A 60,172-nucleotide genomic window follows, 5' to 3' on the forward strand; every position below is an offset into this window, starting at 1 on the left:
CCAATGTCTCGCCACAAAAGTTAACGCTGCATTTTGGTGGAACAGATAAGATTGTCGCAGTCTTTACTGAATATGTTTTATCGTACTCCATAGTTGAGACTAAGTGTTGTTATTTTAAGTACTATGAATAAATATTTCACTAATATATTAAACCATCAGTTAGACTGTAAAGTTAAATTGTGCATTTTAGGATAAGATTTCATTTATACTCTCTTTATTTGTGGATTAAAAATAACGTAGCATATTTTTTTCTTTTTACTTACCGACTGGACATTATTTACAAGGTTCATATTATTGTCTTTAATATAAGTGATATTGAACATAATAACAGTAAAACTACTTTTTCAACAAATCTCTTCTTACATATTTAGTTATCAGGCTAGTCATTACCTTTAGATAATGCTAGAATCTGAAACCAATAAAACTTTAAAAAATCACATCAAGTCGAAAAATGCTGTGTATATTGTCAAAGTCGCACACTCTGGTTGAAAAGGAGCTACTTAATTGTTTGATGATAATTTTTCTGCCAGCAAGTTTACGTTATTTAAGAGATTAGGCATATAGTACTCTGTTCATGATTAATTTGTTTTTGTTTTATCTGGGTATGTACTATTCTTGTTATGTATTATGTTTTTCACACCTAAGGGAGGGCTCAGAATATCGATAAACACTTTGTTTTTTACTTATCGTAGAGGAAAATACCCGCAATCATCTCTTAAACAACGTAAGAAATTATCTATTGTCATTTTAATGACACATTTTTTAAACAATATTTATAATGTGATACTCATTCTGACGAACAATAACAAAATTACAGGATCGCATGTTTTAAGTGAATTGTATTACGTAGTTCACATTGAATACGTTGGTACGGATAGACATTGTGGTTAGTTCCAGCATAACAAGTTCAACCAATTTAAGCCAGTGACAGTTTCAGTAATAACGCCAGAAAATGCAGTGTCAAGAGAATCTACATCTCAAACCTCACTGGTGTAGAACTAATTACATGTCTGTAGTGATCTGAAGGGAGCCGGAGCAGTTTAATATGTTCAGTGAATATGGTCTGCTTTGTTTTGAATATTTTAAGCTCAAAAGATATTGAAAGAATTTATTTAAGGGTAATACCAGTGAAATTAGAGCGATTGCATCCATGAGAAATATAAGGCTTTGTCTTAGGCTGTCATTGGATATTATCAGGCTATAAAAGTGAATATTGCGTTTAAAATATTTTTTAATTTTCTCTTTGGTTTTCACCAAACAAAATTTAATATTTCCTGGTAGAATTTTACAAAAAACTGCTAGAATTTTTTTTCACCAAGGTTGGAACACATATTTGAAATAACAAATAAATATTCTGTTAGACTGATCGAGATTGTAGATTTAGTTTTTAAACTAAATAGATGAAGATTTGTGAACAATACGTTCATTAACCATCTATATTTTAATGAAAAAGATAGAACATTTTTAATATTTAGATACAATAATAACCATTCTTTATTCTACACAGTAGTGTACTATGGAATTCCTTATGAAAGATTTGTTCTGTGTTCAAAACTTTGTGTTGAAAATGACTAAAACCACTAACTACATTTAGTGCTCATAGATAGCCTGATATTTTTTTCTTGCTCTAATGAAAAGCAAATATATTAAGCTATGAACTTTATCAGAGGACGCTTCTGATGTTATCAAGGTTTCAGTAAAGATGTTTGGCAGAAACACCAGCAGGAGAGCCAATACCTGGCCATCTGAGTTACATTATTTATAAACCTTGATAACTTCGACTCAACAACTCCGTGTTATCCAAACTTGTTATAAAAGATGAAAATTGAGAAAATTTAGAATGTTTTTCAATTGAAATTTTCAATTGTTAAACACATGTTGTTTGCCTAAAATATGCGTGCATCTTTGTGAGTGAAAATAAGTGAATGATTCACTCAGTATTGTAATAGTACTGTATTTCTTAAAGGGTACAATGAAATAACATACCCTGATCTATTGTTTTTTTCGTTATACACCATCGGAATACTAACAATTTTCAATGACGTTGTTAACAAAACGTCAAATAAATGTTTAAAATTAATTGATAATACATAGCATACATCTGTTTTATTTATAAAACAAGAATGCAGGATTTAAACGAATTAATAAAGGTAAAAGCTCTTTCTATTTTTAAATGTACTTAGTGCTGTATATATATTCTACATACCCCATTAGTAAACCGTCTCCAAATTAGTTTAAAGACGGTAAGCGTTTAAAGATCTTCATCCCCAAAGTTAAAGACATTCATTAGCTTTATACTGTAACTTGGATCAAGTTTGCCAACTTCCCAAAAGCAGCTCCTCTTGTTACTTAGTTATCAAAATGAGAGATACAATTCACCCCTTCCTAGTGTCTAGTTTACAAACAATAACCCATTCATTTTAACAAAGTAACAAATAAAAATTTAGATAAGTCATTTATCCTTATTCTTAATATAAAATTACAAAATAATAGCCCCTCATAAAACTCTTCATGCAACAGACATATTTTATTATAGGCTTTTTTTATTTAATGTACCCCACACTAAAATAATAATTTGCCCGCCACCTAATAACTTATGTAAAAAGAGGCTATTCCAATGTTTTATCTTATACAAACGATATATTTCTTCATCTTTATATAGAGGTGATTATGATTATATGTAAGGTTTCAATTCATATTCAATATGGATGTAATCATTGTATTCCTCATTATTTTAATACTTTAATACTTTTCAATGAAATTGCGACCATTCAATGTAGGTATTTGAAGCCAAGTATGAATGGAGATGAGTGTATAATGAGTGGCGCGATCTTGTAGTCTTGTTAGTGACTAAGGTCGACATATTCCTTAGACACAGCTGTTAATTAATAGCCCATACAGCTAAAGGCAACTAAGATACCTACAGTTTATAGTGGAATCCGAACCACATTTTTGCCTTTGGTAAATACGAATTGGTCTAGTTATCAGGATAGTACTGCGGATAGTCGTAGTACTCACCCATGCGGACGTTAATCCACACCAGGGAGTATCGCATCCACAATGTATTACTATAAATATCCACAATTCGTGACCTCCTAGTAGCTGGACTACAGGACGACGCCACCCGTCCCAGGTTTATTCATTGAAGTATTATTTTACGTGACGAGGCAATTTAGGAGCTTCACTCTATTTAATATGGGTACTCCGATATTTAATACTTACTCCGATTGAAATGCAGTTTTCATCGCCGCCAGAAGGGAATTTGATAATATTGTAATGGATATATTAATTTGCAACTAATGAAAAATAAAATAATTATAAACTTCGCCCTTTTAGAAGTATTAAAATTATGTTTCTATAAATAAAGAGTGATTATTGAGCACCTAACATCCATTGACAACAGAGGTGCCCATTTATACTTTACAATAATCAACCATTATTTACACTTTATATCTGTCCTTTTGCAGTTTACCGTAACCCATTATTTTATTTCCAAACTAAAAAACTTTCAATATATTTTTAAAAAGGATGTGTATTTTATTTACCCATTTTATTTTATTTTCTATTTTTTATGTTTTCAAAAATTGTATAACTATAAAATAAAGGGTTTGTGTTTTTTAGCTCAGTGGTTTGACTTGATACAACTTCAATATCCAATAGTCAACGGTAAGAACCCTTGACAAATCTATTTAATTTTGAGTTGTAAAATCCATAAAACTAGGATTTTAAATATTTTTATAAAGTTCATTTAGGTTATGTTGGGTTTATGTTATTTTATAATATTGTTTACGTTACCATCACTATCAAGAAAACTTCTTTTACAACGTTTAATTTTTCTTTAGGTACTTTCTACTACTAATGAATGCTTTAAATATTTGCACCAAACTCTAAAACTAGGAGAGTTTTTACGAATTTTTTTAATGACAACACAAGTTGTAAAAAATTTATTGGGACTCAGTATAATGTAATGGAAAACAGACAGTTAGGTACGGTAGATTTGACATACTTTGCCGAATGTATGTTCTGAAAACCGCAATTAATTATATGTTTTGACGGACTTGAATTCAGCACTTCGTTACTTCTAAAGTTTTATGAATGAAATATAATAATTGAGCTTACATTGACGATACTTAAAAGAGTATTTTTTTAAAGTGGATATATCTGTCATTGATTGTACTATTTCTAATGCAAGATCTAAAAGACTGTATTTATGGTTCGAAACTTAGCTGTCTATATATATTTATAGTATATATCGTAGCTGCCCTTTAATTAAAACTCCCTTTTGAAGATATTTTTTATGCATACGCCAAATATACAAATATTATGGACACACTACTACAAAAACCTCTTTAAATTTCCTACGGCGGCATTTTGTTAAGCTCTATATGCTTTCTTATGGCAATAACAGCTGAAATACTTGCAGTTTACTATTATTTTATTATATAATTTATACTATGCTAAAAACATGTATTGAAGAAAAATATATTTATTAAATAATAGAAAATTTGATTTGAAACAGAAGCATTGTGGATTTTTGCTTCTATTGTCAATGATTTTACTGAAGCATAATTGATACTTTCGTTATTAAATATAAAAATGTATGATGAAACACTTTAGGGCTACGTAGGAAAAAATATTCAAAAATAATGTAGAACTGTGCACAACAAAATACAATTTTAATAGGACAATTAAGCAATGTACAATCTCCATCATTAAAAAACTAATGATAATGCTACATAAAATATTTATTAAAAATAAACAATATAAATAAATTAGAAAATTAATAGGAATTAGAAATGTCTAATCTAATACACAAATACATCATGAGTATTCTTTAAATCTTTCATCAAAATATTAACAAAAATTAGCAGGGTTTAATATATTTTCTTATATGTATTGCTGATTTAAAGGAGTGGAACTTGAAGAAGTTTCTTAAACGACTGCATAAAAGTAATTTAAATCGAATGCTGTTTCGATGCAACCACACTTCATTGAAGGAAAAGTTGAAGTTAAATATCTAATCTACAAATACAAATCAAAACACTTAATTTAATGCCTCTTAAGTGCTTGGTTGTTTTTATAAGTTAAATGGTAGATTACCGTTAAACCAAAAGCGTATTATTTTCCTAAACAACATACTCATAGCTTTGTAAAGGTTTCATTAATGTACATCTTACGAATGAAACTTAGTTTTTGGAAGCAGTTAAATGGATTTATTTTAAATAAGACATTCAGCACTTAGCAAAGACTGTATGTTATATTTTTTAAATATACAACTGTGGCAAGTAACAGGCAATATCAACCAAAGAAGGATGGAAAGATAAAAAGTAAATTAAAAAGAAATATGAATAAAATGCTATTAAGGGAGATTTATGTCAAACGTTAGTTGTATCAATTTCACTATACTGTACTAAAACCCATCTGTTGTTATTAAACTGTTGGATAAGTTTTATCTGGTTGAGTCTTAAACTAATTGTTAATAAATATAATCACTTTTGTCAATACCATTATATCGTCTTAGATCCATGTTTCTTCTTGTAGTACCATAACATAGTTTATTGACCATATTCCGGAGCACTAGAGGTGTATAGCGGATCTTCTGACGCAAATGAAGCTGCATATTCCTGTTCCGGAGCACTAGAGGGGTATAGCGGATTTTCTGACGCAAGTGAAGCTGCATATTCCTGTTCCGGAGCACTAGAGGGGTATAGCGGATTTTCTGACGCAAGTGAAGCTGCATATTCCTGTTCCGGAGCACTAGAGGGGTATAGTGGATCTTCTGATGCAGGTGAAGCTGCATATTCCTGTTCCGGAGCACTAGAGGGGTAGAGTGGATCTTCTGATGCAGGCGAAGCTGCATATTCCTGTTCCGGAGCACTAGAGGGGTAGAGTGGATCTTCTGATGCAGGTGAAGCTGCATATTCCTGTTCCGGAGCACTAGAGGGGTATAGTGGATCTTCTGATGCAGGTGAAGCTGCATATTCCTGTTCCGGAGCACTAGAGGGGTATATCGGGTCTTCTGACGCAGGTGATGCTGCATATTCCTGTTCCGGAGCACTAGAGGGGTATAGTGGATCTTCTGATGCAGGCGAAGGTGCATATTCCTGTTCCGGAGCACTAGAGGGGTATAGCGGATCTTCTGACGTAGGTGAAGCTGCATATTCCTGTTCTGTAGTTATTCTGAAGTTTTCCACTACGCTTGGGCGGGCCTGACTTACAGTCGCCTGTAAATAATATAAAAGTCGTAGTTTAGATTTTTTAATTGATACAAACTATTTTGATGCTTGATAAATTTGTATAACATTTTATGTTGCGTTTGTAAAAAAACCCTATTATTGATGTTATTGATGTCTTTTACTAACGTAAATTAAATTAACAATCTTACTCAAAACTGTAAATAGAACGTATGTTTACGTATAGAAATACTAAAATGCTTTAAAAGCCTATTAAGATTCTCTTGTAACAGTAAATAAGAGTTTCGTCAGTATTTATGCGGCTATCATTGAGATTAAACCGTATGATCTCATACGGTATGATCTCATAATATCTCAACCGTATGAGGCCCAAAAAAGTACAATACTTTGCCACCCACTAAAAGAGTACAGTTGTAATAGGTTTAAGAAATGTGTAAAGGAAATGTTTACTTAAACTGTATGGATAATTTTATTTTTGATTTTATGAATAGACTATTGTATTGTTTTATTTACTTAATTTGACCAAAGTTGTCATGAAAAACAGAGTTTGTACTTTGATGAACGCTTGGAAATAAAGACCTTATTTATTTATTTATTTATTTATGACACTTGACGATTGTTAGGGAATGTATAAATAATATAATTCAAACCTATCCTCCTAAAAGTTACCTTGAAGATAGAAATAGGAATTAGGGAATGTAGAAATAATATATTTCAAACCTATCCTCCTAAAAGTTACCTTGAAGATAGAAATAGGAATTAGGGAATGTAGAAATAATATATTTCAAACCTATCCTCCTAAAAATTACCACCTATTTGAAATTCAAATTGTATATGATGTCTTCATTTGTAAACAAGAACGTTAGAGAAAATCCTCATTAGCACCTATTTCAAATTTATCTTTTCAACTATAAATAGTTAAAAAATGTTTATAAATAACTATTTAGAATCCCAAAAACATGTTAACATATCTTACCATCGCTACAATGGTGAAGAGTAGACCTGTAGTCCTCCAAGCTGTAGTGGCACCCATCATCAGACAGTATTGTGACAATAACCCGTCTCGATCACCTTTATATAAGACTACTGAGAGATTATAAAACTCCGCACTACTTATCTAAGATGGAAAACCTGGCTGACTATATCAAGTGTAGAGAAAGGCCTGACTTTATCTGTTAGGTACCTTATCTGGGAAAACCCAAACGTTTTAAACTTGTTAGCTTCAAGTACCCTGCTATCATGTTTTGAAAAGTGTTACTCTGATTTTTGACATATTGTGATAAAATATGCATTTAATTCTTTAATCTATTTTAAGCTTTAGTATAATTGAGTGTTCACTCTGTGGTCAAAAACGTGACTTTTTATCATCTCCAACGTCGAATAAATAATAATGTTAGGAAAGTCTTCAATTGATTATCTTGGTACAAATAATATGTTAAGTAAGTGTAACCGCATCGCGTTCGAAATCTAGTAGATAGTAGAACCGATTTTCTTGATATATTTTGTCAGTGGTTTGGGCTCAAGTGGGTATGAGACTAGTTTGGTTCCCAGCATATCTACAGGAAATTGAAGTGAAGGGGTTCTATTCCTCAAAATGTTTGTTATTTATTGCATCAAAATGACACAGACGTTGACTGTTTCAAACAATATTTGAACAGTTAATAATTGCATTGTACATTGCACAACGTTTACCACGAAAACCCACTAAGATCGCTAATTACAATACTCCTAATAGGATTAGCTTGACAACTCTTTTTCAAGCTACAAAGTAAATGGTGTTAATTACATTCTAAAAACTATAGAAATAATTTCTAAATCATCCAAATATTGATTTTAGAAACGCAATTATAAGACTCCAAGTACAACTAAAAGTTATAGCATGATTCACAGGGACATACTAAAGATAGTTTCTTGAATCTAATGTGAAAAACAGGTAAGAAACAGTTCTTCAGGAATTATGAATAGAGGATACTTTAATATGTGTATAGTGTAAAATTTGTAGGTTTAGTAATTGTTTCACAGAACATGACACAGCTCAGTAGGTCACACATAAGATAACATTGTGTGTCAGATTAACATGATCTCCTAACATGGGTTTGTACTCTGATGAACCTATGTTGTAGGCTAATATCGTTGTCAGAGTTGTTGCATCTGGAGTAAGGATACGGTTCTTTCCAACCACAGTATTGTTAACATAAATAGATGTCATTTAGTTTCTAAGGGTAAAAGGACGAAAAAAATATTTTCTCCGAAAAACATTTTTACATATTATGATGCAATTTTGTGACCTTTGATCATAGCAGATATTGGTAGATTTCTACAATTAATTATTAGCGCTAACTTGTTAGGACGAGACATTTTTGCATGGCTATACTTCTGTCTAATATCACTAAAATATGCTGAAAGAATGAAAGACAGTTGTGGAATCCTCATATTACGTAATTTCCTGCATTCCAACATAATGCTCCCCTATTTGGCATCACAGTATTTTCAAACTCTTCTGTGGGTAACAAAATTACAACATTACAACGAACTTCTTGTAAGGTCTTGACAAATCCCTTAGGGGTATGCAGATCACTTTGGAATACTACGGCTTATATAAGTAATTTTAAAATTTGATATATGTAAAAAAAGAGTATAATACATAAGCTTAACAGAAATTAATTACAATGTGTTTAACATTTTAAATATTGAGAAGATGGCATATTTGGTAAAGGTTTATCTTGGCATAATGATTTTGTAACTTAGAAAAAATTACTTGTTGCCCCAATGTGTACAGACAGAGAACGAAATCCTAAAAAGAAGAGACAAGAGATGGTTCGTTCACACACATTGGTCTTTGGTTATAGCTTGACAATTCTTATCAAGGAAATAACTCAACAAAATCCAGAATCAATGAAAAACACTCATAGGTAAATGTTGTATATCTTATCGGAGAAAGGTTGCAAGTAATTCTCTTATGAAGTGGGTGCTCTCATTAGTAAAATTGCCATACCTTTAATTAAATACAACACTATTTGCATATCACCTGAAATATACAACGTTCTGTTTGTTGTATTTGGTTTATTACAAGCATTTTAGTCATTTAAAAAGAGCATACATGAATATTCTTATTTTTTTACATTTCTTTTATATAGCGTATATCATTATATTAGATTTTTGTAAACAGATGGTGTGTATTAGATTTTTTGTACAATTTGAGTTTGATGATATCGACTGAATGTGTTATTTCTAGGTATTTGGTTGTAAAGCTAGAAAACAAGTCACAGTGTGTAAATAGATTTTTTATTTGGTTCGGAGGGTAACATAACTATTGATAAAAGACAAACGTCAAACACAAAAACACATTTACTGTAGTTATTTTTGGAAATATTCATTTGCCGACCCATTAGGGTAGGAAATATGTATGTAAACATGAGGAAATTATCTGTCCACATCTAGTTGTTAATCTAGGCAAGGTTTTTGAAACTTCAGCGTCCCTTGTAGATAAACAACAAATCCCTAGTGGTGGTTATCTCTAGCGAAAACTAATGAATGTTTTTTTTCATAAGTGTCTCCTGGAGTTTCCAAACACCAAAGGCATTTTAGTTGCAGTAATGCATAGTTAGTTTTAAATGCAGTTGTAATTAAGGTAACCAGTACTCTTAATAAAGAGCAGCCAATATTCTACTTTCAACTGTTCAAAAGGTTTTCTTATTCATGCAAAGTACAGTATTTCTTTCAGAATTTTGTGAATTATTGGCCATAATATTTTACTGCAGCTAGCCAATGCCAGAATCTCTTTTCCGCATTGCGTTCATTGTATATCTTTACTTGCTTTATTTGTTGGCAACAACCAAATAAAATTGAAAACAATAAAATGTAGTAGTCAGTTTTTCTCTTAAAAGACGATTTTAATGTAGTTATTTTGATCATTCATAAAAATGTTGTTGTTGATATAGATACAGTCGTTGTTTTAGCTTACTAACATGGGCTTTGTGAAATGTACTTTTTTCTTTAAACTAGTCATTCAGATAAAAAAAATACTCAATTGCATAAGTTTAGATAGACTTATGTTTGATTGTTATGTTGGATGAATTATGTGTGTTTTGTTACCCCTGAAAACATTAGAAAGTCTCAAAGCAGTTTCTATTAAGTAGTTATATCATTATAACATGACAAAAAACCAGACAAATTAATCTCTTAATTAATTTGTCTTTATATCATGACAAAAAAATGCAGTGTTATATTTTGTTTTTCTTTAATGAGTACTTGTGTAACTAAATTGTTATTGAACCAGTTCAATATTATTATCTTAATATTATGCTGTTTCAGTTACATTTTTTTATAATATAATGATATACATGGTTAATATGCATTTTTTATTAATTATTTGGAAAAGATTCGTTGGCCTATTGTGTTTTAACTAAAGTTAAAATTAAGAAGAAGGATCTTAATTTGATATAAAAAAGCGAAATTGTGGCTACGTGCGGTACTTGAGCCGTTAAGAAATAATTACAAAGATACTTGCATACACGTATGAACTAATTTATCAAATAAAAAAAGCCCTTTTCAGTATGGGAAGAAAGTTTTGAAACTGTCTTAATTTGTATATTACACATAACAAAATTAAGTATTGCACCCGTGGAAATTCTTGGTAAATCATCAATGACATATTCATAATGTCAGCTTTGTAATATATTTTCTTAACAATTAACTCATACAGCTTTCTACGCATATCCTAGTAGACCTAGTACTATGACCTAGAACAACTTTCTACACATACTACAGTAGACCCGTTTCTCCGTAAGGGGTTATCAAATTAAAATTTCTTCAAAAGTACTAGTGCTATAAGAATTAATTTACCCTCGAGGATGGACTAGTCTTAATTATATAAATAAAATACTTCCTCCTCCATAGTTTACAACCTCAGTTTTATTCTATTAAATTTTGAGGCAAATATTTAAATCCAAGGCAAATATAATCACACTGTTTTTACATAAATCAAACGTAGTACATACATTAAAAAGCTTAAAAAACTAGACATTGTATGAAAACTTCTTCAACTTAACAAAAATACATAAGGGACCCTATCTCAATTGTGTTTCAGAGGTGGGCAGTTGTTCTTGTAATGGTTCTTGTTCTTAAACAGTGTAAACCCATTATTGGACAGCTAATTTATAGACCCTTTTTATTGCCCTTTCCACAATATTATGAAATACTCACTCCAACTGTGGTAATAACCGTTTTATATACCACTGCAGGAGCCAATTTTCTCAAATTTATATAATGTTGTTATGTTCTTGCTTATTCTTGAGCTTTAATTTTTAAGTCTTTATGCTTCTTCAACGTCACTTCCATGAAAGTTTATTACAAATCATCATAAAAGATGAGTTTATGCTAAACTAGAATGAATGAATGAATGAATATATAGCTTATTCCAAAAAAAACATTGGCTACAAACAGTGATTATAAAATCAAATATACTAAACAGAGACTTATGACACTAAAAATACATACAAGTTTTAATGAGCCAAAATATTCAACAATAAACAAATGGAACTAGCAGACATAGGCAGTGCTACCTGTGCGTCTGCTAAGTTGCTGTCAAATAGAAAAAAAGGAAATAATTGAATTTGTGGAGCGGCAATTAAAAAATAAAAGGGTTGTTATTATTAGTGATGTATGTAAATGTATTTTCATGAACACGGCGCTGGTGAGTTTGCGCATTATAGATTTCGTGGTGGCCAGGAGAGAGAGAGACAGACTGTGTGTGTGTGTGAGTTTCGTGTGTAATGGTGGTAGTGAGGAGAGTGGAGAGTGATGAGTGGATTGTTGTGTATGAGTGCATAGAGCATTAAATCGGCGGTAAGAGCTAAAAAACAAGCTTAAAAAAGTATAATAACATCTTTTATTTTTTATTTTTTATTTTGGTATTTGATATCTGATAATCAAAACAACGAAAGAAGAGATAAGGTTAGAACAAGGGTAGGGGTCAGCGCTGCCGACACGGTCGTGACAGTCACGACTTACCCCTCAAACAACATGTATTTGATTGGTAATATATGGACTATATTATATTACCTACAAAGGAAATCAGCGGACATACCCTAAAGGCAGAGTTTGGTATTTTTTGCTAATTTCAACGACATAACAATTCAAAATGCATATCATCTACACGACTCATAAATTGTAGTGTGTTTCTTTTAGAAACAACCTATTAACATTAAAATCATCATTTCATTTTTACCTATTCTTTTTTCACGTTTATAGTTCATTATTTGGTTTATCTTATAAAAGTTATATGAAATTTATCATTTTACAAATTCAATCATAGTAGACATATAAAAATTACCAATATTTTCCTAATCCTTCTAAAAACAAAGACAGGTACTCATTTGCGCAATATAAAACTGAATGTAAGTTCAATAAAACTGGAACTTGAGTTTGATCTATGTTTTTTTTTTTTTTGCTTCAGGGAACATTATTTTTATGTCAATGAATATAAATGCATTTTTACTGCAGTTTTTATGTACATCCTCCTACCAGATACAAGTAAACGATCCAACAACTCTGACTACGATATTAGCCTACAACATAGGTTCATCAGAGTACAAACCCATGTTAGAAGATCGTGTTAATCTGACACACAACATTGTCTAATGTGTGACCTGCTGAGCTAGGTCATGTTCACCAAAAACATGTCTACCATTCCCTGGAAATATGATTATTACTCGGTATAACAGTATACACTTGACTTGGAATGGATTTGTTGCCTAATTTATTTTAAAACCATAGACCAAATATGCATAAAAAATATTAAGTACATTGCTACTTACACTAACAGCATGAAAGGTTTAACATGTGTAATATTTTATCTTCAGCAAAGCTTAAGTCATGACAAGATACATAAAACAATTATAAACTGAAACAATTTATAAATAAACGGATTTTTGCTCGATCTGCAGTTGTTATTCATAATTGTGTATGTTGAAATTACATTTAATAAATATCTTATAGTAGTTAATTAAATATAGTCACTTAGCTTAAATATAAATATTTATTTGGAGTCGTTAACAAAAAGAATAATCAAGATAGGATTTGATTTTGTTTCTATATTTTCTTACATATACATTATTTCCAAAATTAAAAGAAAACGCAAATTTTTATTCGCACAATGATTGGAAATAAAATTCCAAACCTCAAAGTAGGTAATGAGATCAATAAAATAAATATTTATTAACAAATTTGTCAAGGTTTTATTTCAGTTGACCCTAATTAGTATGCCATTACATTTATTCTGTTTAATCAATAACTCCACTTTAACGTGCTTTTGTTGTCTTAATGATTCCCCGTATTAATTTTTAAGTAATTATACCTGATGGTAAGCTACAGTTTTCAAATAGGCTCAATCATTTAATTTGATTAGCATCGTATTTAAATTAATACGATGATGATAAATAAAAGTCAAATTGCATTCCATATATCCAACATAATAAAAATGTACTAAAACAATCTTCAGCTGAACTATAGAGATGATAAATGTATGTGGGTCTGCCTTTAATCCTAGAATGAATGCGGGTGGAATAATCCAATTTTAGAACTGTTCACTGAAACAATGTTAGGAGAAAAATGTTCTGAGTTAGGTTATTTCAACTTTACTTTAGAGTAAGTTGATATAAGAAATGCATATTCCCTAGACATAAAATAAGTTTCATTTATTTTGTGCTAAAGATCTATTCAAAAACATATAATATTTACTCTGACTATTTCTAGAACATTCAATAGTTTGTTTAAAACTGCTAAGCCGTTCCTTCCGTTCAAATACATCTAGAATCTTTTATCAACACTTTTCCCAGTTTCAGCAAACGATTGTGAAGCAAAACTTCTGTAGCCTCCATTTTCATCTCATTTCTCAGTTATTTTTTTCTACTTTTGTGCTGACTGCCGATGGTTAACTTTAACATGAACTTTTCAAGAATTTGTGACCACTTACTTTTAGTTTACGATAAATTTTCCCTCTAGCGTAAGTTTTGCTCTATCTAACAATACGTTTCGTTCTACCACTGAGAGTTACTGCTTTAATTTACTAAGTTTTAGTTCATTAATTAAAATACCTACAGGTCTATGTTGTTGTTTACTTGGATTTTAGACCATTTTCTGTCTTAATTTCGGGTTTCTTACCTCCTTTTGTCTCCATTTTGTCTGTAATGTCAAAACAAATGATTTAATCTCCATCATTTCTTCTTCTCGTAAAAAATTCAACTCAATTCTGTAAAGTTACGATCAAATTCATTTTCATACCAATGCATGGAAATGATCACATTGTCACACCTGTAAACAGTACGCAAAATAGCTCATTTACGCACTAGAGTAAGAATGGATCTTTCCCACTCGCTAATCAGCTCACTGTAGCGTTTCTACACACACCACAGCCATGACCAGGTAGGTTAACAACCGTTGAGAAAATAAAAAATCAAGACCCTAAATACAATTTTATATACAACTAAACATTAATCTGTGTGTTATTATGTGTTAATTATGCTCGTTGGAAGAATCGTGTGAGTATAACGAGCACAACCAGTCATTGGGCAAATTTGAATTGATTGGCAAATTTGAACAGGTTTCGATATTTCATACGAACAAAGACCCCTCTTAGGTAATATCTATAAGATAAATAAAACTGCAGTCATACTCCTAGATAAAACAGAATTAGGGAAATTTAAGGTGAATAATATTTACAGAAATAGTTATTCGTGTATTCTTAATACAGAGGGGTCTTTGTTCGTACGACATAACGAAACCTGTTTAAATTTTCGAATGAAATGACGAGGCTTATCATTCTCTTTTCGTACTTTTCTTCAGCTCTTTATTTTTAGAATTTGTGATCCAAGGTTAAACGTCGAAAAACAACAAAAACTAGACATTTGGAACATTATTCAAACTTTTAAAAAACATAGCGATTTAGCTTGATATTAAGCAGTTATATAATAAGCTGGTCGATTATTGCATGGTCTTATAATTATAAATCAGAGTGCTTTGGATGGGTTACTTCCGATTGATAATGTCAAGTGCTGTCATGTTGTCAGTCACATCAGGTGGATAAGTGATAAGATGGTATAGACAGTTTGTCTCAAACCAGCTAATGTATGGCTTGTCATTCTCCGAGGCATTACTGACTTAAGTTTTGATTTTCAGTTGCGATTTTCATTTTGAAATATCAAAAAAATTTTAAAATACGTAAAATAAGTCAACGTAGTATTCCTAACACTGTTTTACTGATAAAAATATGTACCCCACCGCAACAAACCTGCAGACTAAACAAATTTCCATTTACTTAGCTAGATTTCCACTAAAATATTCGCTTTCCCATAATCCGATTATGCTGGCTCACGGACTTTTAAATGTAACGTAGGTTTAAATGTTTGTACCGAATTTCAACAAGACTTGATCATTTTGCTTGCGTTATCGTGCTAACGGACTAATAAACTAAAAAGCTAATAGTCATTGTATTAAAGTAATTTTTACTAGCTACCAACTTATACTAATTTACACATTTTTAGATTGTACAATATTTATAGTTTATTGTAAAAATAAGTTCGTGAATTGATTGTTTTGATCACCTGTTAAAAATATCAAGTAAATAAGTTTTGTTCAAATTTGATGAATTCTTTACATGTAAAAAGAACATAGGTTTCCACGAAAGATTAATATTTCATCGTAAAAGAAAATTTGATTTACTAGTTTGTTTGATGAATGAAACACACTTAAGTAAGATACATTGTATAGTGAAAGAAGAATAAAGTTTGAAACTGAATTTAAACCAAATTTTGTTCAAATATTCATCCAAGCAGTTTTAATTAAAGAGAAGGGAACCCCGGAAACACTTTCAGATTAGTTTATTCGAACCCAGCTGCTCTTTCATTAACATTCTTTATTTAATTACAGGGTCCTTTGTTTCATAAATCTTTGTGCCTGAAAAATAGGATGAAAAACACGCAGTATGTTTACAATGGCTAGATATAATTTCATAGTAATAAATTAATAAGAGTAATAAGTTCAGAAAACTTACTAAACCTATGTCTTATGGTGCTTCTAAAATAATAACTTAACTTAAATATTAAAACCAGAAACTAATTGATTATTAAGAAAAGTCTTACACTGAGGCATAATGTAAAATTATAAAGATAACAATTTTCATTAGCAAGTTGTTAACTTTATGTACAGGTGCTTAGACTGTATTATACTAATAGTTATAATAGTCAATTTCATTAATACAATTGCCTTACTTATAATTTAAATTGTTGCAGGTCTGAATGGCAGATTACAACGCAAATATGAGCTTTAGAATAGATGTATTAAATACAATTTAGTTATAGAAAACAGTATAAACATTTGAAAAACATATTGCAATACGTTATGTGTTTTAGGGCAGAATAACTATCGTATTCTGATGTGAACGTAGACTGATAAATAACATAAAATCTCGTTACCACCACAGTTGCATTATTTATAACTGTATGTACATGGTTTTTGCTGAACACTTGTCATAGAGGTACTTTTGACTCGTCCAATAGACACGAAACCACTGTTAGTATTTAAAGGTTTGTAGGTAGAATAATAATACGTTTGGGATTCGTTTTCTCCACTTGTGTTTAAACATTAGCTGATATCAGAGAGAATGTTTGCCTGAAAATCTACATCAAGTCCTAAGGGAGATTGATAAACAGAGGAGTTCACTCTGTGCTAATTAAACCTGTATTCATTCCTCATACAGGATACGATTGGGCGATATACGATTTTATAAGGGGACCTTTTGATTTTGTTTGTTGTATTCTCGAAGTTTTTGATACTTTGTACCATGTGCCAAACTTTTTGGGTGGCCTCAGTGATTTTAAAGGTTTGATTCTATTTGTATAATGGTATTTAAATAAAAACCTTTTAGGTAACCTAAAAATATTGAGAAGTAAAATATTCAAAAAATTGAATTCATCACTTAGATTAAAGGTGTCTTTGAATGTATCACCTTCCCTCATCATCAGGTTGATATAATTAATAGGAAAAGCATGTTCTTTGATCCAATTGATGAACAGAGTGATTAATTATTCCGCTTCGTGTACGAAAATTTTATTTGGAAATTCTAGTAGCATGATTGAAGGTTTTTTGTACGAACAATGTTTTTCTAAGCTTAACCTTGTATTTTAAAACAGTTTATTGCCAACAACATGGTTTTGTTAAATTATAGATGTAAATTGTTAATACCCTAGGGAATATTAACCGTCAAAAGCTTTTAAGGAGCCTGATAAAATGTTGCAGAAACGTCCCCTAGCAAGCAATTAGTTAAAAAGGGATGTGGTACTGAATTACAACATTGTGAACCCAAACGGTAAAGATATTATGTAATGACCAATATTTAGGTTCGGTTATACTAACGCTAACCTACTACTTATCATTGTTAATATAAGTATATAATTTATAAGTATTTAAGTATAAAATAATATAATTTCACCAATAATTTCTCTTCAGTCCAAAGGAGCTTTACAATTATATAACTCTGACTGTGATTTTACCATATTTATTGTAAAGTCAAAATAAATAACACAGATGCAACATCACAGACACACAGGTAAGGGTATTGGACCTTTAGTTCGATCTTACTAGCTCCTTGAGTAGAACTATAGTATGTTCATAGGTATTGACCATCCTTTCCTCAGGATAATATTTGGAATCATGTTACGTTTCAATATATCCTCAGGACTGGTACGGCTTCAGCCAAAACAAAAAGTGCATTCTAGGACTACAATTCTGTTCTTGAGAGCCTAATTTGAATCTTACAACTAAGTCCTGCTGAGCTCTTCATAGACAGTTCGTTAACCCATCTTGTAACAAAAAACTTAAATCGTCGGTAAAACTTTTTTTCTGGATTGGAAAACTACTCCTACATACAACTGTGTGCATTCGATTTTTAATACGAATAAATTAGAATGGAGTACGATATTTATTCCAGCATAGGATTGTCGTGATTTCAATATAGGCCTTATTTGCAGTCCTTATTCAAGTTATTGTGAAACCCATTTTCTGCCACAATTCAGTAGTCCTTATGAACTACTATCAATACTAAATGAAACATTATGGGAGGAAATGATGGGATATACGAATGTTGAATTTTTCGCAGGGATTGTTTTTACAATTATTATATCCAGCATTCAATTCAGCTTTCGGCTATCAATTGATTCGGAAATGTGGTGTGAAACGGCGTGGGTAATGGGCAATACAACGCCATGACGCTTTGCTACAGCTGTACGCATAGAAATACCCTGCTTTGCATTTAGTGTAATGCGCCATTAGGATTTTGTGTTTTTCTACGCTATTGGCATTCATACAGTGCTTTTTTAGAAATTACTCTTGTATAGGTACTTTATAACGTTTGGGAGTTATTCTTATAGCATGCTGTAACCTAAAGGTAGACATCCGGTTTCAGAGATGACAAAATATAATTTAGGAGTTATTGAGTATTATTTATCAGATACGCAGAAATTCTACCCCCGAGGCCCTGGCTGTAGGAAACTGCAATATAATATCACAAGTATTCTATATTTTTTTATAATTTTATTACAGTACTCATGTACTGCAATAATATCCTTCCTGAAATTCTTTAGTTGAATTTTCAGTTGTGTGAGAAGTAAACGTGAAATCTGAAAACTTCGAAATTATTCCGGTTTTTGCTAAATAGAGGGAAGTAAAATAATATAAAAATCCCCCCTGGATTTCATTTGAGTTTCTGTACTTATTATTTCATTATTTTTTATTTAAGCGTAAAAAGAGTAACCAGGTTAAATTTAAAGACATTGAAGCAACGAAAATTGTTAAATTGAACGATTTATTTTGTTTTAAAAGACACCAAGTAACTTCTTACAATGTTTACTTTCAACGATCCCAAAATCCATTTTTAAAATCTCTGCGTATAAACATCAGAATCACTAACAAAACGAGAATATAATAGTAATCTTTCTAGATACGTAGATACTTTATACAGCAAGGTATCTATTTTTATAATGATATTTGTTAACATTAATGGGTCTTTAACATTAATTTTCCCAACGGAAGTAAAAAAAACTGAGATAAATCACGTTTATGTCATAGATTCAGTTTTATTTTTATTTTTGAAAAGCATTACAACAAATCGTCATTCCCAAACATAACTCATGACACAACTACTGACATACACAGATAAACAACTTTAAATTCATTGAAACCTTCAACAATGTCATCCAAGCATAATCTGATGTCAAACAGCTGGGACATTAACCTAGGTATCAACTGGTCCATTGAACTAGGCATGTAAGAGAGGCGACATAGCTACAGAAACCCTTCCATCATATCTTTTGTTTATTATGAAAGAAATTAAGGAAGTTTCAGTTAATTGAATGAATGTTTTACCAAACAATCGTGAAATCTTACTAAATTCAAAAAAAAAAGTCAAATTCTAACGTCTAATATGAATGTATTTTTTCTTAAAGTTTAGTAAAGAAACATAATTACAAATGTAGTATAATTACTTTATATGACCGTCTAATAGATATGTATACGCAAATCTTTGAAGCTAGATCATGAGTTTTAATAAGTCATGATCTCCTTTGCCATCACATCCGAAACAATCTATAAAAGACAATAAATAACAACTCATCTTCAACTTAACGGAAATGCTGTAATCTTTAATTTGTTTGCATTTGTTTCAAGCATTTCAAGCCGTATATATTTGTGTTAGTTGTGAATACTACGTATGTGAAATATAAATTAAATCAAAATACCCCCACCGCAGGAAATCTGCAAACTAAGCGAATTTTCGTTTGCCTGAATTGATATGCAATTAAATCTATTTCATTAACATAGATAAGGTAAATAACATAGATAAGGTTCCATATTAAACTGGAAAAGGATTCTAAAATAGCATGGCATGAGATCTGGGATAATTATTGACAAATAAAGTTTACATGAAATATCAGACCACTGTGTATGCTAGTTATTCTCATATCTCTAATATTCCCTGGGAATTTCGTTAGCAGCAAACTTACAAAGACTTACGATGCTACTTTAATTAGCTTTGTTAACTTTCTTCAACCTCTTAATATCAGTCGAAGCGATATTTTACCTTATTCTCACTAACTTACTAAGAATATATACGTACGTTATTAACTGCGAATCTGAAAAATTATCCAAGTTTAAATACAATGAAAATGTTAATCATTTCTTAATAATATTCATTAACGAAATAGTTTTAATAGTACAGTATTATTTATTTATTTATTTATTTATTTACATTCCAACGGCAAAGACCATTACAAAAATGAATACGATACTTAAATCTTAAATTAATAAACAAATATGCATTTATATAATTCAATAAATAGATATTAACAGGAAAACAGATAAATATATAAATAAACATTTTAAGAGATCAACAAGACAAGAAACACAACTCAATTTACATGCATATTGATTAATAAATATTCAAACCTATCTATATAACAAATATAATTGACAAATATTATTGACAATATATGAATGCCTGTTTTTTCCGTAACAATTTAATCTGTATTGCATTATTGTAAATAAGGTATCAAATGAGTAGTCGTACTCTAATACTACTTTTACTCTAATATAATCTACTCTATGGTATCATGTACCTGAATGAATATTGTAATTGGCTCTTGGTACTGAATATGGCGTCGAAGATTATATGAAATACTGTAGTTGTTTTCACTGACTTAGAAAAACATGTTGATTATTTTTTATTTAGCCTGCGTGAGTTTTCAATTTTGTTTAGGATTTTAGAGCATTTTAAAATAAGCATTTAAACACTTTGTTAATTTGTTCAAAAATAAAAGGCAAGTAAAAAAGTTATTGTCCTTCTCTATTATAATGTAAAAAGAAAAAACATGTATTCATGTGCAATTGTTATTAAACTCACTAAAAGACACCCAATAGTAACCTCAATGTTGATTTCAAATGTTCGAGATTCGAACTCACGCATGTAAAAATACTTCAATGCTACACTCACACACATAAAACTGGTCTATACATGCTATGTAGACAATCTGAAAGCTATGTACCTTTTAACATCTGCACATCAAGTCCACGTGGACTTTCTTAACCAATCAGAGAAGATTAACCAACGATCACACCCTCTGATTGGCTGTCTCTATAGGCGGACAGGGGGACGTCTATTCCACCAAAAACCCAGGAAAGGCAGTCTCCAGGAAGTCTTCGGTCGGGTCACCGCGTTCGGGAGTCGAAGTTTTCGGTCGCGAGTGATTCGCGATGTGAAGTGTGTCTAATTATTTTACCATGGCCTGTTGCCTTTAAAGGCAGATTAAAAATTGTTTTGTGAAGTGTCCAGTGCATCAACCCTTAAAGTATGTCTATTTTATAATTATTTAAATTAAAAATGTAAGTCCTGCTCGCTTACTCAGGGATAAATAATTTAAGGCTTTAGAAGTTAGATTTTCAAACTTTGATTAAATTCTATTCAATTCACTTTCTTAAATTTGAACGATAATTAATATCTTATTTTTTGTTTTACATTTTAAATTTATTTAAACTCCAATTACCAATTTATTTGTTAGGATAAAGTTTAATTTACCTTATTAATTTAACTATTCACTGTGCTGGTTCATTCCCCCTTGTTTGACTGTATTAGACTTATATATTATCATTGTATTTTGTTTGATTGAGTTTATCTTCTCCTTTTTTAATTAAATTGTAAATTCATTTAGTAACTCTAGTTTTATTCACAGTCCCGGCCCTCACGCAATAGCCAAGCGAGTATTTTAACTTTTTGTATTTACTATTTATACTAAAATTACAACAATGAGTTACAGTAGTCACATACTTTATGGTTGTATGACTAAAATTCAATTTATTAATGGTTGATGCGGGTTTCAATACCTGTATATGTTTCTAACTTATTAAAAATTGATTAAAATCAATTATTAAAATAACAAACAATGTTATTTATGGCAATATAAAAAAATCACTTACTAGGAGTTTTGGTGAGAAATATATCAATAAAGTCCCAGATGTTCTGACTAAATCTGTGATCGCCAATCTGTAATGACTGGGATCCATTTCCTAAATCGAGAGACATTCGTCAAAACTCAAACTGAACGTTTTGCTTAAGAACTTCTTCATCCGTTTTTGTAGACATGTTTTTATATAATAAAAAGGCACTTATATCATTGCACTGCGATACGTCTTCTATCTTAAACCTGTGATTAAAATTGGATATAATAACGGTGTTGGTATTTCTTATTATTTCGTATTACCAACTAAGGTGAGAGCACTAGTGAATTGCCAATTAAGCCTGAGTTTCCAATTGTATCTGACATAGGGAACGACATATAAGACGACTTACTTATACCTTAAAATGTACTATTAGGTTATAGTTCTAGGAAAAGCTTAAACAAATTGTAAAATTCTCCTGTCTGTAATAACTAATCAAAGTAAAGTACTTTCTTCATGATAAACCCAATATTTTGCGGTCATATTTTCATATTCAACCCTTTACTTGAACATAAACAAGTAAAGGGTTGAATATGAAAATATGACCGCAAAATATATAACATTTTGAAAATTGAATGACCAAATACCCATTCAAAAGTCCCAGGTCGTAGCAAGACACCAAACATATAATTAATGACCTCTTAAGGGTCACAAAAATATGGATTCTAGTGAATAACCACATTTCATCGGAAACGTGTATACTAATCAGATGGTATATCAATTAGGTGGTATATCAATCAGCTGGTATATCAATCAGCTGGTGTAACAATCAGCTGAGTTTATGGTAATGTAACAATATCGCAATGACGATTCTCCGGGCAAGTGTGGCAATGATATGTTCTTGGTTTGATGTATCTTGAATGTTATGCAAACATACGTCTCTAACATGACTTGGTTTTTAGGATGATATATAGTAGCTTCAAAGGTTTTAAGGGATTATTATGCACGCGAATTGCGATAAAAATACGCTATTTAGTCGGTTATATCTCACTCCTGATTTTGGAAAAAGCCGTTTTTCGATTTTTCTGAAATTCTTGACATTGATTAATAAAATCCAATTTTTCTCAACAAAATGGCATTTTCTACGGCTTTTATTGCGTTTTCATATTCTATCAGAAAACATATTGTTTATTAGAGCCAAATCTATTTAGCACCTTGTAAATTCAACATATATAACAAATTTGGAAAAAATAATAAAAAGGGTGCCTCAACTTGCTTAAGAAAATTTTCGCAGTTTAATAATGCTTATGCTGTAATGCAAAATCAAATATGAAAACTATTTACAATTTCAGGTTGGTTATAAAATTATGATCACGTTTAGGTTGCTCTTTTTATGCAAATATTTACTTTCTACCTTAAAGTCTATTTGCAGTACCAGCCGGCCAAAAACCACGAGTAATATATTTCCTCAATCCTACGAGTATTGTGCAATATATTTTACAAACGATCTGGCAAACATATCAATGTTTGTATTCAATAACCATTCACCATTCGTAGTATTAAATGGCTATTGGTGAGATTTATTCGTTTACTTTAAATTGAATTACCAGCCAAAGCAATAAGCCGTGTGTTCTTGAAACTATTATGTATAGAATTTATATATTTTCTTTATATACCCTAAACTGTAGTACTTTGTTAATTTTTATTTCAGCACCTTATGTGCAGTTCCGGTTTAGTAAAAATAATTTTAAAGTTCCGTTACAGAGTCAAGGCAATGTTTCGTACCCGTAATATCCCACCAAAAGAATTATTTATTTATGTGTCGTTTGTGTAAACCAACAACGAAGCTATACAAGCGGATTTTCAATGTACATTCCTGGACTGTATGCTTGACAATGGCAGCTCACCGAAACATGTAGCATCCACGAAAGTTTCAATTTGGAACTGACGACAGGTAATATAAAACCAATATTAGTCATTATTACAATTCCGAGGCTACTACAATGAATTTTAAGATAGATTGACTGCTGATTATAAACACACAATTAGTTTTATATGTCAAGAGATATTAACATATATTATCAGCAGTTATAGCGTTGTCTACAGTATTGGTCAATTTATATATTTTTATTTGTCATCAACATCTTGATTAGACAAGGAAACACTATGAATTGAGATAACGTACTTACCGCATATTAGCAAAAATGTAAATATAGACCTACTACTTTTTAATATTAGGCTTACATGTTTGTAAAATACTATATAAACAATCAAATCAATTAGTTGATGAATCAGTATTGTCGATATAACAAATAGTAATTGCTTGATTTGTATTCAAATCAATTTCAAAACACCTCTCATAGAAGTTTCCCAACATATACATACTAATTAAATTCTGTGATGCATTATGAAACTACTTGGCAAATTCCATATCATACTTAGGAAAGAAAGATCGCTTGTTTAACTAATGACCAAACGAGAGTTGAAGAACAACAGCTATCTCGATAGATAAAGTGAACCGTTACAAGGGTTGAGTTATTGAGCAATATCCTGTGTAGAGAAGGGGTTGATGATAAGTCTTATCTGCTACACCCACCCTGCCTACATGTGGTGGTATCTCAGTGTTGTTGTATAGTTCAGGGATCGTTGGGTTTATCTGCTACACCCACCCTGCCTACATGTGGTGGTATCTCAGTATTGTTGTATAGTTTCAGGAATCGTTGGGCTTATCTGCTACACCCACCCTGCCTACATGTGGTGGTATCTCAGTATTGTTGTATGGTTTCAGGGATGGTTGGGCTTATCACATTCAACCACTAATGTTCATATTCAGCTCTGGAAATTTTTAAACAAGAGAATTTAGATAATAACTTTTGTCTTTTAAAAGTTAATTTGATTCTTCTGGTTATGATTTTTTTAGCTTAGGGTGACCAATAATTAAAAAATATAATACAACAATATTGTTTATTTGTGTAAAAGGAAAAAAAACATAGAACGAAGGCTGGGTAATAGTCAAAATAGTTAAATGAAACCTATATTTCTGCAGCATAAACTTTGTAGTGACCAGCTGTTTAAGTTAACTCATCTGCGAATTACTCATTCACACTCATTACTCACTCACTGATGACTTTTTTTAATTTGTTTAGACCTTTTTGTTGTTAATACTGTTTTTTCCAAGATAAATATGAATCTTTCAATTACTTTATATTAACTTAGATCAATTAATTTTTCTAATTGCGAACATAAGAGGTTGTTCAAATCCTTTTTAACACTAGTGTTGCGACTTCTATGCTAACTACAAGCAAAAAAATATTATTAGTTTTTTTGGACAAGATAGTTAAATTTTTTTAATCAAACGAGAGTTTATTTCAAATAAATAATTGAAGAACAGAGAAAAAGAGTATAATTGTTTTGAATATAATATTAATTTGAGATGAATACGTTTCATAAGCACAATAACTAATAAAATAACAAAAGGTGTTTTTATCTTTTTCTAAAACATAAGACACTGCAGACTGAAGTTGGGGAGGTACAAACAATAGTTTATTATTGTCAAAACGATATTGGCACCTCTGGTGATATCGGTTCTTGGAAGATTTCTAACAATGATCTAACTCTAAAAAGAAACTTTTTGACAGTTTTGCCAATTAGTGTTCCTCTTATAGTTTGATTTCAGCACAAGAGTTAATTCTAGTCCATGATTCAGTAAGATTTGTATACTAACATTTTTATGAAAACACCTTTTGGTAAGAATAGTTGAATCCATTAAAGTAAACAAAAAAATAAGAGGAAACAAACAATGGAATGGTTAGTCTATTACGTCTTTAATCACACTAAGAAAAACAGCTGTACATATGTATTTAACAACATAAATAGTAAACTATTTTTTTAAATTACTAGTACCTATAGATAAATGTTTGTAATTAATTAAAATAAGCCAAGAAGGAAACGTTGGTGCCACTCCTTCGAATTTCCAGGTCAAGCTACTTATAACTATTATGTTAATCTGTTTGTTGATTTGGATCTAAGAAGGGGTGAAATGCAACCCTCATTTCCATAACTAACAAGAGGAGCTGCTTTTGGCAAGTTGGCAAACTTGATCTGAGTTACAGTATAAAGCTAATGAATGCCTTTAACTTTGTAGATAAAGATCCTTAGACACTAAGCAGCTTCGTAATATTTGAATGTTTTTGGACAGACTAATTAAGCTGGAAGTAATAATTGTTTAGCACAAAATAGGTTGAAGCATTTTTTTGTAATTGTATTTAGTTTGTAATTTTTAACAGTAATCCTTGGTATGAACTCAACATTTTTTTAATTTAAAACACTATAAAAAGGAATATCAGCACATTGCGTTTGGTTACAGTATGCATATTTTAATAGTCTAACTCATATGGCTATTTCATAACATGTACTAGACTCTTTAGGAAAGACCTTATGTCGCATTAAATTTATGGAGAAAATGTGTTAAACACGCTTTAAAATCCTGATAAGTTTTAACCGATTGTAAAATTTGCAAATTATATTGTGGTAAAAATATATTGTTCACAAATAGTATTTAAAAATAATATATTAATAAAAGTATAAAAACAGAATGTTAAAAATTTAAAGAAATGTGTCCTGTTATGGATTTATAATTACGAGAGGTCGTCCAGTGGTCGAAACTCGACCATAAATATGTAATGTAAACTTACTCACTTCTATATTTTCACCCCACACTGTAAATAAAACATGTGATTGGAGTTTCTTCCATTTGTTTTGATTTTATGTTTATATTTCGTTGTTATTTCGTCACCAGCATGGTAACGCATAAGATCCATGTTAATTTTTTCAAATTTTTAAACGCATTTTTTGTGCTTATCTTTGAGCCTATTTAAATTTATAAAGGGATTCTGCACACCTACAGGAAAGTAGCTTTCTAACGGTATGCGTAGATTTACCCCACGATGCACACGAGCTGAGAAAAAAGGTTTTAAAGAAACATGCTTGCCTATTAATATATAGATAGATGTTTGAAAATATACCTAAATCATAATTTAGTTTACACAGCCAAACATTGAAACCACAATATTTAGATTTATTTCATGCACTACAATTTTACATATTGTATATTTTTTAGTTTTAGAAACTCCTACCGCTGTTATCTTTGTGTAACAGGAATCGAATACTTAGGCTTTAATTTCCGTGACGACTTTGCTGAAATTGCCAAAAAATCTAATTGAAGGATTACGTCTACATGACTTATTTCCGAGTACTACTTTCCACTTCTTACACACTCAGTCGAGCTTTTTTGTCATATTTCGTAAATAATTAGAGTAAATTGGTTCGATCGCAGCCTTCCTGGTATGATTAACTAACTGTCAATATTAGGAAATTATTACATTTATACCTACTTATATTTTTACGTCATCTCCTAAACTATGAAAGTTTGGGTGTTGTAGTAAGGTAGCTGGGGAATGAAACTATTCACCTAACAATATAATTGTTTCAGGTTTGTTTACGTAAAAGGTCAGTAGCTTTGTTTGATGGCTCGAAAGTAGACCCGGCTGTCCCTGATCGTTGGGCTTTAAATACCCCCGCCGCGGCAAACCTGCCGTCTAAGCGAATTTCCATTTGCATGAAATGGTTTTCAATTAATCTATATAAATAACTTTAGGTTTAACGAGTACCTAGGTTTGTTGCTACAAGAAAACTATTAAAGCTTGCTTTAAAGTAAAATAATTATAGCTGAGTATAAAATCGATAAATTTGCCAAGTCTGATAAAAATATATCTATAAACAAGCAAACTTTAACATTTTTACAATATTCTCCTTAAGAATAACATGTGAATTTCAAATTTAATATTTGTTAAGTTTTCTCTGTAACCAATAACCGTACAAAAACACTTTAATTTAGTGAATTATTTTTTTAAGCTCTTTAAGAAGGTCTGATAGAAATTGGAAATTATTTTGTTTTGAGGGTCAAAATTAGTAAAACCAATTTTTAGCCCATAAAACCACGTTCCCATGGTCCGATCATGTTCATATTAATTTGAATCAAAAGCGGATTTTGATAATAACATAAAAGTTATAATAACTTTTGAACCACGATATTTAATGGATTGGAAGTTCTACCATTTTATTTTTATTTTAAGGGTGACAACATACGACGTGTTTATCAAAACCGTTCGGGCCATTTTTGAGAAAGTTATATTTTTCCGTTATTTGATGGGTTTTTATGGAAAATCACCATAAAAAAATCAAAATTTTAAAAATATGAAATAAAAGCCCGAAGATACCATGGCCTACATACCAAATTTCATTAAAATTAGACCACGGGCATGGTTTGTAGCTCGGTACAAATCAACTTATATAGACAAACAGACACACACACGGACAGATATAACTTTTTTGGTTCAGTGGGGCTCAAAACTGATATATCCACTCAAAACTCAAACTCGAAAATTTTGACGAAATTAATACTTCCTCCTTTATACTACAGTATAGGGATGGAAAGTAAAAGGAATAGATGTAAAAGATTTTAAGCAAGCCGGGGAACTATTCTATAAGATTACAAAATAGTGATGATGATGATGATTTTCTCTTGCATTTAATTGTGTATTTTGAACGGACGAAAGATTTTTAGATTAAAAACCACAAATAACACTAAAAACGTATATATTTAAGTCATAAATTTCCGACTTCCTTGTTTCATAAGGCATTTGAGTCGGTAGAGTCGGTGAGGTGAAGTTATCAAGGCTTATAAATAATGTAACTTTGATGACCTGGTATTGGCTCTTCAGCTGCTGTTACGTCTGCCAAACCGCTTTACTGAAACTTTGATAACTTACTCTGTATCAGTCTATATATTATGGAATCCTGTAGAATAACCTGCAAGACATGAGTCTCATTTGAGTCTTGGCTTTATTGCTGAAAGATTATGAAATGGCACAAGATATTCAACTACGCATACAGAACCCATGTTTATTTAGGAGACGATTTTTCGTACAAAGAAAACCACGGGTTTGATATAAACTTCGACCCACCACAATATAGTGTATAAAAACTTCGTCTCCCTTCAGACCAGAACAGACATTTAATTAGTTCTACTGCAGTGAGGTTTGACGTGGTGATTCTTCTGACACTGCATTTTCTTCACTGACTTAGCTTGGTGAACATTGTCATGTATTACTTAACCATTATGATTTTAACTGTTACACTAAAACCTTTGACAAAACCTAAAGCTTAGTTGGATTAAAAAAATAATAGAAAATAAGGGGACAGTGTGTGTATTTTTAAAATTTTTTATTTTTCTACAAAATTTACAATTATTTAATTAATACCTGGAAGTATACCGATAAGTAACCAAAACAGGCCATAAAATACATTATGCTCTTTATTTTCAACTATAACATTTACTGTTTAATTCATGTTTTATGAGTAAAGTTTTTTTACCAATGTTTCTGCTTGGTTGCTGAATTAAATTTTTTTTTACTACCATCATTAGACCTGTATAAGGAGGCACTTCATTTAAGAGTCGTCAACAAACTTTGATAATAACGTATATATCCAGGAACGAAGTAAGTTTACACATAGAGCAGGTAGTATTCTTTTATAATTTGTAGGCCTATTATAACAAGCAATAACCTATATAATTAATATAGTATATAGGCCTATTATATAATCAATGACCTCAAGACGATAACAAAATGACCGAATTCCACCAAAGAACATTTCTATGGCAAACTCCTCATTACAAGTTTTTTACGAGGCCTCTCAAGTTAGGAAGTTTCAAGTTTCACTGAGACAAGATGATTTCTGTTTGACATGAGGAGTAAAAACTTTTAAAATTATCTCAGGTCTCATTAACAATGTTTGTTCAAGTTTTGACACTAAAAGAGACTTGAATTTCTTTCGTGTAATTTAAGTACAAAAAGTGAGAGTGATTTTCAAATTTAACTTCTTTTTAAGCGCAAAAGAAATACAGTGTGTAAAAAATGTCTCCCCCCCCTATTTATTTTTTTTATTTTTTAAAATAATGAAATATCGTTTGGGGAGTGATAGTAACATAACGTGAAGTTTCTTTTGACATAGTTAAAATTTTTGAATTCCCCCCCTAAATGGGGGGTAAGGGGGGTAACTCAAAATTTTTAAATGTAAACCCCTAGCTTGTGACACCTCATTTGAAAGAGCATTAAAAAACTAGGTAAATGGTGAAAACTAGAAATTTCTATCTAATTTCTAACCGGAATTACAGCCAAAAACGCTCAAAATACGATATTTTTGGGAAACTCAAAAATGTAATTATTGCATACACCCTTTGAGTGATCCCTCATTTGAAAGATAAATAAAAATCAGGCCAATGATAAGGATTAATAATTTCTAACAGGTAATTAGATGGTTTTTTATGATTTTTACAAACAAACTAACCTTAAGTGCGAAATAACAGTAGCGATGTTGTGTTCACCAAATAAATTCACAGCAAATGTTCAAACTGAAGTCCTCCTACTTCCTGACAGTAAAATAAACGAGACGTGAACTCTTCCCTCACGTTATGGAATGTTTCCTCAGTGATTTTTCTGCAGGCTTCAACAATCCTGTGTCTCAAGTCTTCAATATTCTGTACGGGAGTTTTATAAATTGTCGATTTAATAAACCCCCATAGAAAAAAATCCAAAGGTGTTAGATCGGGGGACCGTGCTGGCCATTCTATCCGGCCACGCCTGCCAATCCACTGACCATTCAGTTGTGTATTTAGAAATGCTCGGACCTGTCGATGAAAATGAGGGGGAGCGCCATCCTGCTGGAAGTGAACAATATCTTCATCAAACTCATGTGGATGTTGTGCAATAACTTCCACTATGGCTGGAAAAACCGACTCTTGAAGCATTTGCAAATAATGTTCTCCATTGAGGTTGCCATCGATGAAAAATGGTCCTAGGATATGATTACCCAACATCCCAGCCCATACATTTAATTTTTCTGGGTACTGCGTTGAGGATTCTCGGTAAACATGGGGGTTTGCAGTATCCCAGTATCTGCAGTTATGTTTATTGACAGTTCCATTAACAAAAAAAGTGCATTCGTCTGAAAAAGCTACATTATACACGAAATGTGGATTAGCTTTGATTAGTTCTTCCATTTCTTCGCAAAATTGAAGTCGACGGTCTGGATCATCGTCGTTTAATGCATGGACAAGTTTAAATTTATAAGCGTGAAATTTATTTTTCTTTAAAATATTTCGAACTGTTTGATGGGATAAGTCACACAGTGTAGCAACTGATCGAGTCGACTGCTGAGGATCCTCTACAAATTCTGCCACAACTTCAAATTGTGTTTCTTCGTCTAAAGATGTTCGGCCTGATTTTGGAGCATTAGCTACGGATCCAGTTCGTCTGAACTTGCCAATTAGTTCCCTCAAATATTTTCGACACACTGGTCGATCAGGATGTGCTTCGTTGAATCTCCTTTCTGTCTCGTGGTAGTTTTCATTCGAGGCACCAAAAGTTAAAACCATTTCCACCTTATCGTCTTTGCTTCGAGCCATTATTAAAAATTTCTAATAAATTTTTAACAAAAAACTAACTATTGAATAAAGAAACTAAATTAAAAAACCTGACTAACTAAATAGCAACAAACTAACAATTAATTATTAACCTTAGAGAATTTTAATGAACAAAAAAGTCTTTACAGTTATCAAATAGTTACATAATTGTTATTATTAAATAGAAATTGAATTTATGCTGCAGTACTGACCTAGACCTGTCTGTAACAGCTCATTGACAGAATGAGTTGAGGAAACCCATGCCAGGGCAAACAGGGAAAACCGGCTGAGCAAAGGTCATCTAATGAAACAAACTCATGTTCACGAAAATTTCTTATTGTAATAACCTTAAATTTTTAGTTTGTACTTGCTCTGTTGTGGATAACCAATACATTTCATTTTCACTTTTTTTCAAAAGATGTTATTTTGCACTTTTGCAATAATAAAGAAATAAAAGATTTTATTAAAATAATAATTTATTAGCTGTAGAAATTTTTGGCTGTAGGAAGTAACAGTTTTTTAATTTAGTAACATAAGCCTGATTTTTATTGCTCTTTCAAATGAGGGGTCACTCAAAGGGTGTATGCAATAATTACAATTTTGAGTTTCCCAAAAATATTGTAATTTTGAGCGTTTTTGGCTGTAATCCCGGTTAGAAATTAGATAGAAATTTCTAGTTTTTACCATTTACCTAGTTTTTTAATGCTCTTTCAAATGAGGTGTCACAAGCTAGGGGTTTACATTTAAAAATTTTGAGTTACCCCCCTTACCCCCCATTTAGGGGGGGAATTCAAAAATTTTAACTATGTCAAAAGAAACTTCACGTTATGTTACTATCACTCCCCAAACGATATTTCATTATTTTAAAAAATAAAAAAATAAATAGGGGGGGGAGACATTTTTTACACACTGTATAATTACTATCAACGGATTACAAGTGAAAATCTTAAAAGTTGACTTTTTTTAATATCTCAAAACAAAGATTACAATCTAATAAATTGCCTGATAGGTCTACGTTTTCACCTTATAACTTAACCTCATAAGGTCACTTAACATGTCACTTTGCACTTAGATGTCTATTGCATTCTGGGTGATTCAGCGTCGCTTTGCTCTATGTTGTGTCAGACCAAAGTTTATACAGAATTGGGACCCATGGTTTTGTTTTAAAAATCCCTTTCTAAAATAAACCATTGACATGCATTCCGTATGTCTGGCTTAGAATTCCTTATGACACTATTTAATGTTAACGCCATGACTTGAAAGAGACTGAAATAGAGTAAGTTATGAATGTTTCAGTAAAGCTGTTTGGTAGATGATGTAACACCAGCTGGAGAGCCAATACCTGGTTATTGAGTTACATTATTTATAAACCTTGATAAGTTCACCTCACATACTCCACTATTTCCACCTAATAATAAGAAAGAGGTAAAACATTCTCATTTTAACATAATAGCTTGTAGTATTATCTGAAGTTTTTATTAATTTATGAATCGTGTTTTTCAATCTGAAGAAGCGATATATACATAGCTTGAACGATTGATTTGATAAAATGGATTAAAACGCAAACTGAATATTGGGGGAAACTTCGTGAAATGTCACTCAGACCCAAGATCAGAGAAGGTTTTGTCAGGAATTTTCAAAAGTCAGTTTCACCTGAAACTCTCTCAAACTAATTAAACGTCTGTTGTGGTCTGAGACGTGATTCAAGCTTGTGTAATTGGATGAATTCTCTGTATCTGAAAGCTTTAAATGATTAGGTGAAATCATAGAAAACAATAGTTACCACAATCAAAGTTCAATATGGAAGTCGCAGTTGAGGTGTTGGACTGAACACTAAAGACACCACTTGTTCAGAATTTTTTTTTTTTTTTGTCCTAAGACGCTAGGCACGAACCTGGGATTGTTTTTGACATTACTTCAGACCTAGGGGTTGCGGCATTATCACTTGGATAAAATCCATTGGTGACTTGGCGGGGATCGAACCCGGGACCTCAGGGACTGAAGTCCCGCGCTCTAACCACTACGCCAGCTCGCTCCCCACTTGTTCAGAAATTAAAACACAAGACTTTTATTCCAGAGGATTGATTTGATTCCTAACAATCGCCATTTATGTCAATTGTTGAAGGTATAATAATTAAGTAGCACGATGGATCGGATGTGACATTTTTTAGTGATACAGTAGGCCTAACGATAAAATCAGATTTTGTAGCCTACTGAGAGTACAAAAAATAATATATTACATAGTATAAGCTATAGTATAGTCTATAAGAGATTATCATCCTTTAAAAGCTTTAGATGGTTAATAAATATTAGTTAGTGTCATTTTTTTTTTCATTTATATTTGTAATTTTACCAAAAACTGTTTTAGTTAATTCAACCACGACCCATTATAAGAGTAATCAATTTGGAGATTTCATGTGTCATTTTGATACCGTTCACTGTATTTATATTAAATTTAATAAACCCAAATACACTTCGCTTGGATGACAGGTACATTTCCCACTGAAATGTGGTATTTGACATAAACACCTGTCAACATATCGCCTGTCAGGTTAGAGCTTTTACACAAGAGTGTACATATATATATTTGACTTTATTTATCCAAAGAATTCCCAAAATATCAAATAATAGTCTAGTATCGATTAACTTACTAAAAAAGTTTAACCTCAAAGGGTATCACCTATTAAATTGGCCACATTTTTCTGTACAGTGTAGTAGTAAAAAATATTCTGTCAGAACTCCTAAAATATAACGTAGGCCTACTGTCAATAGGAGGTGTTTCAACTAGAACGATTGTGTAAGAATCAAAAATACACAGTTTTTGTAATAATCAAGTTACAAAACATACATCCAAGGTTAAAATTTGGGTAATGTTAGAATTTTTAATGATCTTTTTCTTAGCATAGACGAAACGTTTTCTTGCAGGACATGACGTAAAACTTTACATATTGACATTTGTGATTTTGTACTAGTATAATTAAGAGCTATCGCAAAATTTAAAAATTTTGTAACTCCTTAAGTTTACTTGACTTCTATTGGAATACTATAAATAACTGTTGAAAGTTTTCCCCATCTTACATGGGGAATGCCTTCTGGACATTTAGGGGGTGCTGTTGCTTGTCACCATGGTTCCCTGTGTGTGTGGGGCTTTCAAAAACTAAACATAACCTCTCACAACTACAGTCTACAGGGACTGGGATTACCTGTGATATTGCTTCAACTTAGCAGGGCCATATTATGTTTGGGTTAGGCCTTCAACCTCTACATTCTCCATTATCTGGCAATAGAAATAGTTACAAAAGGTATTAAGTAAAGTTTGCCATACACTGTTAGTGTTCTTAAAAATTCTGTAATCAGTTATATTAATACGCTATATGAAACTTTGTAAACAATAAGGCTTTTTTGTTTTAAGGTTTAACCCCACATATTGTATACCAAAATGTTCATCTAGGTAAGATTTTCAAACTGGCCTTCCATTTTTATATAAGTCCCTTGGGCTCTGCCTCAGTGGCTTTTAAAGTTCCCGTGTTATCCTTATGAAGAACATATTTGTTTACATTATGATCAGCTGGATAGTTTAATTAATACTTAATTAATTTTAATTAATTAATTAATTAATTTTATTAATTAGTTTTAAAACTGTTAATATTTTAGTTGGAAACTTGTGCTACAAACATTTACTGACTTGGTTGAAATTAAACATTTACTATTTGAATTTGGGTTGGCGTAAATATTACAATGGGAAAAAGCAAGAGAGCCTGGTCATTTTGATATACTAAAAAGAAAACTGAACTAATACTGTGCTGCATTTCTTGAACAATCATTGAAAGAGCCGATTTGCAAACTATACTATGGAAACATAGGTAAGTCGTAGCACACCACCAAGTAGAAGAAATATAAATATACGTTTTTATTATGATCGATATTATGAACAACCTAATGCGGCTATGAGCGGGAAACATTTTAGAAAACACTAAAAACAAGAACAGCTTTTAAAATTATAAGATATTTAAAATAAATTTTGATTATTTCGAACTGTTATGTACATGGTGAGTATTTCCATAATTTTTGAGTCGACTGTTTCAAAGTCATCGGAAATTATGACTGTTATTCGTTGTAAAACAAAAAAAAAACTCGTGTAAAACTTGGTAATTGCTCGAATTCAAGCAACAGGTAGACTAGTTCTGTTTAAATATGAATACTGATAAGAATAACAATGGAAACGTTAAACCTCATGGGGGCATAGCCATATAGCATTTTCAAAGCTTTAAACGCCTATGGGTTTCTCAAGACTATAATATCAAGTATCTCCCTGCAAAATGTCAGCTCAGTCAGTCCAGTAGTTTTTGCGTGACAGAACTTCAGAGTTAAACATAAACATCCATACTTTCACATTCACAATATTCATAACATTCATATTATAGAAAGACACTGGAAAATAATGTATTTTAAATTTAATGACGGCTAAGCACCAGTAAAATCCTGTAGTGAACCCCGTTAAAAGGAGGAAGTCAAGTCAAAGTGCCATCGTTATAAAATGAAGATGAAGCAATTTGTTTATTGCTTCGTTGGCTCAGCTGGCTTGATATTCACTTTCAGTAATCATTAATAAGGCAAGGTTTTAGTTTAATTGTGTGACTTTTGTTACTTTTTATGAAATATTATAAAGCAGCAGCACTTTGTTTCGTTAAAGTAAACTAATAAGTATATTTAAGCTATTTTACTATACCAATACTTCTTGAATTACTTTTGATTAATCACGACATAAAAAGCTTCACCATTGGCCTTGTTGAACTCTCCACTTCCTATGAACTAAAAAATGACGCATTATTTTTCCTAAACTTAAAAGGAAGTTTATGCCTTCCACATATTTTACATGTTTTTGTAAACGAAACCTAGCTATCCAATAAATTCACCTGGCATTATATTCAAATTTAGTTCAATATACTTGTAGTGAGCTTTATGTATAGCTTTTAATTATTATTAACATTGTAAAACTTTACTAGATACATAGTTAAAAAACCTTAAAAAAAAGCTTAGTGATGCTAGACAATAAAAAATATAGATATTCATCCGTCGCGTAACAAACATAACCCATTTTCTTCAAGTTGTGTTACTTATTCTGAATCACATTGACAAATATTGTATAAAGGTTAAATTACCTGTTACTTCCTTGTGATTCTGCTGCTCTTCTGTTGGACTACGTGTTTCGATGTAAATACATTATCATCAGTTCAAAACGTAAAGACATTTAAACCATTGTTGAATTGGTCACGTCAGTATTTACAAAAAATACACATAACATAACAAATAGTACAAAAACTATAGACTTACGAAAAAAATTTCATGACTGGTGCCGAGTCTCGTCTGGTTCAGGAGCAGAACTTTGTCCAACGGACGCCTTTATCACGGTCCTTGTCCAACTTGATGAGAGATTCAAATATGATGTTTGTTTGTAATGCACTTCAATAATTTTATAGGTCTTGGGGGTTGGTTTTGGCGGTTTTATAAATTTATAACTGTTCTAGAGCTGTCATAATCCTACATTTGCTGTAGATGTGTTATGTTTTTATAGTTGTTTCCAGATTCGTATAGCTGTGGTTGTTTGCTACCAGATGTTCGGCATAAATTAGATTTTTGTTCTTTAGTGGCTTTTGGAATGTGCTCTTTGAATATTTTCTCAAAGGACCACCCTGTTTGACCTAAGTAAAATTTGTTGCAGTTACAGGATAGCTTATATAATGTGTCAAGTTGTGTTTGCTGTTGAGTAGTACATGTTCAAAGTAAATCAACCATAAATTTTACCTTCTTTGATAATATAATTTTTTTTTAACTTGACTGAATGGTTTAGTGTGCTTATGATGTCCATAAATTTTATTTTTTTAAATTAGCCAACTGCTTATCAATATTTTATTTATATTAAAAATCCTGACTTTTAATGTATTTAGATTTGACTCAGCGCCCCCCCCCTTGTCTATGTCTCCCATCTATAAAGCTTTAGTTACGCTTGTCTATGTCTTAGCTTTAGTTACAACTTCGGTTGAGTTATTGCTGTTCTTAAGTTCTTGACTTAGGCTGGCTCATACACTAAGCACTTAGCTTTGATTAATATTGTTTGTGGTTGTATCTTTGCCAGAAAATAATAATTTACTTTTATGTAAACTATTTTAAAATCTGGTTATTGGTTTTAAATTAAATGCAAATCTTTTTAAATCTCATTTTTACATATAGAAAGAATATTTTTATAATGTATGTACAGAGACCATACAACAAACAAGTAGGTGTACAGCATAACAAAAACAACAACAATGTCTGTCTGATTATTAATAGAAAAGGAAGAAATTGTTTACAGTGTCACTAAAATTTAGTACAAATACTGTGTTTATGAACGGTATTTTTTTATCATGAATGACATAGCTAAACCTTGGTATTATAATTGGAATATGTTTTACTTTGTATTTAAGTTATCCAATTATAATCATGTAAAACCACAAATATGGGATGAATATCCACAGTTAAATCTTTATGAAATTCAAATTACTAGTCTATACAGCATAAACTACAAACAAGCATTAACAGCATCGATAAACTCATCACAAGGTGGTCTTCCAACTATAGGTCTTTCAAAATCTTTCAAAATTGATACAACTGAGATCTGTGGTAGTTTGAAAGTTACGCAGTTTGCACAAACAAGCTGAGAAGCTGACAGAGCTGTGTTATTGAACTAACTTTCTTGAGTGTATAGAGCGTGAAAGACAGCGAATTAGGAAGTAACATTACCTCCTGTCTTTTTTGTATGAGAACAAGGATCAGGAACTCATGTTTAAAGATTTTGTCAATCTCATGACGGGTGAACACTAAGAGATAAGTTATAAAACCCAAATAATACTACCAGATAAATATAATAGCAATAATAGATCAGAGGGAAGCACTGATTCATAAGTGCGATTATGCTAACGTGGTAGTAAAGTAGCTCGAGGAAGTAAGAAGGAGAGGACAAATAAGTAAGTCAGATAACACACATAAGTTGATTATTTGAATAACTTCTTGATCAGCATTGTACGTGCTATTAAATTTACAAAAATTAAATAAAAGAAACGTCTTGTAACACTAAAAACATAAATTTACGCTTATACTGTTAGTGTTGTTAGTGCTTATACTGTTATACTGTTAGTGTTTATGCTTAGATGGTTAGTGGTGATCGATTTAGATTGGAGTGTCCAATCGATTACATATTTTCCGTCTTGTGAGTAACAGTATAAGCGTAAATATATGGTTTAAGTGTTGTAAGACGTTCTTTTATTTGATTTTCGTTAATTAATTGATACATATCCAAGCTACAGAAGAAATAAGTTCCCCAACTTATATTAACACTGGATAGAGTTTAAAAATACTATTAAAGTTTAGGTTTTGCAATTCCACAATTCGGTCACATCCAGTTTATTCATATTCGTTAAATAATTAATTATGTTAGTAAATTCATTCAAAAGTTTACCACCCCATTTAATATGACCTACGAGTTTTACTTCAAACGCATTTCATAGATGGGTACTTAAATTCATTTGTTGAGAAAGTAAAACTTGTAGGACGTCATAGTTTATACCACATTCTTACAAAATAACGTGCAAACATATAACTACTATGTGCACGATAATATGAATACACAATATACAATATATGATATTATACACAATATATAATACCTACGCCGCAGTAAACCTGCAGACTAAGCGAATTCCCCTTTGCTAATCTAATTCAATAATATTAGGATTAACAAGTACCTAGGTTTGCTGCTACAAGGAGGGTAACTAAGTGTGTTTTTTAGTAAAATATTAATAGCTTAGTATAAAATAAATTAATTTGCCAAGTTTGATAACAATATATCCATAAACAAGCAAATTGCAACAGTTTACTTATTCTCCATTAGAATAACTTAAGAATTAATTTAAAATTTAACACTTTTGAATTTTCTCCGTAACCAATAGCTTACTGTACAAAAAAACTTCAATATACTAAACTATTTGTTTTAAGCTCTTCGAAAAGGTTTAGAGAGAAATTTTATGTTTTAAGTGTCAAATATTAGAAAACTCAATTTTTACCCCCTAAACCCCGTTCCCATGGATCGAACCTGTTCGTTCGCATTAGGTTTACTCATTTGTACCAAATGTGATCAAAATCGGATGATTTTTGCTCGAGTTATCGTGCTAACGGACATATATGTATATTTGAACGAATGGTGTTTTTGGCCTCTGGAGACAATAAAACGAAAAAGTAAATCGTTCCTGGGTCCCGGTCTTACGATGATACTTACAATAATATTTTATTCCCTATATTGGAAATTCACTAATAAATAACAATATAAATGAATACATGTTTATATAATAGAGGACAATACTGGAGAAGAAATCATTATCACATCAGAATACATAAAATAAACAAATAACCAGACAACAATAACAGATTAGGAAAATATTGTATGGTAAAATAATTTACTAAAAAACACTAGGATTCTAAATGTGAAAAGGGTTCGACCCTCTGGTGTAGCGTATTATCTTTTGATTGGTACATTAGGCAAATGTTCTGTTTTTAAAGCAAAAACTTGTTGTGACTATTACAAATTCAAAACCAAAAAAAGTGTATTCCAAAGATAACTTAAGTATTTTTTACGAGGGAGTTGATAATGCAAATGTTTTTTTATTTATTTTTATTGCTAGTTTTTTTCATTTTCAGACAAAGGTACTTTAAGGAATATAACTGAATTATAAAAAATCAAAGACTATTTTTGATACGTTTAAATTAAAATGTAGACCTTACCCCAAGCAATGGTAACAAAAGACACTATAAAACAAATAAAAAGTTTAATTGTTTCATTGATTTAACGTTTGAAGTAATTTGCCAGAAGAATGCGACAAAGAGGAAAGTTTTGTGACTAAAGAAGCCACAGCTGCGCCACGATTTGTCTCCTGAAACAAAACTTTCAATCTTATTTCTTAGTGATGCAGCCTTTAGTTTTTCCATTATTCTAAAAACTATTTTCAATTTGTTTTCTTTAACGAACTCTATTTTAATTCAAGACTGCTAAAAGTATTATGACGTATTCCTTGTCATGATGAATCATCTAAACATGTTAGTAGTTAAAATGATTAATCCAAGCAATATTACAAGTAAACGGTTACAGTGATTATTTATAATTTAAAACTAAAAAGGTTACTCTTCTTGTTCAAGAGGTAAAGCGCTGTTTTGGAAACACTCATTGATAAATAATCTTTAAAGTTTTTTTACCAAACATTATGAAACATGGTAAGCATCTTGACATTCACAATACCTATTTTAGAAAAAAATATAGTTAGTAAAATTAGAAATTTCAAAATGGTGGTCGTATTAGTGTTTATAACCTAAATAGCTAAAGAACGGCTAATTCTATGAAAAAGTTTCATTGATACTACTTTGTAGCATTTAAAATTCTCTATCAAACGAAACCAAGATCATAAAGGTTGGATGACTTATAACTGAAATAGAAAGTTTTTTTTAGTTGTAAGTTAAGGCAAAGTTAGTTAGGGTGCACGTTATTTTGCATTATCTTGTAACAAAAAATACTTTTTATTTCATTCTTTGTCATCCGATCTTTTTGATCTTGGTTTTGTTTAATATGGATTTTTAAATGCAAAAAAAAAGCTTCTGGATATTTTTTGACCACCTCAATTTTATTATAGTATACCTTCGTTTGTACTTGGTGTTGTAAAAAATTACGATACTAGTTCTAAGGCAGTTTATGGCAGGCACAAATTTTATTACAGAGTATTTTGGCAGTAATACTCTAAATACTCTAAAAAGAATTGTAACAATAAACAATAACAATACCATTAGAAGAAGTAGGAACGAAACCCGTATAACCAACGGCATTCTACCTAGATTACTGATTGCAATAATGTTTTGTTGTCTTTGGATTTGTGAGTTGATGTTGTGTGGTAGTGGAGTGGTAGTGTATTTCGGCCTGATTGAAAAAAATGAATGACCGTGTTTGTTTGTTTGTTGAAACATAACCTCGCACTGAAAAGATGCACGCTTTACATAAGCAGAATTATTAAATAGCTAAAAAAGCGTATAGCTAATTATTAAATAGCTACTGTGGCCTAATCTTGTGGGGTTGGTGTGTGTTTAAGATTGTTGTTTGGAAAAAATCATTAAGATATGAATCAGACTGGAGATTAAACGAACACCTCAATATAATTTATGAAACCACTGAAATTTACGAACGTTTATGTATAGTGGATAGTTTGGTTTGAGGTTATTAGTTGTTGGGATATTAAGTGTGGTATGTGGTAGTATAACCCCAACTATAATTACCCCTATGTGGTTATACTTTCAATGGATACCACCCTCGTGGTACATCCTGCCCCTTTTGAATTGAATTTGCATTTACACTTCTACAGAAGAGAATAATTTTAGTATGTTGTTCAGTTTTTCTTTCTGTCGTACTTATACTTAGGTTTTGAAAGAATATTTCAGTCAAAATAATTAAAATAAATAGTTTTAAATAGTTACATTTAGCTTTTTATAGCAGTTAATGGCAGTTAATAGTGGTAATATATTATTAATAATGGCTTTTAAAATAGTTTTTTTTTATAACATACCTACATTCACTTTAATTAGTGGGAAACGGCACATGAAGACTGTAATCGTTTAAATATTTTAAAATTAATAATAATTGTTCATACACATTTCAATAAATGTATAATATGGACTTTTTCGTATTTACATCTTTATTTTTAACGCTGATGGTAAAATAATTTTGAAATTTACCTACAATGTGGTCTAGATCAAACGTTTGACAAAGAGTTAGTATACCATTACAAATTCTTGGTAACTCATGGCATAATGACCGGTACTGTTTAGTATTACGTTTGCAATTGCAAAATTTACATGAAATAATTATTTGCCGAGAAAGTTTGATACAGAATATCAACATCGTATGCACTTCTTGCTTACAAACGTTACAAAACGGTACGCAGATTTACATAATTATAATTTACATCATTTTTCATTCGCCTATTGGGTCTGATGATGATTGGAGTGTCCAATCGAAATCAATCACCACTTACAATTTTTTTTTTTTTTTTACTTACCGTCTTGTGAGTAACAGTAGGCCTATAAGCGTAAATATATGTTTTAAGTGTTATAAGATGTTTCTTTTATTTACTTTCCGTAAATTGTATTAGCTAGAATAACAGCAATTCAACGACAGTATCAAATCTAAATTAGACATGTTACACATACCCATAACCTACTCATCTTTTATATAGTTGTAAAGCAAATAAAATGAAATTACATATTTTACTATGAAACTTACAACAGTATAAAACTATAATCTAATTAACCGTCGTAGATTTTACAGCTTATTCATTATACGATTTCATAACCGTAGTTATTTATAAGTTTATAGTTATATCTAAAAACCTATATTTTTTATAAATTTATAATTCTTGACAAAAAAGAATTCTTAGACTTGAAATACTATCTTCGTGAGTTTTGATAAAATAACAGTAATTAATTAATTATAGCCATAAAAAATTACTTTTCAAGATTGAATGGTATTTATTTTAGGCTTACGTCATTAGTACACTATAACGATACAGTTATATTCAGCAATGTTTTAAGAACATGTATTAGACACATGACACGTCATACTGTGCAACGTATGTCACAATCATCTACTGTAGAGTGGATATGATGATATATGAGATACATCGTGTCATGTTCATGATGTCATGTCAACATGATGGTCCATGACATTTATCTCTTATATCCAGCTTATTATCTAATTTCCGGTGTCTTTAATTGCTCTATCTGCACGTTTGACGTATGTAATTAAACAGGAAACTTAATTGTAAATTGATATTTTTACTGAAAATATCCACTAGAATTTTTTAATACTAATACAGAAGTTAGTACGTTTAACGGTACTTATTATTCACTATGTTAAAGCAGTTGTGTGGAAGTAATAGCTTTGGACAAAAGAGGATCTGCAAAAATATCGGCGGGTTAGAGTAAAGAAGGATGGAACCTAAAAATTTGTAATGATTATAAATTGCAATTGAATTAACATCTTTTAAAGGTAATTTTCTTTAGTAAAGTAGATGATTCCTAAGTACAATAATGTTAGCAACTAAGTCTAATGCTGATTAGTGCAATCTGTTATTGTTATTTAAAATACGTAATTGCTCAAAGAGAAATCAAATCTTCCTTATATGTTCGACGGGTTTAACTTTAAACCTCCCAACTACAAAGGAACGTCTGTCAGCTGATTGGACAGCTGTGAGTGTGGAACATCTCCTACGGGAAATCAGCTGATCGATATCCGGGATACAGCAAATGTACCCTTTACCTCAATTATTGAAGTTTCTTTCACCAATTCATCTGAGGATGTTGGTTTCCTTAATCTAAAACAAAAATCTTCTCGTTATAGGTCAAAAACACCTTTTGAGACATAAAAGTAAGGAATATGTTTTATAGGTTTTATAATCTCATACTATTCGTTCACTACACCACTAAATTGTTCAGTTTTAGTGAGTAACACCAAAACGGTATAAGCTATTACCGTGGGTAACACCTGGACCCGGATCCGATTTACTTTTTCATTCACACTTGTTAAACTTAATGCCATCGAAATTTTAATTGAAAGCAAAACCGGCAAATGGAAATTCGTATAATCTGCAGGTTTGCTGAGGGGGGATTCTATATATGTATATACATTAGATAAGTGGTTTGTCGATGGAAAGATACCCTTGTGGTGGTAGTAAAGGGTCTTACTTTGGTCTCGAGATGTGGTTTTAGGTTTGTGGTTTGTGGTTTTCTGGTCTGTGGTATGTCATGCCAGCATTAATCTTACTACTCATATTCAGACTTAGCAAGGCGTCAATGCTTTTTATTTCGCAACATCATAGTCACTTTTAAGCAGCATTGCGCTTATATTGTACTTATGACTAAAAACAACGGATTCATGTTTTATGGTTAGCTATGAGGCATTCTTAGGATTCTCAATTAAAATTAAATTGAATTTACTTCAAGGTTTATAAGTGTAAGGCAATATACTTCGTCAATACATAGTTTTTACTAAGAAATTTTATGTTATAAAACAATACAACTAGAAAGACTCCGCAGAGAGTTAACGCGTTATCAAAATGTGTAATAGACTTAAATAAGAGTTATACAAACAGTTGGTATATTTTGTATCATAGAATTTTATGTGGTTTCTTCTAATGTGAAATTGCACTACAATAACACTTTAAAATGCTAGCAGCTTTAGCGTCAAAAAGTAAATCAAATATTGATAAGGACAGTTTTTGACACAGTTTAAAATCAATCCCCGGGTTTGTTCTATTTGTTTCCTAGCTGTAAATCTAGAATACATAAATGGACCAAAGAACTTTTGCTTAGAGTTTACCAATATTTTACATATGTACTGCTATGTATAATATAAAAATGATACATTATAATTTTAACATGCTCATTAGTATTTGTACATGTCAAATAATAAATAACAATCTGTTATCATTGCCATTATTATTATTTTATAATATTACACTTGTTTTGGAACATTTATAACAAAGACACACATTTGTTATAGTTTCATTAAACATTTAGCACTTGTATTTAAATGGCACTGCATGTTCTTGAGGCACACTCCCATTTAAATTATATGGCATATGGATAGTAATGGCACTTGTAATTTGTTGTTGGAAATTATAAAATGCAATATTATTTTTTGAGTTGTTGTGTATCCTCTAATTCACATTCAATTGATGAATTGAACTTCTATATAAATCATAGTCAAACTTTAAGTAGGTTAGTCTGATTAAACTTTGACTTTTAAAACTGTTAGTAATACTAACTTTTTAAACTAAGCATCAACTATGTTTTACCCTCTCAACATTTGTAAAGTGTGGGGTGTTAATAATGTGTAAACTCGATTTGCTCTTTTCACATACAAACAAGACCTTAACTATTATCAACAGTACTAAAGGGCATCCTTAGCTACTTGTAATAATAAATGAAAATTCATTGCACAATTAGTCATATTAAGTTTTTACGATATGGTAAGCATAAAAATAAGACAGGAGCTTATGTTTTAAAAGTTAAATAATTTGACATCATGAAAAATAACGCTTTCTTCTCTATAACATTGTTATCTAGAGAGAACACTTGTCATGATAAATTGATATCAAATATAATGTCAGATAATTCAAATAAGGCTATTTTAGTCTAAAGTGATATGCAAATAATGATACGCATGTTTTCATCAATCTTTGTACTACAATCAACAGTGGCAAGAGTAATTTTTGTGTTTGGACCATAAAATTGCACTCCCTTTTTAATCAGCTTTCTGGGAAATAGGAATTTCGTTTCATGTAATATCTGGCAATGTCAATAAACTGCCATGTTACAACGGAAGATGTTTGTTCTTTTGCAACTTAAGAGTTGTTTTGTGATGACTTTTTTTTATCTGAGAACAGTTGAATACTCTATCATCATAACTATATAAATGTTAAATTTAACATTTTCTTGTAGTGTAACTAGAAAGATATTTTTTAGTACCAATGTTTTTAAAAATGCTAATTAATAAACATAAACGAAACATAGTATATTAATGATTTTATTTTTACAATCTGCTAACAAAATACGACACAAGGAACGGAATTTCATTTACATTACAGAGGTAGCAAATCCAAAGAAAGAAAACTCTACCTACATTATAACCACAACATAATGTTCTTTATTTATTATGTTTAAAAAGCTCTTCTTTTTAACGTAGATTTTATAATTGATATAGGCTACAACCAAGAGAAAGCTAGGAAATAATGGTTGCTTATCTTATTTTGATTTAAATACACAGCTTACAACCACAACCAATTGAGTTGAAGTTCCCTGTCGGTAAGCTAGTAACTGAGTTTATTTGAGAGATCGGAAATATTTGTGATAAAGATACTAGCATAAACAAAATGTATAAAATATTTAATATTAGGTCTGGAAAAGTATTTTCATTCAGTAATATTAAAAAAAGCACTAGGCCTACTATAAAATACTTTTGGTTGAAAAATATAAAAAAAAACCACTAGAATATTTATGCCTAACTTAAAATTACCATTTAACCTTTTCATAATACAAGAGAATCCCTTTTAACTTTATTATACTGTATCTTACGTCAATCTTAAGACAACCTACTACAAAGTAAATCCCATTGCATTTTCATTATTTTTGTCGGTTTATTGCTTAGTTGGAAATGTCATATAAAAGTTCCTCAATTAAACTAAGTGTAAATAAAACAAATCCATTTTTTTCTTAGAACCAGTCAGAAACATTCATAGCACAAACCTAGGTTTTTTTGGTAATTTAAATATTTCATCCTTTTAATATTCTATTGTTGTAACAATATATACTTACATGAGTAAGTAGATTGTTGCATTAACAATTTAAAAATTCCTGTTTACTTATGCTTAATTTAGATTATTTTTCAATAATATAACCAAGCAGTTGTAAACAATAAAACTTACCTGGGATGAATGACTTGAGCCCGTCAACTTTGCATACACTGGTATTGACACATCGTAGATTTACTTTTATTACTACATAGAACTATTACGTGAACGATTGAGTGGAATGTTTTTTTTTGTCTAGATAAAACTTTGTTCTGTTGTAAAAGCTGGTGTTGAATCACCTTCCGTCGTCGAAACTAGTGTGGTAGATCCTTCTGTGGTAAACACATCTGTTGAAATATCTGTGGTACTAGAAAGCGGTGGTGTTATGGTGGTTGTTGGTGTTGTTCTAGGGGCTGTGGTGATAGTCAAGGGTCTAAGTGTTGTAGTTCTAGGTGGCTCAGTTGATGAAGGAATAGGTGATGTAGGTGGCTCAGTTGATGAAGGACTAGGTGTTGTAGTTGTAGTAGGTAGCTCAGTTGATGAAGGACTAGGTGTTGTAGTTGTTGTATGTGGCTCAGTTGATAAGGAACTAGGTGTTGTAGATGTAGTATGTGGCTCAGTTGAAGAGTGACTAGGTGTTGTAGGTGGCTCAGTTGATGAAGGACTAGGTGTTGTAGTTGTAGTAGGTAGTTCAGTTGATGAAGGAATAGGTTTTGTAGTTGATGTAGGTGGCATAGTTGACGAATGGGTTATCGATGTTGATTTTGGTGGCTCAGTTGATGAAGGGATTGCTGTTGTAGTTGGCGCCTCTGAAGTGGTTGGTTTTATTGTTGTCGTCTCAGGTGGATTCATTGTTGTAGTCTCTGTAGGATATGTTGAGTACTCTGGATAATCTGTGTAAGGTGTCTCTGAAGGCCACGCTGGTTCTTCTGACTGTATCGAGTATGGGTAATCCTCCGTAGAATACCATCCTTGCGTTTCCCAAGAAAGATGAACAGGGTAAAACTGTTTACGGTGATCTAGTGGTAGACTTCTCTCTTGGCTCATCCCCACCTGAAAAACACGTATTCGGTTTATTAACCTATTAAGCTAGTTCAACCGATCAATGAAACGTCTAATGTATGGAAAATTGTTTTACCGAAAATGCTCGTTTGGATTGATTAGTGAAAACCCCAATTGCTCGATGAAGTGTATTTCAATGTCCTTGGCCACCTTATCTATTCCCATCAGAATAAATAGTATATATATTTAAGTAGTAGCCTTTTTTTATTAACTTTTTTTATAAAAAAAATTTTACTCATGGAATATAGTAGTAGTCTTACGTTCTCGTCAATTTAAGCCAGTCTTAATTACACAATTATTCCATAGAACAACATATAATATAAACAAATAGCTTAGCTAAGTATTAATAGAATGGCATCAATAAAGGCAGCTGATAATAAACGAGTATAATAAATTCAAAGTCATGTTAAATCTAAACTATATCACAGCGAGTTTAGCACAGTCTTGATGGATGTTTTATTAGTTTTGATTTTAAATGTGGAGGTTTACTACTATATGTTGTACTTTGGCCCTGTTTACCATTTTCCATTAGGATTAAATTACCATTAATTTAAGCCAATCCACTGTTAAAGTACATTTCAATCTTCGTAACATTATAATAGTTGTAATTAATACACGGTATTGACTTTTGTCTTATGTGACCAATAAACAAGCATGAGGTTTTCAGTAAAATATGAACTATTTTTGTAAATTTATAACATTCTTACTTTTTGTATTGCAAGAATTGATTGCTATTTATAAAATAATAGCGTAGGTTTATCGATATCTTAAGGGAACATAGTCAATTAAATCTGATTGTACTTACCATGACCACCAGGAATATCAGATGAAAGTAGAATGTGTTTTCTAAATCCATCGTGAGAGATGGCGAGTGGCTGTGAACTGACAAGATAGGATCTTCTCTAGATAGGCTTTGTTGTAACGTAAAATAACACAGATAAACAAACGTAATCTGAAGTTGACAAGTGTAAACCGTACAACAATAACTTATGTCACATCGAGTAGATCTCTTCTTACCTTCATTCATAATTGACTATTAGTATCACGTAATTATATAACAACCGTCCTTGTACACCAACAACGTAAAGGTTTATTTGTTTATCAAGACGTAGTTCCTGAACGTGTGGAAAAATGATAAGGTTTTTCGAATAAAATTAATTTAATTTTATTAACTACGATATGCATTATCTTATCCGCAGAGAAGTTTCAGTAAAGTTTTTACGATGTTGAAATCTGAGCCAATCCACCTTTTATGGACGGCAACCTTTGCATTCAATTTGAGCCAGAACGGAAATGTTTGCTATTCATTTTAGTTTCTATAAAACTGATGATAACCTTAAATTTTTCATTGAAAAAAGGCTAATTATTTTGACAGCTCCTTTTTTATCTGAAAAGTAAAATTTTCGTTATTAATTAAATACATTGTATTCAATTTAAACCAAATAAATTGTCTCCGATTAAAAATATTTTTCAAATGGTGATATTTTTTTACCATACCAAATACTCACTTTAAGATACTATACCATAAAATACCACCCAGAACATGTAAACTTTGCCATCATCACCCTACCAACTACTAAAGTCACCAGTAGTCTTCAAAATACTAAAGCCCTCTTGCTTCATTCGTAAGACTGGACGCTTGAGCTTCTTTTCCAACTCTGATGTAATTTGGTTTGGGGGTGTAAAGCAGGATAAACTTGAAGGCGTTTACGCATGATCGGACTATGGCAACGGGGTATTATGGGGTGAAAATTGGGGTTTCCCTATAATTCCCTTAAAACATAGAATTTAGAAATTTCTATCCAAATAGTTTTGTAGAGCTTAAAAACAAATAACTTAGTAGACTATATTTAGGGTTTGCCAATTACGCACTTAATGATTATGTAGAAAATTTACAAATCATAAAATTTAAAGTCCCACGTCATTTTATTAGGATAATTAGTAAACTGACTGTTGTAGTTTGGTCACTTACAGATATATTTTTTATGAAACTTGGCAAATTTATTAATTTTATACTAAGTTATTAATATTAAAAAAACTGTACTATCCTCCCTGTATCAGCAAACCTAGGTGCTTATTAGGCCTAATGCACGAGTGAAAATTCGCTTATTCTGCAGGTTTGCGGCTGGGGGGGGGGGGTATTTTTGTCAATACATCGCATGTACAAGGTAAGTTAAGATATTTTACGATTCCCCACAGTAAGAATGGAAGGTAGGTTATTTATGAGCCACCTTTCTCATCGATACATTATTCACTTCAATGAAGATTTGTGTATCCTTCCTTGAGACTTACGTTTCAACGTCCTGTGCTAGTATCATCTGATTATTAATTTGAGTGAAGCCACCAATTTTCCAACAATTACAAAACGGATTTATTACCTAATACAAACTTTACAGACCACAACTTGGGAAAGGTATTATTTTTCTAAACATTATAGTAAAAGAATATCAATACAATTAAAACTTTCTTCGTTGTTTTACTTATATTTTAGGTGTATTGCATTTTGTTTCTTATATTAATATCGTTGTAGTTTTTCACTGTAACCAAAAGCCTAGATGAACGTGGTGCGTAAACAGCTCACAATGAACTCAGTCAAGTTTGACAGCAACAAAACGAGTAACTATTTAATACTGCATTAATTTATATTGACAAACAGTTTGAAAAAACATTACTGATAGTGTTTTTTCTTATAGTATAATTTTTTAGGAACACACTTAATCCTTGAGTTTAAATTATTTTTTAATTATTAATTTTATAAGCTCCAACAATAATAGGACTGCATGGCTAACAAAACTCTATGAATTGATTGGAAATATGTAATGTTAAACATATATTCCGAGTATTTCGACCTGGATAAATTACGCTACAGATTAAGAAACGTTTTCCGTTTCTTCAACAAAAGAAATAGAAGAGCATTAAACTTTCCTATAATTCAGATTTGTTTATGAAGATTTGTCTCTGGAGACTAATTTGAAATGCAATTAGGCTCTTTGTGTCAGTTCTAAGTTTGTTATTTATTCAGAAGTCATCAAGATTGTTTTGTATCGTGAAAGAGACTAAGAATATTACCCTCTCTCACTTATAAACGAATTGAATTCCAATCAAGGTTTATGAGGCATAAATTAATTCGATAAATTACCGTAAACCTTTTATAGCTTGGAGTCTATTTACTGGTTTTTTGCTATAAAAGTTTTAAAATTAATTAGGGCCATAAAATGGCAGAACGTATTTATTTTACGCATACTTAATATAATTAATAGTATTTGAATTAGTATACAGAATGTCCCCAAACTCTATTTAGATTTTTTATTTGATAACGGCGTTGTATAGTGAGTTCAAATTTGTTGAATACATAGCTAATACAAAAAGCTATTTTAAGAAAACAATTTTGTTATAATTCCTGGTTTCAAAATGGCATTCATTTAAAAGCAAATGAGCTATAAAAAACCTACATTACATCGTAAAATTTAAACTTAGGGCTATTCATGCTTTAAGCCTGCATAATGAAAAAGAAAATGCAGCCAAAATATCCTAATACTATTTATGCTAACACTTATATTACTAAACAATAAAACCACATCTAAAATCATGAAAGTAAATTATAAACAAAATTTAGCCCATGGGTAAATGGACAACAACTGATTGAGAGCAAGGGAAAATAAACTAAGACCAAGCTTATCAGCTGATTGTTTTCTTTGCTCTTAATTCATCGAACTGTGATACTGGCACTGAAAATACCGAATATCTGGACGGAGTGATGAAATAGTACATATCATCATACTGGAGTGTTGTGAATCCTTTCGACCTGAGGTCAAGCTTTAGGGTACAGGCGAAGCCGAGGTTGGAAAATGAGGGAGGATTGAAAAGACTCTTTTTGCCCATGTGATTAAATATATTTTAAGTCAGCAATAACTACATACTGCAAGAATATATAATTACATTAAGTATCAACACTGAAATGCTTTTCAAGTAAAGATAACATCTCAAAATGACTTACAACTGTTTTTCAATTTTCCTAATACCAACAAGTGGTTGTTTAGTGAGTGACTCAATTATTTTGTCTATTATGGTCGTAGTAGTGTACATTGTACCATCGGTATGTCAAACTATTAACAAGAAGGCAAAAATAAGCAACAACCGATTAATTTTGATACATGAGATTGTTTGCAATCGAAATTAACAACTGACTTTTACTCCCTAGAGAGAAAAATAGCTGCTTTAGACCCGCAACGCATGTATTTAAAACTGCTGTTTTTGCTGCAGTATGACGACAAAAACATTTATGACAAGATCCAAAAATACTAAGTTGAATATCCGGTATATTTAGCCAACAATGTTTTTAATGAGAAAATGACGTGTACATTTACATATTATTACACTCTTAAAAATGTCTTATAAGAAATAATTTTGTTTTTCGATTGAAAAAAAAATATTTTGGTTCCTTAACTTAACGTAATATATACAACACCAATAATTACTGTTGTTGTAAAAAAATCAAATAAGTAAATAAAAGTAACTTATGCTTAATTTAATAACTTATTTAACATATTATTATTACTGTATTATAATAATTAAATTGCACTTTACATACAAACTTGTGAATTAATGATGTCCTCAAAAATTTAAAGATGGGATATTTTTGGTATTTAAAAGAAGAATTCCGGTTGAAAAACCAGAACAAAACTGTTTCGTTACTTTTACTTCAACACAATAGAATAATATTTTTCAGATATTATTCTCGAACTAGGAACGATATTCAAATGTAGGCAATCAAAGTTGGGTTCTGCCAATAGTGGCGTGTCAGGCCAGTTGTTGTGTTAATGAACAATTCTAAGGTATTACCATAAACTTGGTAAGGCTATGTAGTGGTGTTGAACAGTTGTCTGCTATGATATTGTTCCCAAGTTTTGATTAGTCTTGGTTACTAACTAAAATGTACATTTGTCATTTTTTTCAATTAAAATATTTCAAACAGTAAATTCAAATTCAAAAAACAAGATTTTTCATCGAAATAATGATTTATATACATAATTTAAATTAAACTTATTTAAACAAATTTGTTTGATGTGGATTTAATATCTTAAGATTCCATAAGTTTATTTTACATTAAACATTATATTGGTAGATTAATTTTGTTTAAACTAATGTATTGACATCTGTTTCAGAATATAATAACATTCAAATCAATCACAATGTTATCCTTATGGAAGGAACTTTGAGGGTACCCCACGCCCTTAAAATGATATATTTCGAAAATCTAAAGCCAGTTTGCACATCTACCCACCTAGACGAATATTTTGGTATACAATATGTGGGGTTAAATCTTAAAACAAAAAAAGCCTTATTGTTCACAAAGTTTCGTGTCGCGTATTAATTATATAGATATTGGTAGATGGTTTAAGCCATTTATGATTTTTTTCTGGGTCAACTCGGTGCTTCTGGTATTATATTATATTACCTATATACAGAATCTTGCCATACAAGAATCACGAATGGCGTCCCTACATCTGATTGGCTTGGAAGTACCGGTCAATACATTTCTATAAGTACGACTTAGTCGAAATTTACTGGCTCATTAATCAGTTTATTTTTATATTAATAAGAACAAATTTAAAAATAAAAATAATCTGATTAATGAGCAAAAAAAATCGAATCCAGTTGTACTTATATGATATAAGTAGGGATGCCATTGAAGATTCTTGTCATTCAACTATTGGGTCTGATGATGATTAGAGTGTCCAATCGAAATTGATCACCACTTACCATCTTTTATGTATATTTACCGTCTTGTGAGTTAACAGAATAATCGTAAATATATTATTACAAGTGTTGTTATAAGTAGTATCTTTCATTTAATTTCCGTAAATTTAATAACACATACAATGCTGATCAAGAAGTTATTACATGTATGAATTACCCATGTCCAAACACGTTATAACCTGTTTCAAATACGATTTATTAAGTACACAATTATGGTACCACACTATAGAGGAAAACTGACCACCAGAAATTATTGTGCGTCTTTTATAAATATTTGGTCCCTTAAAGTTCTAATGTTATATTTCATGCAGATTGTTTTAAAGACAATCTTAGATAAATGATTTATGTTAATTATGTTGATGATTTATAAAATTTCTAAAAAATAATTTGGTGGAGTGCTAAATTTTGGAGGATCATTTTTAATGTAAAAATGGTCTAATTACACATAAAATATATTTTATTTAACTAAGTATATGTTTCTTTTAAAAAATATCACACATTTTGAAGACTCTGGGCTCCGATGGTCTGAATAGTAATTAAAACACGAGTACTGCTGTTGAAAGTACCTAGTATAACTTGGGTTTATCGCCATTTTCTAGCTTCAAGACAATACAGAGTCTGAGTGGTTCGGGCGAGTAAACAAGTAACAATCAAGACCAACTTAATATTGGGAAAATCACTCCTTTGAATACCACAGATTAAAATACATACATTAAATAAATTGTTATTGGCTTCAAAGCAGAAAGTGGTAAATCTCCAAACTTGACTCTTCATACAAGGTTGTAACATACAGGTTTCAGGTATGCAAACCACTATATCGGCCTCTGGAATGTCCATTGTACAATGCCACATACCGTCGCGTCGTCCCCTATGCATTATGGGTATTCCTTGTTTATATTGTAAATCCTTTGTAAGTGTAAACGAGTAGTGATTGAATATTGTTGAATTTGAGTCGTTCAATTCCCAATTGTTTTACCAAAATATCACAAGGTAATAAAGAATATTAATATTGAAAAATATATCCTGTATATTAATAGGAAAGCAAATTTCTTGAAACCCCTTTTCTCAGCTCGTGTGCATCGCCGGGAAAATCTACGCATACTGTAAGAAAGATTTTCCTGTAGATGTGCAGAATGCCTTTATAAATTAAAATAGGCTTGAAAAAGAGCACAAATATGAATTTAAAACTTTAATAAATTAACATGCCCTTATGTGTTGCCATGCTGGTGACAAAATGACAGCAAAATAAAAATAAAATCAAAGCTAATGGAGGGAATTCCAATCACAAGTTTTATTTACAGCTTGGGGTGAAAATAGAGAAGTGTTTTTTCGAGTTTTCGGCCACTGGACGATCTCTAGTTTTTATAAATTAACATTATTTGTGTCATATGCATTATTACAGATATGTACCAACAGACCATTGCTAAAACGTGCCTTCAAAAGATGTTAAATTCTGATATGATAACCACGCGATTTACACACCCTAGCGTTAGTTTTGTAAGAACAGACATAGTTTTGTTTCCCCTGATAGTGATTTCATTGGTACAGATGGTTTTTATGTTAAAGTGAATATTTTATGGGTACAGAAAGAATATAAAGAAAGAATGTAAATTTTTTTAAACATTTTTACATTACATATGTAGACTTTATATGTGCATTAACGTCATGTACAAGTTAGATTTTGAATATATAAACATTGGTTATAATTTATATTAAAAACTATCTAGTATGAAGTGAGCCAACAGTCTCATTTGAGTGGTCTAACCTAGTCAATAGGGCTTAATATTAAATGTTGCAGTTATTGAATGCCTTCGTTGTTAGTAGATGAATAGTTGCTTATAGAATGAAAACTTTAGAAAAGAGAAAATCCATTCACCCATTTAGTGCTAATTAGCTCTTAATTACAAGAGACTTTGTTGCTTTGGATAAAGAGTTAATGAATTTAATAAGAGTTTAAATTCCTAATTATAATATATTATTATTTTCATCACTGCCTATATACAAATTAAACTAAATTCAAGTGCTACTAAGTAAGACTTGTTGGAAATACATTTATTCTTTTAAAATTACAATTGGATTTTAGTTGTTAATAAGACGCATTGTCTTTGTAAAGAACTTCTTTTTTACTCCTAACCTTCACATTCTAGGTCGCTAGCTTCTAGTCTAGAACTGTTTTACACATTACTGCTTGTCGCTGAATTATTAAATCGATAAAATTTATTGGTGATTGGCTGGATTTGAGCCTGGGACCTCCATCTCTGAAGCCCCTCTAACCTGACCAGCTCACTTTCCGAGTATTAAAGGACTACTTATGTGTGAATAAGTATATGGTTAATTTAATTTAATTTTAAAAATGTTAGGTTATTAACTTAAAATGCAATCTAATTATTGTTCCATTAAGCAAATTTGACGTTTAGTTTGTTTTAATTATTGAAATTATATTGTTAATACTTAGTTTTTTTCACAAATAAAGTAAAAATACGAAATTTAATTATTAAAATTGACTTGAATTCTTATAGTTCATAAGTTTGGCTTCGAATTATTTTTTGACATTTTTAGTACAAAAAACGCTCCTTCTGTTGGGATTTAAATTGCATGTATTACATCTAACATGAAAACTTGTTTTCTCTTCCTCAAGTCTCTTACTTGATGTAAAACAAAATTTTAATTACTCCAAACAAATAACAATTTTCCCATAAATAACAAGAAGAACCATTCTACCTTAAAAGAATGCTGATTTTGTCTCTCAAGACAGCAAAAGCTAAGCTAATCTCATATAATAATATAATTTGATCAAACATACTATAACCATTTAAAATATTATATTAGAAAAATAACAAATAACAGTAAAAAATAATGTATATTTAAAACTTATAGCGAAACTATTGGAGGCTAATAATGATAAAAATACTAACATGATTTAAGTCTAGTTCAGTATAACGGAAGACAACAACATTTATTATAATTATATAAAAAGGTGTGTTCAAACTATAAAATTCCATAAACTTTGGTTATATTACAAATTATTCACTAGGTGTCAGATCACAATGTTGAAATGCAGGATCCCAGTAAGGATACACAAATCTTCATTGAAGTGAATAATGTATCGATGAGTAAGGTGGCTCATAAATAACTCTACCTTCCATTCTTACTGTGGGGAATCGTAAAATATCTTAACTTACCTTTTCCAAGGGAAGAATTACAAAGTACAATATTTGTTCCTGTTATTTATTAATTTGTTTGATTTTTGTAAGGTAGATGCCTCATATATCAAATTGGTCAAAATATACAATATATTTTTTTACCATTAAATGTTGTAAATATGAAAGCTTTAAAAATGATGACAATGTATTGATAGTGACGAAGCGACTGGTTATTGAATACATCGATATATCGACCAATATCATGTATCTGTTACATTCTATGTGAACGGTAACTGATATTCAGCATCAAAGTCTAATTACAGCTTTGTGAACTCGTCCGTTGAACTCATGCGTCATAGAGTTTGCGTTGCAAAATTGAAATGGTATAAATTATTTTTGTGTGTTATAAAGAGGCTTATTTATTAGTATAAGAGGGTTATTAGTATAACCAATTGATGATATTTGCAGGGTTTTCATTGCATAATCATAATGAAGGTGAACCGTTAACGTTATTAAATGATAATTTGTGTTATTTGTTGTGTTGGATATGTTTTTAGTGGTAATACAACTTATGAAGTAGGTGGGCGTAGTTTGGAAGTATTGGGGTGTAGTTGGTGTGTTAGAAAAATTCTAAATGAACTTAGTACATGTAAACTATTTATTTGAGGGTATTTGTGGTTTATAAAATGCATTTTCTAAAGTATAAATTAAAATTGGTTAATAATAGTAGTCACTTAAATCAGTTTTAATTGATAAAAAGTTACTATGTTTGTATTTATTTATATGACGTTTGAAACTTCATTAAATGGAAATAATATGAGTATGATATTAATGATAACCCGACGAAAATTTTAAAAAAGTGTTTTTTGTTTATTCAAATGTGTAGAAAATTTATAAAATTAGATATGCCGATTTAATAATACTTATAAATCTCATAAATACCACTAACATTTATAGTAATCAACCTTCCCTCACGATAAGACAATCGTATAATACCCCCGCCGCAGAAAACCTGCAGACTAAGCAAATTTCCATTTGCCTGAATAGATTTTAAATTAAATCTATTTAAAATAACATTAGGTTTAACGAGTACCTAGGTTTGCTGCAACAGGGAGGCTAATAAAGTTTGTTTTTAGTAAAATATAAGTAGTTTAGTATAAAATAATAAAATTTGTCAAGTTTAATCCAAATATTTCCATAAACAAGCAAACTACTACATTCTATAATATTCTCCATAAAAATAACATGGGAATTTTTTAATTTGAAATTTTGTTTCAATTTTCTCCATAATAGTTGACCGTACAAAAATACTTTGGTATATTAATTTTTTCAAGCTCTTTTAAATGGTCTAGAGAGAAATTGGAAAATTTGGTGTTTTTAGGGTCAAAAATTTACAAAACTAAATTTTTCCCCTAAAAATCCTGTTCCCATGGTCCGAACAGGCTAGTTCTCGAACTCATTTAAGTTTATCTTGCGAAAAACTTATTCTGTTTATATAACAATTTTAACGAATGGTGTTTTTGACCTCTAGGGACATCAAAATGAAAAAGTATATCGGTCCCGGCTCCAGATCTTACCATGCCAACTACGGTAATGACTACTTCCCTATATATGAAATTCCCAAAAACGGTCAACATTACTTTATATTCTAAAAGGTTGACAATTTATCATAACAACAGCAGTTTTCCTTTCATATATGGAATAATCTATAACCGAATATTTCTGTGAAAACCCAACCAAGGAAAATTCAGTTATTGTAAAGTTTTCCTGCAGCAAAGGTATTTTCTTTAGTTGGGTTAAAAGAAGAAATACCTTTACACCCTAAAGACTTACTAAAATATCCTCTACACTGTCGAACGTTGGCCTGATATTTCCCTTGCGGTAATCCAGGTCAGATCACATGTCACATGGTGTTCCTCATGATGTGCACCTACAGCATAATATTGTAGGAAGCATTGTAGGATTGTATGTATCTACTAGGTATTTTAAATGCTTTGCAATGTATATTAATTTCAGTGAAAAATCCTTAATTTGTATTATGATTTCATGAATTCCTGAGTAGTAGGCCTATGGCTAGGCGCAATAGCCATACTTCATACCACATAGATATTAACTATCATAGAGAGTATATTGATGTTAATAAAGATTTGATTTATAAAATCTAACGATAAGTTTTAAGTGGTTTTTAAAATTATTTCAGGTTTACTGTCATGATACGATCCAATAAAAATGTATAAAATTTGTATATTTATAAGTTTACATGTCTTTTAGTTCTCGAAATTTATTCAAGTAACAGTTTACATTTGTTAACGTTTCCTTCATATTCCTAGCATAAATACATGGTTGTTTTTGTGATTTCTTTCATGAATTTAGTGATGTTTAAATATTTATGATATAATTGTGTGGTAAAATATATATTAAAAATAGTTTGAAGCTTGTAAATCAGTATTTGTAAATAACAATGATTAAATTATCAAAATATATTATAAAAATTTAATTATTATAAATTATTTAGAAGATACTGAAACGTACAGTTGTTAATAGCTGCATTTAAGTATATTGGAAATCTCATAAACTGATATTTCTTTTATAGATCTTAAGGTGTCGTTAAGAAGGTTTATTTCCAGTAAAGCCATTTAGGGTCGTTCAATCTAGAGACTTAGCGTTAGTCCTGCCCCAACATATTGCATCACGTAAAACTTTATGTCCATTAGAGCCCCCATTGCACTGAGATTTTATGATCTGTAGAATAGGGTTTGTAAGTTAGCTTAAAATCTACCTTATCTAAAATATAGCTTCCAAACGGTTGTAACTATTATTAAAATTTCATCAGTAAATAAATCAAACAAAGGGCATTACTAATAAGATTACATATCAAGCTTAAAAAAATGCAAACATCACCTGTGTAAAAGGTTTTTTAACGTTAAACTGTAACATGTTTAAAACATATTTCAGTGAGTGATACTTTGTCAAAAGGCATAAACACTGCTGGGATATGTCGAATTTGTAAGCGTTTCACGTTCCTGGAGTGGTACAATTTGAATATTTGTGATCCATAAACTAAACTTAAAATAATATATTTTTTATTTTATA

At 30.8% G+C, this 60,172-nt stretch overlaps 2 protein-coding genes across 2 annotated transcripts; both read right to left on the bottom strand.

Moving 5' to 3' along the window:
* Positions 1 to 4,659: 4,659 nt before the first annotated feature.
* On the bottom strand, positions 4,660 to 7,295 carry LOC128982024 (mucin-1-like). Its single transcript, XM_054401063.1, has 2 exons — positions 7,171 to 7,295; positions 4,660 to 6,224 (listed from the first exon to the last, which is right to left on the bottom strand). The coding sequence occupies exons 1-2, from the start codon at positions 7,228 to 7,230 to the stop codon at positions 5,556 to 5,558; spliced, it is 729 nt and encodes a 242-aa protein (XP_054257038.1). The 5' UTR covers positions 7,231 to 7,295; the 3' UTR covers positions 4,660 to 5,555.
* Positions 7,296 to 47,369: 40,074 nt separating this feature from the next.
* On the bottom strand, positions 47,370 to 49,032 carry LOC128982014 (mucin-2-like). The gene is made up of 2 exons (XM_054401051.1): positions 48,982 to 49,032; positions 47,370 to 48,167 (listed from the first exon to the last, which is right to left on the bottom strand). Exons 1-2 carry the CDS (start codon positions 49,030 to 49,032, stop codon positions 47,370 to 47,372), a joined length of 849 nt encoding a protein of 282 aa, XP_054257026.1.
* Positions 49,033 to 60,172: the final 11,140 nt, after the last annotated feature.

This window comes from Macrosteles quadrilineatus, unplaced genomic scaffold (assembly GCF_028750875.1).
Source record: "Macrosteles quadrilineatus isolate MER2022 unplaced genomic scaffold, UCM_ALF_1.0 Scaffold_81__1_contigs__length_513824, whole genome shotgun sequence".
In the NCBI taxonomy this organism is placed as follows: domain Eukaryota; kingdom Metazoa; phylum Arthropoda; class Insecta; order Hemiptera; family Cicadellidae; genus Macrosteles; species Macrosteles quadrilineatus.

What these genes read in the sequence shown, in the direction of transcription:
- LOC128982024 (XM_054401063.1), bottom strand. Translation starts at nt 7,230, where the DNA reads ATGATGGGTGCCACTACAGCTTGGAGGACTACAGGTCTACTCTTCACC. An exon ending in TCTTCACCATTGTAGCGATG is followed by an intron (nt 6,225 to 7,170) that starts GTAAGATATGTT and finishes TATTATTTACAG; the next exon opens with GCGACTGTAAGTCAGGCCCG.
- LOC128982014 (XM_054401051.1), bottom strand. Translation starts at nt 49,032, where the DNA reads ATGGATTTAGAAAACACATTCTACTTTCATCTGATATTCCTGGTGGTC. An exon ending in TGATATTCCTGGTGGTCATG is followed by an intron (nt 48,168 to 48,981) that starts GTAAGTACAATC and finishes CGTGTTTTTCAG; the next exon opens with GTGGGGATGAGCCAAGAGAG.